At 41.6% G+C, this 72,089-nt stretch overlaps 3 protein-coding genes across 4 annotated transcripts; 2 read left to right on the forward strand and 1 right to left on the reverse strand.

Moving 5' to 3' along the window:
- Positions 1–4,885: 4,885 nt before the first annotated feature.
- Positions 4,886–11,052, forward strand: zgc:172145 (Ferritin light chain, oocyte isoform-like). Its single transcript, XM_035643403.2, has 3 exons — positions 4,886–5,223; positions 7,619–7,765; positions 9,356–11,052. The coding sequence occupies exons 1-3, from the start codon at positions 5,053–5,055 to the stop codon at positions 9,644–9,646; spliced, it is 609 nt and encodes a 202-aa protein (XP_035499296.1). The 5' UTR covers positions 4,886–5,052; the 3' UTR covers positions 9,647–11,052.
- A 2,249-nt stretch (positions 11,053–13,301) lies between these two features.
- Positions 13,302–17,352, forward strand: myod1 (myogenic differentiation 1). The gene is made up of 3 exons (XM_035643545.2): positions 13,302–14,072; positions 15,180–15,261; positions 15,758–17,352. Exons 1-3 carry the CDS (start codon positions 13,485–13,487, stop codon positions 15,979–15,981), a joined length of 894 nt encoding a protein of 297 aa, XP_035499438.2. The 5' UTR covers positions 13,302–13,484; the 3' UTR covers positions 15,982–17,352.
- A 26,587-nt stretch (positions 17,353–43,939) lies between these two features.
- On the reverse strand, positions 43,940–51,625 carry gal (galanin/GMAP prepropeptide). 2 transcript variants are annotated; one of them, XM_035643672.2, is made up of 7 exons: positions 51,460–51,625; positions 51,155–51,235; positions 50,788–50,842; positions 49,353–49,424; positions 45,228–45,308; positions 45,016–45,087; positions 43,940–44,354 (listed from the first exon to the last, which is right to left on the reverse strand). In XM_035643672.2, the coding sequence occupies exons 2-7, from the start codon at positions 51,233–51,235 to the stop codon at positions 44,293–44,295; spliced, it is 423 nt and encodes a 140-aa protein (XP_035499565.1). In that variant the 5' UTR covers positions 51,460–51,625; the 3' UTR covers positions 43,940–44,292. The 2 variants fall into 2 exon arrangements, with proteins under 2 accessions (XP_035499565.1, XP_035499566.1); XM_035643673.2 differs by lacking the exon at positions 49,353–49,424 and having other exon boundaries at positions 51,460–51,617.
- Between the last annotated feature and the right edge of the window lie 20,464 nt (positions 51,626–72,089).

The following is a 72,089-nucleotide window of genomic DNA, read 5'->3' on the forward strand; positions in this document are numbered from 1 at the left end:
CTTCTCCTTTGCCAAGATAATCCATCCACCTCATAGGTGTGGCATATCAAGATGCTGATTAGACAGCATGATTATTGCACAGGTGTCCCTTAGGCTGGCCACAATAAAGCCACTCATGTGCAGTTTTATCACACAGCACAATGCCACAGATGTCGCAAGTTTTGAGGGAGCGTGCAATTGGCATGCTGACCGCAGGAATGTCGACCAGAGCTGTTGCCCGTGAATTGAATGTTCATTTCTCTACCATAAGCCGTCTCCAAAGGCGTTTCAGAGAATTTGGCAGTACATCCAACCAGCCTCCCAACCGCAGACCACGTGTAACCACACCAGCCCGGGACCTCCATATCCAGCATCTTCACCTCCAACATCGTCTGAGACCAGCCACCCGGACAGCTGCTGCAACAATCGGTTTGCATAACCAAAGAATTTCTGCACAAACTGTCAGAAACCGTCTCAGGGAAGCTCATCTGCATGCTCGTCGTCCTCATCGGGGTCTCGACCTGACTGCAGTAACCGACTTGAGTGGTCAAACGCTCACATTCAATGGCGTCTGGCACTTTGGAGAGGTGTTCTCTTCACGGATGAATCACGTTTTTCACTGTACAGGGCAGATGGCAGACAGCGTGTATGGCGTCGTGTGGGTGAGTGGTTTGTTGATGTCAACGTTGTGGATCGAGTGGCCCATGGTGGTGGTGGGGTTATGGTATGGGCAGGCATATGTTATGGACAACGAACACAGGTGCATTTTATTGATGGCCCATTGTTGAGCCATTCATCCACGACCATCACCTCATGTTGCAAGGATCTGTACACAATTCCTGGAAGATGAACACATCCCAGTTCTTGCATGGCCAGCATAATCACCGGACATATCACCCATTGAGCATGTTTGGGATGCTCTGGATCGGCGTATACGACAGCGTGTTCCAGGTTCTGCCAATATCCAGCAACTTGGCACAGCCATTGAAGAGGAGTGGACCAACATTCCACAAGCCACAATCAACAACCTGATCAACTCTATGCAAAGGAGATTGTGTTGCACTGCGTGAGGCAAATGGTGGTCACAACAGATACTGACTGGTTTTCGGACCCCCCCCCCCCCCACCAATACAGTAAAACTGCGCATTTTTAGAGTGGCCTTTTATTGTGGCCAGCCTAAGGCCCACCTGTGCAATAATCAAGCTGTCTAATCAGTATCTTGGTATGCCATACCTGTGAGGTGGATGGATTATCTCATGCTCACTAACACAGATTTAGACACATTTTTGAACAATATTTGAGAGAAATAAGCCTTTTGTGTACATAGAAAAAGTCTTAGATCTTTGAGTTCAGCTCATGAAAAATGGGGGCAAAAACAAAAGTGTTGCGTTTATAATTTTGTTCAGTGTATATATATATATATATATAATGCCTCCACAATAGCGTACAATGATCATACTAATACATTACAAACGGCAACATGAAACAACAGACATCAGATATATCATTGCACATTGCACATATATTGCACATATCATATTGCACTCATCCAGTAATAAAAACACATATTGCACTCACCCAGTACTAATAACACCATGAGATTATTGCACGCAGTCCTCAAGCAGCCTTGTTTAAAACGTTTGATGGAAGAGGGGATAAATTCATTTTAAAAACGGTTAAGTATACAGTGAGGGACTTTACAGTGGGGGACAGACGATACGATTTGTATCGTCTGCCTGAAGGCAAAAGATCAAATTCTGAGTGAATGACATGTGATGGGTCGGTCGTTATCCTCTGAGCCTGCCTGAGAACGGACTGTTAATATGTGGACTGGAGTGGCTGGTGATCATTTCTCCCCATCACCTTCATGGCCGTGCATACCAGAGAAGCAAGCTTGGTTTCGAGATGAACAGAAAGGTTGCCATACCATGCTGACATCCAATATCGGACTAAGCTCTCTAAGACGCCTCGGTAGAACAGAAACATGATCCTGTGGTCCACACCAAACACTATGGGTCTGCGTAAAAAATAGAGTCTCTGCTGTAAACGAGAACACAGTGTTCTCGTTTACGAGTTTCGACATGGACCTTCCAGCTGAGGGTGTTGTCCAAGTGAACACCTAGGTACTTGCCTGGTTAATGGAAGTCTCATGGATGATCACAGGAGTATGATCCCCCACTGATTTTGGATCCATAATCATCTCCTCGGGTTTGTTTGTGTTTGTAATAAGGTGGTTGGTGTCACACCGTCATAATGTTCCGGACCTTTGCTTGAAGAACATGTCTGTAACTGACTTCTCAAGTTGAATACCTCTGAACAAGGGAATGAGATTGCATTAATGGTTTGCTTTTTTATACTCTATATGTTTGTTGGTGTGTTAGCAATCATTGGTTGAGGACATGTATGACATAAACTTTAAATAAGATGTATTTTCATGATCTAATCATCAAATCAAATACTGAGCTATTTGGTCAGACTCTGGTTGACATGCTGATTTGAACTTGTGAGCAGGAAAGGAAAAAGGAGAGAGCGGAGGAGTTTCAAGTCTCCCTCAATACAGCATGATGTTCATTTTGTTAAAAATGGTCCCATTTAGAGTCAAATAAAATAAACCCTCTACATTGGAGCGTGGCTAGACAAAATGCGTGAAACTGGAGGCTTCAAAACGGCAAATTCGCGAGCCAACAGGTGACGTTACGGTGGGTTGCCACTTGGTGAGAACTCAGATCATTTTTGATTTCATGTTGTGAAAGGCCACGCACTTGAACAGAACCTTGTAGAGCTCAGTGTCTCACATCCTATATTCACTTAACTCTGAAATAGCAGCTAACAATCAAAGAATGTCTGGGTCGGGCTACATTATGATGACAAACATCTGTTAACCTCGACAATATCCTTTTTTGTGAACCTAACCGGAACGCCACCATACTGCACTGTCACATCATAAAACAGTTTTATTCAGATGTCGTCACATCAAAAAAAAAATCTTGTCATTATAGAGGTGAGCTATAAACATGTATTTCACTGTTTAAGTTAGAGGACTTCATGGACAACGGAAACACATCAGGGTGGATGATCTGTGACTGCAGTGCGAAGATAGAGATGTGTGTGTTACAGTGTCCGGTCCTCTGCCAGGCCTCCTGCACAGCATCACCTGGTGGAAGGTGGCCGACCCCCTGCAGCGTGTCAGTAATGTGTTACAGCGGGGTCCAGCCGAGGCGATTACTGATGGGGGGGGGGGGGGGGCGGGGGGGTCATCGTGTCAAGGGTTACAGTCGGCCTTTCTTCCCTCCTGGACCAGTTGACCCCCGGGGAGCAGCCAGCCCCTCCCGTCACTCATCCTGCCTCCAGGAGCTGAACTGAAACAGGAGGAAGAACAAGGGGGGAGGAACTACTAATGATGGCCAGCTGATCGGTGACAGAGAGAAGAAAAGAAGGTTCATTAGTGGCGTCAGATGACCTTACATTCAAAATAACTGAATAATTATATTCATTACTGTAAATCCGTGTCTGTTGTCTACTTTCTGGTGGTTTCTGAATTGGTTGGATGAACACCAGTGTCTGTTTATTTGCAGTCAGCCTAAGGTATCAAGCCCCATCAATACACAAGCTTGCCCAATTGTCAGTATCATCTGTCAATCATGATCTTTCATTTTATAGCATTTTATACTGTCAAATTACTAATAAGAACCTGATCAGAACCATGAACATACATCAGAACTACCTAAAATGACAGAGACCATCTTTGGCGAAGGCAAAAGTTTATGACCTATGCTGATGCAACCCAGCGGGGACGATCAATGTGATTTGGCTTCATCTTTACATACAGTCTATGGTCTGGTGTCTGAGGATGATTATAGAAGAATAATAAGTTCATTGCACACAGATCAAGTGTGTATGTCTTTATTACAAACCAGAGGGATCATTTTATTCAAAATAGCCAATAGCAAAAAGCTAAATACCAGGTGATCATTTTCAGAATGCATTTGATTCCAGCTGTTGCATTGTTCCTTTTTTCCATCCACCAAGGACGTTATGTTTTCATGCCTTTCAATTTGTGACTTTGTTTTATTGACAGGATTACAGAAAAGCTTGTGCCTGACTGAGTGCCATTTTAGTGATATGTATTTAGATTAACGATCTGTAGAATAAATAAACTTGATGTTTGTCTCACATTTTGCAGGCCACTAAAAAATTGTCCTTGTGGTCCCATATTTACAAAGGCACATTTAGAGTGAACCTGTCCTTTATGAAGCACTAATTATAATCCTAATCCCATTAGGATCTGCAGTCCTGATCTGATTAGCTCTTCAATGGCTCTTCAGAAATGGTTTTGAGATAAAAATAAATAAATAAATACATAAATAATAAACATTTACAGCGTATCAGAATATAACTTTCAAGTAAATCAAGCACTGTGACTTTTGTGTAAAACCTCAACACAAGGTTTAATCTGAATTTGAACGGGAGGTTTATGGCTCCATCGTTCCTGCTGCTCGCGAGGGCGCATTTCTACTCTGCACAGAACGGCACAGAACAGTAGCAGCAGTATATATGTAGATCATATATACTGCTGCTGTCCACAGTCTATAAGCCTATGACACATGTTGTTTATTCTCCTAATACATATGCGTGAGGGCTTTATAGTGGAAGAATCAATGCACCTCTCCTCTCTCCAACTCTGACATTTCCCCGACACATCCTTGAAGATCCTGCGGTGATAGACTGGGGACTGGAGAGAAGCGACCAATCAACGGAGGGCAGCATAAGTCACTGATACCGCCCCCAAAGTCTCAAAACTCAACTTGTCGAGCGCGCGCGTTGTGAAGTCGAGCAAGCGAGTTCAGCAGTTGCGAGTGAAGAGTGGAGGGGGGGTGTTCAGGACCGCGCGCGTGGCACAAATGCTCGCTCGCGAGAATGGTTTTACGCGCGCGGATGCCGTTCTGCGCGCGCAGAGTAGAGATGCGACCTCGCGAGTGCGCTTCGTCCCCGCGGTGTTGATCTGCTCTCTCGTATTACGCGCGTGTGGTTTGTACGCGCGCGAGTTTTGAGCCCAAACTAACGCCATAGGACATGGCAGAGCCCGCAGGGAAGAGGCTCAAGAGCAGCCTGCCCGTGTGCAGAGCGCACCGGAGCTCCGCGGGCGGCGGCCGCGCCAGGCACAACCTCCCGGCCGCCGTGGAGGAGGCTCTGTGCGGCGTGAGCGGCCTGCTGTGGGACGGGGCGCACAGACTGCAGGCTCTGGTAGGAGACATCAAGTGAAACCGGTGCTGTTTTACGCACCCAGAATTTAGTTTTAACGCATTTTCACAACTGTAGGTCTCCCTATGTGGTGGGAATAAAAAAGATTGGGAGAAAGACAGGGTTTCCCCTCCAGTAGGCCTTCCTCAAAAAATTATAATTGCGCAACACTGGTGCACTTATTCAACCGTCTTTGGTGAAAGGAATTTGTCAGACACAAGTTGACAAAATTGTTACACGGTTGTTCTATTTTTTTTTTTTTTTAGCATCACAGTTAATATCACAGTTATTAAATCAAATTACATTTTGTCAAGGAAAAAATTTGAAGACACCGCTGACCTTTTTTTTTCACCTTCCCTCTAATCATGGCAGAAAGTCCTTTTCTTCCCATATTACCTTTATTTAGACTGAACAAATGCATTAGTGGGGAAACTCCACCCCCCTCAGATTTATATATATAGTTCTTTAGCTTGTAGTCCAAGTGACTACAAGCTAAGGCCCAAGTGACGTCACTTGAGGACATTGTCACACAGCTCCGTCTGGAGATGCTCGGGGCTTTACAGGCCTACACAATTCTTCCCAATGTGTAGACTTCACACCTCTCTCTCTCAGGCGCATGTAGGTGATGGGGTGCATTCTCAGGATCTTTGTGGGTGCTGAGGGCTGTCCACTGATTTATCCAATCCAATCCAAGGGGCCTCAAGATGACTTTCTATAGAAATTAAAGGGGCAGTCAGCGATTCTAAAGCAATACATGTTTTGTGAAATCAGCGAATACTTCCTCACTGACCGTTAGATGATGCTTTTGGAATTTTTTTTCAGCGCAGCACAGGCTCTGTAAATAGGAAGACTTAAAGATGGTGCAGACCGCACCACACAAAACTGCAAGTGCAGTGTTTGTAAACATCTCTCGATGACACCTTAAGAGACGTGCGGCAACCCCGCGGTTTGGCCTAGTGGTAAGTGCGTCGGTCTCCCATACCCGAGGTCGCGGGTTGGCTTCCTGGCCAGAGCAGTCAAATCACAACAACAACAAAGAGAGAAACAGGCTTTCTCCAAAATTGCTTACTGCCCCTTTAACTCTGATCCATAGTGTTATGCCTTGAGACGATTCATGATGTATGTTGTGATTTGGTGGTATACAAATAACATGTAATTGAATTATGGATGTGAATATGTAAACATTTAATGAATATTAATAGATTATTATTGCTATAAATAATAATAATTGACATCTGGTCCTGGACACAGGCTGTGGTTAGCTAAAGAAGTAACCAAAGTAAGCACCCCGCCCGACAGGTCAATGTCACAATAAGGTATGAACAGATTAGAATCCATCCATCCATCCATCCATCGTCTACCGCTTTATCCATTTAAGGGTCACGGGGGAGCTGGAGCCAAACCCAGCTGACATTGGGCGAGAGGCGGGGTTCACCCTGGACAGGTCGCCAGCCTATCACAGGGCCACATACAGAGCCGGACAACCATTCACTCTCACATTCACCCCTACGGACAATTTAGAGTCTTCAATGAACCTAACCACATTCTGCATGTCTCTGGACTGTGGGAGGAAGCCGGAGAACCCGGAGAGAAGCCACGCATACACGGGGAGAACATGCAAACTCCACACAGAAAGGCCCTGGTTGGTTTGAACCAGGATTCAAACCCAGAACCTTCTTGCTGTGAGGCGAAAGTGCTAACCACTACACCACCGTGCAGCCCCAGATTAGAATTAACAATAATAAACAATAAAGTTTGGTGTGAGGGTCCACAGATGACTGTTTAATATTGATCTAATAGTTTGTATGGCATCTGACATTTAACTGCACAATCTGTCCGTATCTGTTATAGTTACTGTAGCTTGTCTGCTTATATCATCACCGTTAAGAACAATGCAGAAAAATACTCCGGCAGCCTCACAGACGTAATGACAGTGAAGATGTTGCTCTTCTTATGATCAAATCCAAGAGCAATAAGTCTGAACTCTGAAGGATGGTGGACATTTGGATTCAGCCCGTGAGATATAAGCCAGGCAGCGGTGCCCATTTGGCTGGATTGTGGGATACTGAGGGAGGACTAGAGGACACACTGGTTCTGTCCTCGAGATTCAGTCAAATGGAGGCAGTCGTATAATCAGCCTGAACAGAGCTTTATTTATTTTACAAAAATCCCAGAAACCACATGACTTTTGATAGTAGAAGCATGAAGTCTGACTAATAAATAGTCGTGTTTACACTCGTGACTATAGAAGTTGCCAAGTCTCCTCCTTGAAACCTTTTTACGCTCGAACTTCACAGTTAAGTTTGAGGCATAATAAAACAATGACAGTCTCAGTGCATTGTTTGTGTCACCACTCTGGCTGTATCTCAGTATGTGGCCTCTGTTTTGTCTCCTTCAGGCCAGCGTGTTTGAGAGGGACGACGTCGCCCTGCCTCGCGTAGCGTCTTTCTTCCACCAGGAGGCGCTGAAGCAGCAGGCCCAGGCCGAGGCCATGCTGGGCTACCTGGCTGAGAGGGGGGGCAGATACTGCGGCAGAGACATCCAGGTAAAAAGTGTAGGGAAGGAAGGTTTGTATTAATTGTTAGTATTTTATACTGTTGTTGTTCCCTTTCTAAAAAAAAAGAATGTGTCCGTTATCAACGTTAGACAACACACTACAGGTGAATAGTGTCTGAAAATAACTTATGAACTAATAGTTTTCACCATGAAACAGTCCCAAATGATTACCCTCATTAAAAGTTTTCAGTCACTTAATGTAAAAGTCCTGCCTTCCAGAACGAAGAAAAATTATAGCTACTGTATGTTTCAGTCGCAGGATTATGCAGGTATATTTTAGTTTGTTGAGCTGGAGTTCATTTTAACTATTTACTTTGTATATACTGCTGGGGTTCATATAATTTGTTAATAATATGTTGTGTGTGTGGAATCAAAGTATTATATTATACAACATCATGCTCTGTCGTAGAGGCACAGGTATGTCAAAGTTGTACTTTAGTGCAGTGTTTGAGTAAACCCATGTTGTGTCTTTACACCCCTACACACAGAGGTTAGTCAGAGGTCAGGGTCAAGAGCATGTGTTGCCCAGAGACACTTCAATAGGGTGGGGGTGGGCTCCTCGGAGGCGTTTCGACGATCTGCTGTGAAGAGCTGATTTTATGGATCCATTTTGAGACAAAATTTATGATTTGAACCTTATCTGAGAGACAGAGAAGCTTCAGTATGTAACTGCCTTCTCGTTTTACGCCACCAGCATCCTCATGTTCCTCCCAAAACCTCCCATCATGAGGATTTATTCTCCCTCCTGTTCTATTCGTCATTTTGTCAGAGCAGGTGTCTCTTTCTTTCCCCCCCAAATGGCGGGGATCTCATTTTGGAGCGAAGCTCTTCATTTGGGCCGGCACAGGAGCAGTTGAGGGGGGCTGGGTTAAGATACTAAGAGGCCAGAGGAGGAGGGAGAGGGAGAGGGAGGTTAAATCCCCGCGGACCTGCCCTTGGCTCTGGCCGTAAGCCGGTCAGGGTGTACATTTCCCCCCCCCCACAGTTCCGGAAAATTGGCGAGATTAATGCTGCGGCAGAGAGACGGTGGCGCTGATGTTATTTCCAGATGGCTAACAGCTTCGGCGGTGGCGCAGGCGTGGCGCAGCGTGGCCTCCAACCGCCGCCCCAGGTTTATGAGTCGTGTAAAATCGTTTCGGGACTGAGGCTCGGGGCCCAGTCAGCAGCATTTTGGGACACCTTGTTATCCGTCTCTCTAGGGCAGTGCACCTAGACGGGACAACACCTCCGAGTCCCTTATTGAGCGGATCAGTTTGATTTAGCTTCGAGTACACAACAGTCAACCTCCTTCAGCCTCATACAGTTCACTGGCCGTACAAATTATCTTCTCCGATGTCTTCTCTTTTCCGTGTGGCAGTAATGTCAGTTAAAGGAACTGTTAAAGATGTATTTATTATTAGCTCCAACTGCGATAAGCTCCGCTCAGTTTCTGTAGACACTGTTAACACACACAATGCCACAGTAATCTACTGTACATTACTGTTGAGTCTCTCAGTGACCGTAAGCTTTTGATTTTCATTGTGAAAACACGTGAAATCCTGCCTTTCATGCCATTTGTATGTGTCTTTGATTTTTTCAGAAGCCCGGCTGTGAGGCGGTCTGTGCCGTGTTACCAGCTCTGGAGCTGCTGCTGCTCCAGCTGAAAGAGGAGGCCGGCGTGCTGGTCGAGCTGAGTGAGATGGCCCGCGAGCACGGGGACCCGCACACAGCCAGCGTCGTGAAGGGCAACTTCCTGACACAGCGGGTTGACCGCCTCAAACTGCTGGGCGACCTGCTCACCAGTGCCCGTCGGGTGGGCTGCACCAACGACCAGACCGGGGGATATGGGGAGTACATCCTCAACGAGCTGCAGGAAGAACTCACCAGATGATCCATCTGCTTCGCCTTAAAGACAAGTCTTGGCTGGTATGTCAAACTCCTTTTGGAATTTCTCTGAAGGAAGTCAACCTTGAGTCGAGATTGGATATCATTTTCATCTCACTGTGTCCAGTTCAGAAATAGGTCCAGAACGTGTTTAGCATAGCTAAGCACAAAGACTGAAAGCCGGGGGCAAGCGGTTTGCGTAAATTTTTTTTAAAAAAAATGATAATTTAATTCGACTTGACATTAAACTGCTAAAAGAGTATTATCAAAAGAGAGTTAGCACCTTTTCCAACAACTCCAAAGCAGTTTGATTAACATTCAAGACTGTTGAAAGTTCTTCATTAAATATTTCCATCTAAATATCCTCCATGAATCACTGTCAGCACTTTTAGCTAACGGGAATTTCCTGTTGGTGTATCTTATTGTATGATAGATGTGTGTGTTGTCTCTGTCTTGTGATAAATTTTCTACGTGAATATTATGTGAATTCCTTCACATTTAAAAAAAATGAGGTACAGATTTTTCAGACTATCCTTTGAGGAATTCAAGCTTGTTTTTTTAAAAAAAACAACAACCTTTTGAAGAGTTCCACCCTGAGCAGATAGTCAGTGGCAGCTGATGTTTTAGTTTGACTTAATAATTCCAAAACATTACGAATATTTCCTGAAATGTACATGAAGCCATTTTAATGGGACACTTAATGCAGTGATTCCTCCAAGTATACTGCTACTGTGCGTCCACTGTTTACGAACTTGTGTATTCCAACACATCAATGTATAACGCATAAAAAAGTGTATTTACTTTTTAATAGTATATTTTTCTTTTTTGACTTGTCATTGGCTTGACTGCTCCAGTGTGCTAGGAGAAAGACTGGGGCGTTGACATTTTTCATACGCACTACTGCTGATATGATTCTCGGGCTTGTTGTAATAAAGTTAAAGTTGGACAAAGCATTTTGCAATTATCTGCGTTCTCTTTTGTATATGTAAATAATGTGATTATGTTGTATTACTAAATGCTAGTTGATATATACAGCATTATTTTTTTTACCTTTTTGTACAATTTAAAAACATTTCACAAACAAATGTAACAATGTCTTTGAATGTTTTTTCCTTACACTCACAAGATAATGTTATTATGTAGTACAATACATTACAACGATTTTTTAAAAGGTCCCCCCATCCCAGCCCACAACATAATTAAGCTCTTAACATTTGTTTTACCATAAGAGCTAAAAACAAAAAAGCAATTTATATGATGACAGTATCGTATGTACAGATCAATGGTACCTCTAGCAAAGCTATGATATGCATAAATTGTCTTTTAGGTATCCTGTCCCGCATTTTACTTATGTAGAACTCCCCTATGTCTCCTTTTTTAAATAAATTGCTTCCAGATTTTCTCATAAATAAACCCTTGATTTGTTTTTTTAATATATATGTTAATCTCTCCATGGACATACATTGAGCCAAATTCTTGACTCCAAGCACCAGTTGTAGGTGCCTCCATTTTCTTCCAATTGAGAGCTAGTTCTTTTTTGTCTGTAATACAGCAAAATCAATAAATTTATATTCTTGGGGTTTCAGATTTAGGTGATGATTTACCTAAATTTACAGGTGCAGCAATATCATCTTAGGGTAACATATTTCACAATTAAGCATAAATGAAAGTCATGTTTAGAAATGTTACACTTTAAATAAGAAGAAGAAAAAGTGCTGCAGCAAAAAGAAACATGAACAACTTTTATTTATTTAGTTATTTGTTAATTGTTGTCTGTGGTTTTAGGCCCAGCCTTAAAAGACCTGTCAGTCATGTTGAAGTGATAGTGATAATCCTGTGAGTGGAGGCTCTGAATATTTTCTGCGACATCCGCAGGGTACAGCTTGTAACCAACTGTCACTCATAACTGGCACAGGTCGATTGAGTATTTAGCTCTTAGCCTGCAAGACCTCGCTCAGGGACGAACACCGCCGCAGGTTGGGGTGGTGCTGCAGCAGCAGATAGTCTGATACAGGCTCTGCTCTGCAGCGCCCTCCAGCGGCAGCTCACCGCTGCTGCTGCTGCACGACACCGATCTGAGAACTTTGCTGCGTGTTCAGTGAAAATCACTAATCTGCATTTAAAAGTTAGTGGATGGTCGGTGCGCTGATGACAGCTGAGCTGAGAGCAGAGTGGAGCAGGAGGGGGAGGAGGTCGGTTTAATCTCCTATGACTGCAGATAAACAAAGAGAAACACTCACGTCTAAAAATAAACCCAATGACATTTCACTTGATTACCGAGTTCACACTTTCATGCAGTATTAACACTGCAAAAAATTGGCGTTTGGCTCTGTAAAGACGTGGAACATGAGCAGTGAGTGTCCGCACTCCGCGGGCGTTTGGCTGTGACACGTCCCTCAGTGAGCCTTGCTTCCGCAGAAATTAAAGCATCACCAACATCAACTGGTAGTGAGGACGCTCATGATCATACAGTAAACTCAAAAAGAGAAGAAAAAAACTTTACAAATGCGTCTCGTGTATATGAAATAATTATCATGAGTCATGATAATAATTATATATACACATACACGCTTTTGATAAAATGAAAATGTCTTAATTTTGTTTTCCACTTTTTATTGCAGGACAAATTTCCTTTTCTCAGACAGATCAGATCAGATTTTCGTTTGACATGTATTTTAAATCGACATCCCCCCAATCCTTTAAAGTTTTGTTCTTCCTAGTATTATGTATTTATGCATGAGGTTCAAGAATTATTGATTAAAAATAAATAGAAATGATGAATAGAATTTTGATAAACAGCTGATATCACGTCTGCTCCATGGACTACCACAAGTAAGGCTGATGATACTGATCGATGATTTAGTGAGAGAAAAGTCTACACTAACACTTCAAATGGTACATTATATTGTGTATTGTAACTGTAATCTTTAGAATTTAAAATGTATTTTTGACTGCTAATGAATACTAAATAGGGGGATATAATATTTACTCTATCTCCAATGACCTTTATTTTTTAATAAATTCGTTCGGTAGCCTTAAATTTACATTTTGTTACTTTATTTTTGTAACATAGATTTATTACGGCCTAAGGATTTCAGTTGGGACATATTGATTTTTCTCCTTTTTAAATTATTTTTCAAACCAGTCCCATTCCAATACAATTAAATTGATGATATTTATATTCATTTCATCATAAGAAAACTGTTTTATTTTATATGTCACGAGGCAAGTTTATTTGTTGCACGACGTGTTTTAAATACTGCATTTGAAAAGAAACTTAAAAAAAATAAAAAAATAATTGGCATTGAAAACATTAAAACGTTGCAAATGAATCAATAAGTAGCATGTACAGAATAACAATACACTATATTCAAAATAAACAATAAGAAAAGAAGCCAAAGTGACACTGTTTAGTTTTGTGATAGTAATAAGCACGTTATGTCTCCTCAGTATTAAACAGTCCTTGAGGCACATGTGCTCGCTCCCCCACCGTGAGCAGCGCTATATTACCCCGCTGTTACTTCTCTGTTAGGGGTAATTGTACACTAATTGCCGTGAAGTTGTAAACCCCTCCCGCTGCCCGCTGATTGGTCAGACCCCTGAGGACATGGTCACCCCGACCCCGCCCCCCGGCCGATGTCCCAGGTATAAGAATATCCAGGTCGACAGCTGAGGGGGCAGAACAGTTTGTGACAGGGCACCTACATTCCCACAGAAAACACTGAGACCGCTACACAGCCTCCTTCCTCTTCTTCTTCTTCCATTTGTTTTCTCCTGAAGACTCCTCTGTCTCCTCCACTGGAATTTTCTTCTTCCTCCTTCTTCGGTGTGTTGGGGACTGAACCATGGAGTTGTCGGATATCGCTTTCCCCATCCCCTCGGCTGATGATTTCTATGACGACCCCTGCTTCAACACCAGCGACATGCACTTCTTCGAGGACCTGGACCCGCGGCTGGTCCATGTGGGCCTGCTGAAGCCGGACGACTCCTCCTCCTCGTCCGCATCCTCCCCTTCCTCCTCCTCCTCCTCCCCGTCCTCCCTGCTGCACCTCCACCACCATGCCGAGGGGGAGGACGACGAGCACGTCCGCGCCCCCAGCGGGCACCACCAGGCGGGCCGCTGTCTGCTGTGGGCCTGCAAGGCCTGCAAGCGGAAGACAACCAATGCGGACCGGCGGAAGGCGGCCACAATGCGGGAGCGCCGGCGGCTCGGCAAGGTCAACGACGCCTTCGAGACCCTGAAGCGCTGCACGTCGGCCAACCCCAACCAGCGGCTGCCCAAGGTGGAGATCCTGCGCAACGCCATAAGCTACATCGAGTCCCTGCAGTCGCTGCTGCGCGGCGGCCAGGAGGACAGCTTCTACCCGGTGCTGGAGCACTACAGCGGGGACTCCGACGCCTCCAGCCCCCGCTCCAACTGCTCCGACGGCATGGTGAGTTCAGGGACTGGCCGGCGTGGCAGAGTGACTATACATGTGTCTAGGAGTTTCTCCAGCGCGTCTTTACGCATGCATGTTTTGGTCTTTATTAAGTCATGATTTGAATTATTGGCTACTGGAATGTGCCTCCATCTTTTGGTTAGTGCTGCCGGCATTATTTTCACCCATGGGTACCACGAGAGTTTTCATCCCTCTTTTCCGCGGTGTAAACGAGATGTAACCACACCTAACCCATGGTGTGTTTGTGGTCTGAATAGTTTCAACCAACAACTGTAATTATCCGTCATCTGTGTCAGACAGGGAAACGTTTCCCCTTTCTCCCAGCTCACATTATTCTGCAATAGTTAGAATTTTTGAAGATGTTCTCTCATTGATTCAAAATAAATGGGTGTCATCTCACAATTTAGAGCGAACACTAACTGTTTGTATTTCGTTAGAGCATATAAGTAGGCCCAATGTTCCGAAACAAATTATTATTATTATAATTTTTATTATCATACTGCCCTAAATATGTATTTTTTTATCTGAAATATATAAAGTTGAAGTCGGTTTGAAGCGTGACGGATCGAATTTGTTTCTTTTTAGTAACGGAACGGGTTGAGACGAATAATTGAATTGTTATTAGAATATATCACAATTACTTAATTAAACAGTATTTTGTAACGTCTGGCTCTGACACACGGGATTGTAGGTGCCGTTGTGATTTGTCATTATTTGATACGATAATACTTTTTCATTAGTCCGCAATAATCCAACTGTTTCGGGAAAATTGTCCAAACGAGATTATCTCATTTTGAAAATGATGAAACACTTATTTATGATTCTGTACTGTCCCCGGGCTAAACGAGAGTCGGATGTACATGTACTTCAAAGAGTGACGCACATTTCTTTGTTTTTCTGCACTATTGGCTGTTGGAATGTGCTATAATAATGTTTAATATTTTATTCTTCCTTTTTCTCAATCATTCAATTTAGCATTTGTTTTCTTTCTATCGCTGAGTGCTTTTATATTTATTCATTAGTATTAGTGTTTCTCCGAGGCGGAGTAGAAAAGTTGCCCTGACCGGTTCTCAGTCTCACGCTCTCTTCATGTCCCCTCAGACGGATTTTAACGGGCCGACCTGTCAGTCCGCCAGGAGAGGAAGTTACGAGAGCAGCTCTTATTTCTCCCAGACTGCAAACGGTAAGAAAGACTCACCGCAAATACGACATTATTAAAAAGCTAGTAAAAGGGAAATTACAGAACAGGAATCAAAATAATAAACCAATGATCAGGCTAATGATGTTAATTAAAACGGAATTATTTAAACGCTGCTTTAAAACTGGTATTAATTGAAGAAACAAAATGTAGCCTCATGGTTGGTCATGTATTCATATTTTTATTATTAATATATTATTAGAAAATATCATCGTTTAAGACGAACTTTAATTTTTTTGTTTCTTTATTAGTACACGCTGGACAAGAATATGTTAAAAAAAACATCAAAATATATTTTCCATTATTAAAAGGGTAAAAGATTGAGATAGAAACATGAAAGTAATGATAGAAATACTGAGTTAAAGTAATATCTTCAGATCAGATGTTCAATTTTAGTCTTCAGTTTTAATCAACTTGCACTTTTTGCTGGAAACATATTTTAAGTGGTGTTAACTCAAATGGTGTTGTTTTGTATCATCAGGTGGTCAGAAGAGTGAACGGAGCTCGGTGGTCTCAAGTCTGGACTGTCTCTCCAGCATTGTGGAGCGGATCTCCACCGACAACAGCAGCCTGCTGCCGGCCGCCGACGGCCCTGGCTCACCAGCAACAGACCCGACGAGTGACGCAGCACCGGCCCCAGGACCCATCCATGGCCCCTCTCCGACCACCACCCATGACCCCAACCTGATCTACCAAGTCCTATAGACCTTCACACCTGGGGACAATTCACATTCTCTCACAGTCCACTCTCTGTCTCACACACACACACACACACACACACACACACACACACACACACACACACACACACACACGCACACATACACACACACACACATAATGAAAGTGATGATTTTACAAGTGACTTAGTCTGAACTGTGTCTTCAAACCCTGTTTTTAGAGTTTTATCAACTTCCCTCCACACCTATTTTTTTATTCCCTTTTAATCAAGTATGGAAGCTCATTCCTGTCAAAAAAAAGGGCTTTGAATAAACAAAAAGTTTATTGCTACATCTAAATTCTACAGGTGTAAAATAATGAATGTCAAAAACTAACTGTCCCATTATTGTAAGTAATTACATTGTACGTAATAATAATTACATCAACATAATATGGATTTATTATGTTGATGGGTTTTTGGATAGAATTGCAAAAAACAATTATGTGATTTTCACTTCAGACTTCAAGTGATTATCTTTTCTAAATGTGTCATTCATTTTTTTTTTCCTTTGTTTTTCATTTCTCGCGACAGGAATGATCTTCCATACTTGAGTTTATTTTTGACCCACAGAGTCCCCTTCTGGTTGTTAATGTAAGCGGACTAGACTGTAGCTTAAACCACTTGAATGCTGGAAAATTTATTTTTTGCAAACATCTCTTTAAACAGGTTTAATGATGAGTAGAGATGAGTTCAGTTCTTGCTGTATTTCTGTACATTTTTTTAATTTTAAATTATGAAAAAACTATTTTAAGGCTCAGCTGAGTCATTCAGATGGATTTTTCTTCCTTTGTGTGTGTGTAGTCTATTTAATGAAGGACGGAGGCCACAAACCACCCATTTACATTCCTCCATATTCGTCCATCTGAAGTTCTAGAAGCCCCAGCTGTTCAATTCCCACAGAAAAAAAGAGAACTACAATAACTCTATGATTTATCAATAAGAATAAAGAGACAATATTATATATTTCTGTAGTAAAACCGTTATAATAAATAACAAAATACAACTACAGACATTTAAATCCCTCAGATTAGATGTATCAGAGTGGGAGTATTGTATTGTTTTGTTGGTCCCACCAGGGTTGAAGCAGGTTCATACCTCCTTCTTATCCAAGTCAAATTGGAAATTATTTCATATGTCATTATCATTCACTGCAGCGGAGGACCATTTTTCTGTTTTTGTACATATTATGTAAATAAGAGCTGATTTGTTCCAACTGAAAGTATTAATTATGTATTTAATGTTTCTGTCTGTATGTGCGTTTGTTTGTTGTGAAAAATGTTTAAACTTTATATTTATACATCTGAAAACTGAGTGACAGTCTAATGACAAATAAATGAACCTGCTTATTTATACAAGAAAAATGATGTCTGATCCTTTCAATGTACATATTCACAATTTATGTCACAATTACAAACTTCTAAATTCAGACAAAACCGAGGTCATTGTCCTCGGCCCTAAACACCTCAGAGAAACATTATCGGAGCATATAGTTAATAATAATAATAATACATTTTATTTATAGAGCACTTTTCATTGCTTATAGCAATCTCAAAGTGCAACAGAGTAAAAAGAGGGTTTAAAAAAAACATCGGTAAAAAAAAAGTACAAAGTTAAGGCGAATGCTTGTTTAAAAAGAAAGCTTTTCAGGCCCTTCTTAAAAGAGAGGGTGCTTTGTGGAGCCCTCAGGTGGTCGGGGAGGGACTTCCACAGGCGAAGAGCAGCTGAGCAGAAGGCTCGATCCCCCATGTTGCGCAGCCTGGTCTTGGATCGGTGAAGGGTGAAGGTTTCGTTTCCGGAGCAGAGGTTGGGTGAGGAGGTTTGTGGTGAGAGTAGATCTTTGAGGTAGGAAGGGGTATTGCCATGGATGCACTGATGGGTGAGGAGAGAGATTTTGTTAGTTACCTTAGATGGCATAACTTTGGCCTCCAGCTCTACTGTGAGGAACCTTGGAGTTATCTTTGACCAGGAAATGTCCTTTGATTTGCACTAATCTGATACAATCTTTTCCCCACTCGTGAAATACAATATTAATAATGCATTGTACAGGATGCACTTTGCTTAACATAGCCATCTAAAACCTCATATCTCAGCTGTGCAGAATGTTTTATGGTCTGCACCATTCAGACAAGCAAAAAGAAATTGAACTGTAAACTGTTAATTAAATAATGATAAATTTAAAAAAATATGATTCTGAAATGTAGTTCAAGGTTTAGTAGATATGTAAAAAGGCATTTATTTGGTATGTTTACTGTAATGTAATGTATCGGATCGGATTATACTTCTTATTTATTCCGATATCCGATCCAGTCATTTTGGCCAATATTGCCCCGATACCGATACCGATATACAATATCGGATCAGAACATCCCTAATTTAAACTGTGTCAAAACCGACATATGTTTCTTAGAAAATGCTGTTTTGTGACAAAATATGTCAAAATACTATGTAAACTGTGTAAAAACTGATATGTTTTATTGGGAAGAAGCTGTTTTGTGACAAACTAAGTAAGACACTATGATGCTGTATCAAAACTAACATATTTTGCTGAGAAAACGCCGTTCTGTTACAAACTACGTTAATTACTATACGAGTACTATAGTACGAGGAAATGCATCAATATGAAAATGGCTTTTAAAAAAACCCCACTCACCACAGCAAGGTGTTGATGACTGCAGGGAGGTCTAGAAGAAGTCTTGGTCACCGATATGAATGAAAAAAATACGTTACATAACCGCCGATTTGCACGTTTTAGCTGGTGCTACATCAGTCCACCTTCGTTCATTGCAATATTATACAATATACAGCATGTAATAATTATTTCACATTTCTTCTCTGGCGTGTCAAGCAGCTCACAGCTGTGTTACGGCTCATCCACCTGCCCTCACTACACCAACTGTGAGCTTTACCACGGCACCAGCACAAGTGCGCATATGACGCTTTTGATGCTCCTGTCTCGCCTGCAGGTTGACTAGAGACGTCACGGGCTCAATGAATTTTAGGTAGATGATGCGAAACCAGTTTGCACGGTGACAATAAACCATTGACATGTCAAGCCAACAACTCTGTGGGCCAGTGCGCAACATGCATGACAACTGCCAAAGATGTGTGCTCCCCTGGCCATTGCGCAACACTGTTAACACGTTCTATAGTTCAATAACTTGAATTGCTGAATTAAACAGAATAATGTTAACATAATGAGGTGATTTAAAAAAGATGTATATTTATATATATTTTTTACATTTAGTTTAATTTCAATATGCATAATTGCTTCGAAGTGATGAAAAAAGACTCATAAGTGGAAAAACTTGGTTTGATTAACAGTAGAGCGATTTCGGTGACTCCTACGACGAAAAACCCCCCGAAATAAATGGTGAATGCTGGGAGTTCTCCTAAATCACTTGTAAGAACACGGTTTAAGAACAAATTTGTGCGTTTTTGCATGAGGCCCAATATCTTGTTGATGCTCACATAGTATGCTGGCACCGATGCTTCCGTCTGGTGGCCAATATTTTGTTGAGGCTATCTAGTATGTTGACGCAGATGTCAGATAAAAGAGAATACAAATGTCATGTACAGCCATATGCACTCATGATCATGTTGTACTGTGAATGGCATACCGATAAAATCGGGTCGGTAATGACTGCGGTAACGTGAGCTCCGGTACCAACCGTCCCAGCCATGTGGTAAGTAACACTGTAACTATAATACAACATTTGATATAATTATTTATGTTACTGAAATTATAATAGTCTTAAAAATTAAGTTTTTTTATTTGTATTGGTGGTTATTTGCACCACTATATTTTGATTCTAATAAATGAAATCAAATAAACGTTAACTAAACAGAAGTTATATGTTATGGTTAGTGTTCTTGGCATACATTAAATGTTTTATTGACACTGGCTTGTAGTCTTAGTTATTACTGTCGTTTATTCATTTTTTTTGGCCTTAAGGGACATACACATACACCAAACAAGAAATTTAAAACAACATTGATTCCCAACATCACTGTCGTAAACAGTGCACAAGTTTTCACACTGACATTAGTCCATGGTAGTCTTAACCTTACCTGTACTGCTATAGACATTACTGTACCAGATTATCACTTTGAATATGACTGTAAGAAAGGCACTTTTATATTTGTTACAGAAGTTTATTACTTTAGCACATCGGCTGTTGTTGAGATCACATGTGATGCTTTCACTTGCAGCACAAACAAAGTACCAGCTCGAGTTAAATAGTCTGTCTTCAAATAAAGTAATAAAGACTGTCATCTATATTCTGAGATGTAGCTCTTTAGTTCCATTTTATCCTAGAGATGTGACATAACATTGTTGTCAACATAAAAAAAAGTGAGCTACACTCTCCAGTTGACTTCACGTTTTTCATTATCTGAAGCATTTATCACACTCATTTATTAATGTCCTATTATTAATCCTACATTCACAATGTGGACGTGGTGATGAGTTTGTCCGTCGAGGTGTCCAGAGAGCTGCAGACCTTGGCGTGCTGTGTTTGGCTGGTGGACTTTGGTGGAAAAGTCTTCTTCCACTCTGTTCCCACTCCCTGTGAGGAAGAGCAGCAGCTGACGTCCTCATCATCCACTGTGGTGACGACAACCTGAGGGAGTTCAGTAGCATCAGGCTGGTCAACATGAAGACGACCTGCAGCAGACTCACCTCCAGCACCTCGTGCAACCATGTTCATCATGGTTGATAGAAAATACTAACTATGGCTACAACACTTATTACCTCTGCTCTTCCCCTACAGTCCCACACTGTATCCCCTTCTCCTCCCAACACATGGACTCTGCAGCTCTGGGCTCATTCTGAGCTCAGCTGTTACCACTTGCAGAGGCCCAGTCTGTATATTAAATGTGTTCTGTAATTTTAATATTGTCCACCATTTCGTGTTTTGTACCTTCAGTAAAAATAAATCTGAGAGTAATCTTTAACCTCTGGTTCCGGCTCATGAATTATGTTTACATTTTCACTATTTTTGTCTTTAATGCTAACTGAATATGTGAGATTCCACATTCAAATCTGACTATTAATTGTCAAATAACTCATACACTACAGATAAAATGTTAAGCATTTACAGGTTTGTGTGATTTAAATATATTTTTAAAAAGCGATATAACAGTACATGTAATAATGAGAACCAAATTATTCATTTTTCGTCTTTGCTCTTGGAGACAGAACATGGTCAGCACAGTGGAGTCCTTCAGGCATGTCCTTACCTAATATCAATGAGTGTTATGCCCACACAGTCAATATACAGTACAGTATGTATAGAATATTTAATTGTTATCAAAGTTTACCGGCACCGTAGAATCATGTTTTGTTCTCATGTTCCTCTTGGGAAAAATATGACCATTAAGTTATTCACACACCACATGTGGACCTGGGGTCAGTGCTGAAGTGATGAGCCCAGTTCAGTTCTGCCTCATGTTGAGGTTCCACTGGTCCAGTCTGTCTGGATCATCTGGAGGAAAACTTATAACACAAATAGTTTTTCCTCCTTAACAGACTTCAATTTATGTGCAAACAATGAAAATTAAATTACTTCAAAGTTTGACATCTCATAAGAACATTTTAACAAAAGAAATAGGTGGTGGACGTCAGCTCCTATTGTTTATCTGTTAAATGGTCTCTTGTGTAGTTACAAGTCTATTTCATACACGTCTTTTTCATGATAGTCATGCTTAGTTTTCACTAAAGTCACACCAACAATCAAAACGAATACTTTCATTGTATGGTGTTTTAATAAAAGTTACGACACTTTGCCCAACTGTAGAAGTAACTGTACGTCCGCGTCACAGGCAATCACAACAAGTCTGTTTCTGCATCACACATTAGTGTGTTTTGGGTCATTATCCTGTTGGAGGACCCATGACATGTGACTGAGACCAAGCTTTCTGATACTGGGCAGCACATTTTCGCTCCAGAATGCCTTGATAGACTTGAGATTTCATTATACCCTGGACAGATTCAAGACAACCTGTGCCAGATGCAGCAAAGCAGCCCCAGAACATAACTGAGCCCCCTCCATGTGTTCTTTTCTTTGTATGCTTCATTTTTGCGTCTGTGAACATAGAGCTGATGTGACTTGCCAAAAAGCTCCAGTTTTGTCTCATCTGTCCAAAGGACATTCTCCCAGAAGCTTTCTCCAATATGCATTTTGGCAAATTCCAGTCTCGCTTTTTTATGATTTGCTTTCAACAGTGGAGTCTTCCTCGGTCGTCTTCCATTAAGTCCACTTTGGCTCGAACAGCGACGGATGGTGCGATCTGACACTGATGTACCTTAACTCTGAGTTCACCTCTAATCTCTTTGGAAGTTGTTCTGGGCTCTTTGGTTACCATTCGTATCATCCGTCTCTTCAATTTGTCATCAATTTTCCTCTTGCGGCCGCGTCCAGGGAGGTTGGCCACAGTCCCGTGGACCTTAAACTTCTGAAAAATATGTGCAACTGTTGTCAAAGGAACATCAAGCTGCTTGGAGATGTTCTTATAGCCTTTACCTTTAACGTGCTTGTCTATAATTTTCTTTTTAATGTCCTGAGACAACTCTCTCCTTAGCTTTCTGTGGTCCATGTTCAGTGTGGTACACACCATGATACCAAACAGCAATGCTAATTACAGGACACACCTTAGTTTAACATGTCCCTATGGTCAAATTATTTTCAATCTTTTCTAGGAGTACCATCATTTTTGTCCAGGGCAGTTTCATTAGTTTGTTTTTTCAAATGATTCTGTTGAACCACATTCCAAAAGCAATGTCTAATTTTCATTAGTTAATTTTCAGTAAATTTTTATTTATTATTACTTTTATCAGTTACAAGTTATTTCAGTGACCACTGTTGGATTTTCTTTCTTTAACGGAAGGGTACCAACAATTTTGTCCACGTCTCGGTATTATTAAGATGGAAATAACTGACTTATGTTCAACCAACATCACTATATTATAAATAAAATAAATAACATGAATCAAAATTTAATTAAATAAAATCCTAAATAAATAGCAGACATGAACATTGAAAGAAGCTGCAAGTTTCAACTTGTCTCGTTGCGAATCAGACATAAAATCCACCCTCTCGTAGTTTTACTTGTTTGTCTCATTCCCTCTCTTTTGTGAACATTTTGAAAGCCTGTTAAAACATTCGGACATCTATAATATATATCACAGTTCAATGTGCAGATCTAAAAATATTTCTTTTCAGTTAGATTATTTTGGATAATATCCCTGCCCCAAGTTTTCCTTTTGGCTGCTTCAGAGTGTTACACAAAAAGGTCTTTCATGCTCCACATTCCCCTTCCAAAGTCTTGTCTGAACTGTTACTCCAAACAGTTTGGTTTTTAGCACTTGAGCCTTTTTTGAGAGGTGGTTGCCATCCAGTAGAACCTCAAATGTACTTCAGATTTGTTGGGTAGTGCATTTGCAGTGTAACCAAGATTGTTAAAGCACTTCCACACCTACGATGATTGTTCCAGCATCTTCCAGGTCACCTGGATCCACACAGTCTGATCCACACACTCCTGGTTGTTCTCAACAAAAGCAGAACAAATAAACCTTCAGTCAAAACACACACACCAGAATTTTTTTTTTCTCTTTTGCCATATATCCAGCCCCAAGTTTGCCATCCCTCCAGCATTTCGTCATTATTATTGAAAAAAATACTATTAAAAACTGCACCGAAGACGATGGGAATGTCAGGAATGTGAAAACAAAGTTATATATATATATATATCATTTTATTTTCATCTTGTTATGTTAACATTATTCTGTTTGATTCAGCAATTCCAGTTATTATATAATTATACATGTATAGAACGTGTTAACAGACATCTTTGGCAGATGTTGTGCATGTTGTTCACGGGCACGGAGTTGCTGGCTTCAATGTCAGTTGTTTATTGTCACCATGCAAACTATTTTCACATCATCTCCCTAAAATCCATTCGAATAAGCTTGTGACATCTCTAGTCAACCTGCAGAGAGACAAATGCTTCATACAACAAGCGTCATATGCACACTCGTGCCGTGGTAAAGCGCACAATTGGTGTTGTGAGGGCAGGTGGATGAGCCTTATCACAGCTGTGAGCTGCTTTACACACCAGAGACAAAATATGAAATAATTACAACATGCTGCATATTGTATAATATTGCAATGAAAGAAGGTGCACTGATGCAGCACCAGTGAAAACATGTGCAAATCACCGGTTATGGCACATTTTTTAATCATATCAGTGACGGAGAGCTCAGCTTGAACTCCCTGCAGTCATCGATCACCTCGCCGTGGCGAGTGTTTTTTTTTATAAGCCATTTTCGTATCGATGCATTTCCTCTTCATTTCAGTGACAGTGCGACTCACAGGTGACTCAGAATTGACAGACCTTCTTTAGTCACTTAACTCCTGCTGACGCTGCAAAAACGTAGACTTTAATATATGGATCTGTGGAAACAGAACTTCAATTTCTGATCTCGTAAACGTCTTCTTTTTACTCTTTAACGCTGTTTTCATGAATGAACATTCTTCTTGACATGGAGCAGGAAGCAAAAGCTTATATGGTATTTTTGGGGCGTTGTTTATGCTTATTTGTGATCCGCAGGCACTCTCTCTCAAATACGCACAGGTGAAATTCATCCTGCTTACGTACGTGATTAACAAATTTTTCTGAAGATAGAAGCGTTTGATGAATCCGATGAGGCCTTTTCGTACGAACTCATGGTACGAACGGATGTAGGAGATATTTAGGATTAGAATACCAAAATGTTCCTGCATGAGGCCCAATGTCTTCAACATTTCGTTGCATGCCAAAGTAATACAACTGCTCACAATAATAAATAAGTCATACTTACAAAAAAAAATTATTGTTGAACAAGCATTTATGAGAATAATACACACCTTGTCCAAGTCTGCCATGATATTCCTTATTTTTTGTCTGGCGGCTTCTCCTTTCCTTTGGAAAACTCTAATCAGCTGGGAGGATGCGAGCAAACTCTGCTTTATCTACTTACATTTAATAATATTAACAGCAACACAATATGGGTTAATGAAGACACGAATGAAATGATCCAACCTATGAAATGGTATTTTTACTTCCTGATGAATTTGAGTTAAAACAGAGTGGTCCATAAACAAAAGTGTGTGGATCATTCTGAACAATGAACCAATGCAGTATCACTTGTCAAGGATAACGAAACCCTTTTCAAATAATTATTTTCCCCAAAGTTATAATTTCTATGGAAGGGATATACTGATATGATTCTCTGGCCAGGTTCCATTGACCACCAAACGTTCTAAGCTTAACTAGCCACTGACTTTCGATACATTTGCCATGTTTTTCTGGCAAACTGCAACCCATGGACGAAGAAATATCAACTTGCATTAGAATTGGTTAATAATATCAACAAAAAATATCAATAATTACAATTTGAATTTTTGGGTGAACATTTCTTTAAAATGTTATCCCCTTGCCCCCTTAAAACAATGCATACTGTTTTAGTTATCAACACAATATAAATGACTAACCTCACGCTCAGAGAAGAGAGCTGGCCACCTTCTTTTGAACTCTGCAATGAAAGTTTTCTCTTTCAAGTGATGTTTCCGCAAGCCAGATTGAAATTTATCTAATATATTATGTATTTCTAACACAGCAGTGAGTTGGTTGGCTACAACCTTTTCTAAGATTTTTGACAGAAAAGGGAGTTTGGATATAGGCTTTACAGGGTCCAGGTTGGTTTTCTTTAATATGGACTGGATAGTGGCGTGTTTAAGATAGGAGGGGAAAATAAGAGTATGTCATGTCCACGGATGACATGGAATTAATCTCATCCAGGCTAGATGCCGATAGAGAGGGGCAAGGGCTACATGTACGTAGATAAGGCTCTTTGGAGGTAAATTTGATCGTAGCCTTGTTTTCAATGTCTGAAGTAGATGTCAAGTTTATGAACTCATCAAAATCTTTGTCCTTGTATTAGTCTGAAGTTTCCTGAAACCTCACATTGTCTCTTTATCTCAGTTTTAAGTTCCTCAACAGGGGTTATTCTGAAGAAAAGCAGAAGAAAAAAATGATGAAAAGCCAGTCATAGGTAAGACAATTCTACTGAGTGAACAGTATCAGATCATCATCAGTACGAGTATCATAGACATTCAAAGCACCAGTTCTGTGTAAAGCAGTAATTAACGTTATACAGTTGTACATTTCTGTGTCTGTTTCACAAATGGTTTTACAGTATTACTAACCTGGACGCAGAGGGTCATTACTTGCTTTATATAACATTACCCGCTAACTCCAAGTGTATGCATAGCTAATTACCATGACATACCTCCTCTAAAATCATATTTTTATCGACACTGATCTCAACTAGTAAATTATTTTTAAAACATATATCTTAATTGATCTTAATCACTACGTTATCCAGACATAACAGAGGACTTTAAAATGTAAATTTTATAGCAAGTGTTTAAAAAAAAATACTTCTACAGTAGCAGTTAATGTAGCCTCCAGCAGAGATGAGGAGTGGGCTACTGAGGTCTTGTTTGTTTCTTCATTTTTTCACCTAACCCCACTCCTATCTATCTCCAAATCCCAGATTATTTAATTTTCAAACTACTAGCCTTCAATCAATTATCTTCATCCCAACAGATGCTCGCTCAAGTTACATCAGACCATGACATAATCACTTCCCCCTGGCGACTCACAAGACTTAAGTAGTTCTCAATTTGGTGTGAAAAATCATTAGGTTCTCTATTAAACAGTTCATATAGTGTGTCTTATTTTTAGGTTAATTTCCATTAAACAAACATTGAAACATTTATAGTTACCTTTCATGACCATTCAGAGGGTTCCACACAATCACTTTCCATTTCTATATTCTATGCCATTGCCAGAGACACTCTGTAATAGCGTAACTGTCGTGAGATCTGGGTATTTCAGACTTAGGTGCATTGCAATGTCCTCTTTCATGACATCTAATGGAATTGTCGAGCACTTCCTACGCTCGCGGAAAAGTTTTTGACACTTTTGGGGGCAGAGCCTCTGGACTTTGACTGACAGCTCTTAGGGAGCCTGGAGTTGCCAGGTTTGATATTCCCCTAGGTAGGATACTGTTGGCAAGACGAGAGACAGTGGCCGCATCGGCAAGATGAGAGTCAACGAACAGTAATATTCGCTATCATACATTTTCAAGTATGCTGTAGCTGTCAAAAACAGCTTGATTGCTACGTTTTGTTCTCTACATATAAAACCTATCAATCATTTTTGCTGACTCAGTTTTTAACCGCAGTCTAGCTAGCTAGCTACATTTCATTAGTACCATGGAGTACCTATGACACCTTATTGTAGACTAATTTTTTAACGGTAGGCTAACTGCATTATTAGCTAATTCCTTCTTAATGTAATAAAGAAAAATATAAGATTATAATTTTCAATTCAATTGTATTTGTATAGCGCCAAATCACAACATACATTGTCTCAAGGCACTTTACATAGTGAGGTTAATATTACCATATTACAGAGAAAACCCCACAATGAGTAAGCACTTGGCAACTGTGGATGAGAAAAAAACTCCCTTTTAACAGGAAGAAATCTCTGGCAGAACCAGGCTCAGTCACTTGAGAAACATCCGTCTTGACCGGTTGGGGAGAGAGGAGAGGTGGGCAAAAAGAGGGGGAGGAGAGACAAGAGGAGAGAAGAGAGAAAGAACAGTTGAACAACCGCTGTTTTAATCTCTACCAGACTGATACTGACACTTATAAATGCAATGATATTATTAATAATAATAATGTATGTTACATTTTATGTTAACTGTATTGTTCCCCTTGTATTTCTGTGCTGCCGCCACCCCCTTAACCACACGCAGGTTTTGATGTCAGAGAAAAATGTCCGAACAAAACGAGGTAAACAACTTTAAATTTTTCAAGACCATTAAAAGTTGTGCTTTCTGTAGCACTATTTATTTAAATTTGATTGTATTTATTCTTCCTGTTTCCTTTGAACGAAATATGTAAGGCACCGCAGGATTTGTTGGCCATCCTGAGGGCCATCCGTACCGCAGCGAGGAGCAGCGGTATGGATCATATGTATTGGCTTTTGTTCTACTGGCTACTGGAGGACATGTGTGCAGCTTGGTTACATCATATAGTGTTTTGGTGTGTATCAAATTTAAACTGGAGAACTAATTATCTGGGATTCTTTAACATAGTGTTTCCCAATCTGTTCTTTAGTAACCCATCAGAGAGGTGATGTAAATGGTCACTTTCCAATTCTCTGCTCAGATGGGAAACAGTCTCCACCGTGGATAATGAACATGTATTTTGTGGAACAGCTTATTGACCAGGGACAGTCAAGGGGCAGCAGGCAGCAGCCGACAGGAGGCACTGCAGGGAAACCAGGAAACCCTGCAGATCCTTGCTCCTGCAGGGCCTTTTGTTCAGGACCAAATGTCCAGGTTTTAATTGTTTATACAATGCCTTTGACTTATATTATTTTAGCCTCATGTTATTTAAATTGATATGAGGTAGTCATTATTTTTTTGGCTTCTTTTGACAAAAGCTGCAGGCTGACATAAATATTTCTGAAAATCTGTTACAAAGTTGTTCCGCTGTTGAGTTTTTCAATGAATTTAAATTTTCTTTACACCCTTTCTGTCAGGTGTTTCCCTGGACTGTTTATGAGGACAAATAAACAAATACGGCCTGTCCCTAGATCTGCAAAAAAAAGATCAGGCATCAAAAAATAGTTTCGCATTCTTCCTCCTCGCCAGCTCCTCAGAAAAGACCCCTTAGCCCTCAGAGGAGCTTATTCTTCTGCAGGCTGGGCTGGGACGAAGGTCTGCACGGGTCCCGGAGGAGGTGGGTCATAAGGAGGTATATATGACTTATTTACCAGCTTATAATTTATAAGAACAAGAAAATAAAATTGCACAAGAAAGTGTATTTTAACAGTAACCTCACCAAAGTTAACAAATAGGTCGCTGTTGCTCATAATGGCCATAATTTTTAGTTAATTAATCTTAGTGTTAGCCTGATATTGCAAATAAGTAATGTGCATCCTACACGCATGCAAACTGTCTGTAATACAATTAAGGCACATTTTGTTAACCCCATCTTGCATTCTATCAATCAATATATTACAAATATTCTCTGTGAGGTCAACCCCAAGATGGCTCAGCTTTATGGAGCCTCGCTTATTCATAAGCCCATGGGTAAAACGCAGAAGATGAAATTTTGTTGAAAATTTTATTTTATACGTTACAAGCTCATAAAACAATTTGGGTAGTAAAAATATATTAATTTGAAATGTATGATAATAATAGAACAGAAATATTTGTTTCAACCAAAACAGGAGGATCTGGACAAAGAAGATTATATTTGGTGTTCCCTGAGAAGGATGGGTTACTCAGGGGCCAGTCTTGTGAAGACCTGGGTAGGCAAAGGCTGCCTTTATATAATGCCCATCCAGCAAACACTGGACACTTCTCCCTTGGATTTCACGCCCCCAAGTTTGACAACATGCCAAGGGCCTTCATTTGATGTTTCCTCTTATAGACCCACTCCGATGGGTTTGACGAAGTCTCCATGGAGGATGATGATGATGTTCGAGTGGTAAGCAATCAAAACTAAGGTTTGATTCTTGTTATTATTTTATGCATTTGAGCCTTATGTAAATGCATGATGTGAACGAGTAACAGTGACATTTTACAGGCGTCTACTGATAAGGAGACATCATCAGGGAGTAAGGTGAGGAAACTGCAGTGCCACAACAAAGCCCTTTCATTTATAAATACTTTTCAAATATGTTTGGCTTTTTGCCATGTGTGTCTTTATAGAACCCTTTTTTCCTGTGCTATGTTTAACATGTGCGATTTTTCTTTTTTGTTGTAAATGGTGTTTCCAAATTTCACAGGTTGCTCCATTGTGTGGAGAACTCTTTTCAGAGGCCATAATTAATGTTCATGCGGGACTTTGTGGGGAAACAGAGGAAAGGTGAAAGCCATTGTGTAAAACTAATGTCTGAAAATGTTTAATTTATTCTGTATCCACTTTGATGAAATTATCATTCCTTTGTAGGGTTACTTTACGTGCCCCCCTTTTACCCCGGCTATCCTACATTTAAATATTTGATGGATTCAGGTTTCAGTAGTGGAAGATTAAAACATGTTGATACATCTTTTCAGTATCATTACACAGGGAGTTATGATATAAGCAATACAGTCGGCCAAGACCAGTGCACAGCAGGTATGCAGAAAAATAAATTGTATAAATATTTTTGTTTACAAAAAACTCACATGTGAATGAACATTATTTAGTTTATATTGTAAAATAAAAGAGTTCTTCCATTCAGTTTCTTTATTTTTCTTGGGAGTTTTTTCAACAGAAAACAACAATTATTAACATACAAATACTCAGACCATAATAAAATAGAACATATAAAAGAACATATAACAATATGAAAAAATTTACGTGGCTCTTCGGCTGAGCAGGGAGTCCCTAGACGTGCTGCTAGACCTGGATGGGCCGCCACAATTGATGACCTTCATCTGGGGTGAACTCCAGCAGTGTTCCTCTAGGATTTTTCTTAACCATTTTCCTTGAATGTGTATTGTAGATAAACAAATAAATAAAAGAAATTAAATTGTTGTGCAAATATAGTAAACCCTGCTGTCGGAAGAATATCAATAGAGAATAACTATACATGGCGAACATTCTTTCAAACTGTAAAATCTATATAAATTGACTTTGGTTTGTTAAATCTACCTCACTCTCGCTGTCTCTGTCCTAGGGATGGGTAATCTCGATTCGGATTCTGCTTATCAATTCAGATTTTTAGAAATCTTTCCTGCCACAAGCCATTAGACTGTACAACATCTCTGTTTTACACAAATCCAGCACATTTTCACCTTCATGTCATCTTCTTGTGGACATTACTAGTAAAAGATTACACACTTGCACTAATATAGTTTTGCAGGTTCTTATATTTTTACATTAGTATTTCCCCTAATTTTAAATATTTTGTAAGGTGTGTTGTGTGACAGTAACTGTTGCTGTAACACCGTAATTTCCCAGTTTGGGATCAATAAAGTTCATCTATTTATTTACAAGTCAAATTCAAGAAACATAAGTCCATCAGAGCAGCAAAAAGGGAAAAATGTGACACTTATGTGCATCAGTGCAAAACATCTAACTGCATGTTAAAGATCTTCGATGGAGGAGCTGAACAGCGGCCGCACAGTCACAACAAACCAACGCTGTAGCTACACTCCTCCAAATCAATGTCGTGCTGCCTTAAATGTTTTTTTCAGATTCGAGGTGCGACCCGACCTGCGGCTAGTATCCTTCCGCATTCACTGCACTTTGCCTTGTTGTCCCTTTAAGTACAGGCAGACTTTTGACCGTTTGACTTGGACGATAGCATGCATGCTACGTACTAGCTCATTTCAAAACAGGCACAGTTACGTTGACACGTGGCGCATATATATATATATATATACATATATATATATATATATATATATATATATATCATTTTCTTTGAGGAACCGTTAAGCAGAAGCAGAATGTAACTTTGTCTCATTGATACCCGGTAACACTACTCTCAGGCCCTGTCTACACGAATGCGAATTTGTTGTAAATAGGCGGAAGTCTTGCACGTATGCGCCTCCGGTCCAGGCGCACCCGGAGTTTTCGCTGCCTGAAAACGCACTCTTTTGAATCCAGGTCCCAGGGTGGAGAAGATAAATCCCCCCCCCCTGCGTTTGGGTATTTGAGTTTGTGTGAACACCAGATACTCATACGATGATGTCATCGCCCCACCCCACCCCTCGACCCTCGCCCCTCCGCACGCGGCATCTCCAACAACAACAATGGCGGACTACAGGCTTGTGGCCTCTTCTTGGGTCGCTAGGGCAATATATACTATTGCTCGGTCACTCCATAGGGCCGGGGAGAGGGGAGAAACCAAACAGTTGTCACGCGGCAACTGCTCAGAGTGAGGACTCCTCACTGAGACCACAGAGCAAGTAGGACCAGCAAAGTGCGAGCTCCGGCCACCGCTGCACGCCACACACGCACAGCCACGGAGCACAGAACTCCCCACTCAGCAAGGCGACCATAGATCGCAACAGCAGTTCGCACTCAGAATCGGACCAAACAAAGGAGTCTATTTTTCACTTCTCCCTCAACATCTTCATACTGTTGTTGTTGTTGTTCGGCTTCTTCTTCTTCTTTTTTGGTGTATTTCTGTAGCAGAAAACAGCGCCACATATAGGCCGGGAATAGGTACTACAGTGTTTCTACAGCTAGATGCGTCTTTCCAATGAACCCATCATTACGGAAAAGTTTCCGGCCCCCCTGCTGAGGAAAATGGGGGGGAAGATCGTTTTTGAAATATCTTGTGGTGTGGACGGGGCCTCCTCTCTCCCTCTTCCTCTCGCTCCCTCTCTTTGGGAGAGTGTCGCCTGCAGCGCTCTGTCGTGGTGTCTTGTCGTTTCAAAATAAAAGTCCTCGTAGGGTCTTGAAATTGCGACTTCATGACATTTTATAAAATTCTGTAGGAGCGGCAGCAATAATCTTGCGGTGATATCCTGCCCCCATATAATGAACGTAGCGGAAACCCTGTCCAGAGTGGGTCATTTTGGGATATGTGGCTTTCAGTGGACAGGAAAGGTATGATAAATTGATTCTCCATATATCTCTGCATTATACAGAAAATAATTAGCTAATGTTAGCATTTCTAGTGGCTGAAAGTATAAAGATTAACCTGATTATTTTACCTGGCCATAGTCTCCTCTCGGACTCAGATACATCACATGCCGGCGTTAGCGGTGAAGCATCTGCAATTCCTCCATTAACAGGTAAATACAAAAGAAAAGTAAAACTACTGTTTGCTCCATGATTAACGTTTTTCCCCACAAAAACATTTCTCTGCCGCACCGAAGCTCCGTTGTTAAGGTGCGTTCATACCCGACACAATGCGAATTTTTTTGCGTGGTGTGTTTACATACACAGTCAATGCAACAACAAACAGGAAGCCTGTCGTATACCAGAACTTCTCATTTCGGTTCCACTGTCGCGGCCTACCTGGCCGACAAAGGAGTATCGCCTCCGTCGGCCGCGTGGGCTACATCCTCGAAGGAAGGATTTAACCGTAGAAGATGCTGCGAATATGGAAGTGGCCTTACGACAGCTCCAAATCAGAAAGCTTGGATGCTTTGCGCATATTTTCAACGTTGGCTCACAAATGGCGTACACCATCTCTGGATGATGTGATCCTTCATCGTGAAGAATGTGTTTGAGGAGAAGCAGCGTCTCCTGGGTAAGAAAGAAACCCAGTCTCATTGTTCAGTATCATACAGGCATGACTCCTAAAAATATTTAAATTGATTGAATAGGCTCTTATATGTTTCAGGCTTGTCAGGCCATTCCTTTGTCCTGGGCGTGAGGACCAGCTGGAACTCTCTGTTCTTCATGGTTGAAAGATTTCTTGAACAATATCCAGCCATACAAGCTGTATTCTTGGATGCCAAACGTCTTTAAATTGCAGACCTGTTTGTTATTGCACCGATGCCCTGATGGAGACTCAGTGAGTCGAAACACGTAGACATAGCCAAGGTCTAATAAAGGATTTTTATTCTCTCGAATCCTCAATCAGAGTGCCCCGGATTTTTCCTGACTGTACACCTTCAACTTCCATCAGACTTACTAAGCTGGACAGTCATTGTTTTTTTGTCTATCTTACCATTGGCCCTATCCTGGAAGAGCACCTATACCTCTTTACCACATGCAGCACTCCCCCATGTTTTCTCAATTACCAAGTGACTTGTGGCGAAGTTTGGTGAGTTGCTCCGTTCTGTTGTTCCAGAACGAGTTTTGGGGGATTTTCATACTCAAGATGTCTCAAACACCAAGTTACACTTTTTTCTTCACCGACTAACAAGGTAATGACATCATTGTCAAAGACACGAGGCACAGGCCTCCTACCATGGTTTAAAAAAACTCCTGGATAGGGACAAGAAATTAGAACTGCCCACTCGTAGAAACAGGCAAGTCCCCTCAGTTTCATTCAGCCTGCCGAGCAGTGACACTACTACCGGCGAGGAGGAGGAAACCAAACCACACAGCTCAACTCAATCTTTTTTACACAATGCATCGGAAACTGGCTACAAAAGAGGAAAACAAGACGGGACAGACGGAGGAGGAAGACAACCTCGGGACTACCATCCAGTGTTAATTTTGGCAGCTATTTTAGATTTAGTCTTAGTCGTTAGACGAAAATGCTTATTAGTTTTAGTCACATTTTAGTTATTTTATCCTTAATAGTTATAGTCGAGTTTTAGTCGACGAAACTGAAAATGTTTTAGTCGAAGAAAAGTCATGACATTTTAGTCGACTAGGTCAAAACGTTTTCTTTCTTTAAAATAAATTAAATCAGGCTAATACAAGTATTGGAAAAATCAAGGTGACAAGTTGTATATAAAATAACATTTCTCTCTGAACACTTTTACATAGGTAATATCTGAATCAATTTCCTTAGTCTTCCTCTTCTTCAAAGAATCGCAGTTTCGCCACAGCTGGACTAAAAGCGCGCCGGGGGGAAATATGATTTTATCTTAACACACTAAAAGTTTTCATCACGTCTCGTCTCGTAAACGAAAACAAAACATACATTTCGTAATAATCTTTTATCGTTGAAGACCTATTTTTAGCTCGTCATCTTCTCGGTCGTTGACGGACATTTTTCGTTAACGTAATTAAGACTGCTACCATCTATGGCCATGGAGCCTCCGCTGGACCCAACCCTAGAGATGTTATTAAAATGACTGTTTACGAATTTTGTCCGAAGACCTTTCCTATGCCCCCACTCACAAAATGAATGCCTTTCAGACTAAAGTGGACCTGTACAGATTTCACCGTAATCTCCACCTGAAAGAATGGTATAACAACAGACACACCACCACCTGCAGCACCTGTTGATTAATACCAAGTGAATGAGCCACACAGACCCAGCAAGCGCAAATGCCACTTCTTCCCTTTCAACAGTAATGCCTGCTTAAGTGCCTTAACGAAAAAGGTGAGCCATGATGTGGACATACTGATTCAAACCAACAGGAGACACAGCCACCCTAATCTGTCTCCAGGACAAAGACGGGCTATAATGTGGCTGAAGAACAACGATGACCTCATTGTGAGATCAGTGGACAAGTTTGGGGCCAGAGTTGTGTGGAGTAAGAGACAATACATTGATGGGGCTCCAAGACAGCTAAATGACCCACAATATTATGTTCCATTAGCCTCCAATTCCACTGCAGTGATAAAAAATGAACTTAAAGATATGATGGACACAGCTTTTGGAAATTTCAAAATATTATCACAGATAAGGAATGTGACTTTCTTTTGCCCAAAATCCCCAGGCTAGCAACATTTTATTGGCTCCCTTAAGTCCATAAAAACCTAAATTCAGCCCCAGGTAGACCCATTGTAAGTTGAATTGACACTATTACTGAGCCAGTGTCCAAATACATTGACTTCTTCATCAAACCACTCACCAGGTCTTTAAAAGCTTGTATCCAAAATAGCACACATGTATTGAAGAAGCTGGAGGAGATTCAAAGTGTTGATAATGCTTTTCTAGTCACTATGGATGTTGAGTCTCTTTATACGAATATAGACCACAGTGAGGGCCTCACTGCATTATTATCTACAACAGAGACCCAATGTCAGTGCCCCCCACAGACTTCATTGTCGAGCTTAACAACTGGACTCTTAAAAACAACATCAAAGATCTCATTAAAGGTGGGGTAGGCGTTTTTTTGCGAGAAGCACTTTCTGTCATACTACTTGAAACTCTCGTAACAAACCGATAGCGATGAATACATTGAATGATCCACTGAAACGGAAACAATCCCTCATCCGTGGCTGCGGCAGGACTGAACAAAACACGACCAATCGGAAATCACTGTCTGAAGAGAGTGATTGGATGAACCGGCTCTCTCCTGCCTGCGCGCACTCCGCTCGTTCACTGCGTCGGGCGTCTGTGTGTTCGTCACTGTAGCTGTGCGCAAATGTCGTTTGATTATTTAAATATATCCGCTCTGAACGGGACGTAGCGTTACGTGTGTGTGTGTGTATGTGTGTGTGTGTGTGGAGCGGGCGTAGTGAGAATGCCCGGTGTGTGTGGCTAGAGGCTTGTAGTAGCAGTTGATGTGCATGTTGCAGTCTGTGTACAATAATAAATTCCGCAACGCCAGGCATGAGGGGCAGGTGCCGAGGGGCATATTAGCAATACATTCTAATAATGACATTATGGCTTTAATGTCAGCTAATTTGAAAATACAGGTACATTGTTGTGATAGACTACTGTAGTTTATATAAGTTCCCTGTCTCTTATTGTCTTTGTTTTATTGTGTTGCAGGTCATGGGAAGAAATCCTTTTGAAACCAAGATCCTGAAATTAGCAACAAACTGTATAGCTATACCAATCTCTGAAAAATATGCTTCGGAAGTGTAAGTGGTGCCCTCTTAACTGTGAAAAGAGAGCACAGCTATTTAAACATTATAGGCTAAAACATGGAAGTTATGCAAGAACAGAGCCCTTTCTTTGTTTACATCAGGAATGTCCATGTACATTTAAATCACTCAATGCACTAAAAGTACATTTATCCCGCCTCCACACCAAAACTCCTGATCAGCAGCAATGAAGTGTAGATGTACCAGTTCAGTTTTGCTGTCTGTCATGTGGGTTTGCCGAGTCTTGTTCTGAGACTGACTACTTTACTCACCTGCGTACTGCACACTTAAAAGTAAACCATAAAGTCAGGTGCCCGTATAAAGACTGTAACTTTGAAACCAGTATCAACTCCACTTTCAAAGCACACAAGAGTAAAGTACACCAGGAACAGAACTGGAAAAGGATTAAGTCAGAAATCAATGGTTTGGATAATGTAAGCGATGACAGTGATGCTGCACAAGACCAAATGTCACATGCTGATGATATGGAGGAGTTAGAAGATGTCAGTGAAGAAGCCAGTGAGAATGATCTTCGTGATTTAGAAAAACAGCTTGAGCACAACTTAGCATCTCTTCTGTTAAAGATGCAAACTGTCATGCACATACCAGAGAGTGCTGTGCAAGAAGTAATACAGCAGCTTTGTGAAATCAATAAGCCGTCACAGCCACTTCTGCATAACAGAGTGAGGGCCGTACTAAAGAAATATTATGTTGACATTAATGAAACAGTTGTGAGAGAGGTAACAGGTGTCGTGTCAGAAAGTAACATAATTGCATTTTGTGCCAAAGATGGATCCCTTGGAACTGCTAAAAGGAGAGCGGCCTATGTACACAGAGAGTTTCCACTGGTGAACCCCATCGAATATTGTGTGGAAAAAGGCAAAAAAACACTTGAATATGTCCCTATTGTTCCCATGCTCCAGAAGTTGCTCAACAAAACTGAGATATTAGATAAAGCCATGTCAGAAAAAGTCCATGTCCCACAGGAATATAGATCGTATGTAGATGGGCAGTGCTTTAATGAAAACTCTCTTCTTGCAAGGGACAAGTTCACAATTGCTCTTGGACTTTACATTGAGGACTTTGAAGTAGCCAATCCTCTAGGAACATCAAAGCTGAAACATAAAATGTGTGCCATATACTGGGTCATTGCCAACATACCTGCAAAATATAGGTCAACCCTTAACTCAATCCAGCTTGCACTACTATGAAATACCTCAACAGTCAAAGAGTGTGGTTACGCTAAAGTTCTGCAACCTCTTATCTATGATCTAAAGTCATTGGAGCAAAATGGTGTTTACTTGGAACAACTAGGTGAGAGTGGGAAAGGCACAGTCTTATATGTTGCTGTTGATAATCTTTGGTGCCCACTCCCTTGCAGGATTCCTGGAGAGCTTCACTGTTGACAAGTTCTGAAGATTCTGTTAGGCAAGCAGTATTGACACTCAAAACCAAGAGGTATGTTCTGGTTTCTTTAAACTCAGAGACAAAGTCTCCCATGATAAGCAGGTACAGGAGGTGAGAGGGCCCAGCATTGATTCTGACTTATGGTGTGAAAAGAGCATGTCCTTTAACTGAGAATCTTGAGCACTTTCATGCGATCACTGGTTACACTCCTGACATCTTACATGATATCTTGGAAGGCATTGTTCCAACTGATTTGTCCCTGTGTCTTAAAGACCTGATAGACAAGGGGTATTTCACACTAGAAATGTTAAATCAGGCCATCAGGTACTTTAACTACACATTTACTGACAAAACAGACCGCCCTCAGATTATTGGAAAGGGATTTTCCGCCAAAAGGACCATTGGTGGAAATGCCCATGAGAATTGGTGTCTTATAAGGCTCCTTCCATTTCTTATTGGTCACTGTGTCCCTGAGGGTGACAACACTTGGGAAATTGTCATGCTTGTCAAAGATGTGGTTGAGCTAGCTGTCGCACCAAGGCAAACATCCCAGATGGCTGAGCAACAGAATATAACCATGAGGGTTAATGTCTCTGAGGGAGATATAAAAAAGATGACGACAAAACGACCTGACACACTTGACGATTTGATTGGCTGGCTCAAAGGTACTCTCCAAGCAAACTACAGTTTCACCTTACAGTACCAAGATCCTGAATTTAACAATGAACTGTGTAACCCCACCAATCTTGCTGAGCTCCCAGAGAAGCCAACAATCAAAATCATCCCTATGATTGAGCTTGTACCAATCTCAGCAGACACTGAATTATATAGTGACACAAGCAGCCAGGCAGACGCCGAGATCCTGTCCAGCTCCTCTCTGGATATAAGTTTTCAGTGTCCAGAGGTATTTGACATTCCCAAATTTGGAAAAAAAAGTCTGCAAGAGAATTTCTTTGATGAACTTGACCTTTTCTCTCCAAGGCTGACGGACCTCTTTAGGAAGAAGAAAGACCTGACCGGACAGCTTTTGGCTGAGCTTTTACGTCAGACAAAGGTGGGTTTGACTACATTAGTCTACTACCTCTTTCTTTCTGTTCATCTCTTTTGTCTTTTCTTTCTTCTCTGCTCTCTATCCTTTTCTTTCTTCCCATCTCGTCTCCCTTCTTTAATATTCTCCTTTCCTCTCTTCATTTCCTAATTTTATTTTCTGTCCTCTCCATTTTCCTTTCCTTTTGTCCTCTTGTACATAAACATTGTGGGGAAGACATCAGGTGCCTATGTCTTTGGGGACTGCCTATCATCTTGGTGGAGGATTCTTCTAACTTCTTCAAGACATGCTCTGTAAGTTAATTTTTTTTTTTTGTAAATGTTGCAGGTGCATGCTCATTTGTCTCATTTTTAGCCATTAATGAACACTGCCACTAATTTTCATAATTAGTTGATCGGCATCAGTGTCTCCATTGAGTCTCTATTTTATGGCCGAACAAAGATAGCTTACCCACTTTCAGTCCCAGTCCTATTGAAAAGAAGTAGAAAATTGCTCCGAATAACTAAGGTTGTATGAATTGTTTTACATTTGCCCAATTTGTTTTTTGACTTTACTGTCACCAGTTGGAATTTGTGAAATGTTTTTGGGTCTTTAACTCAAATGGGAGTTCTGAGTGCGCTTAGATTCTGGTTGCTCCAGTCATCAACTAACTTTTAAAGATTGTATCATTATAAATTGGTGCTATATTTAAAATGTATATTTTTTCTTATTCACAAGATTTGTATTTAATATTTATTAATTTGCATTTATGAGATATTTCTGTCTGTAATTGCTTGATAGGTCAAGGCTATATCAAAGCTCACCTATCTTCCCAGGGTCTGTCAAAAAGTATAATTACTGTACATGATAAACAATATACTACTCAGGCTAAATTTGTTTATCACATGAGGTACAGGCACTACTTGCATTAATGTAGTGCTGTTTGTGTACCTTATTGTGTGCACACAGGTTTGTATGTGGAATGCAGGCTAATCCATTACAATATTAGATTATTAAAAGTACCAAACATCCTCTGTACCTGCCAGTTTATTATGCAGACCTTGATGCAGTTAATGTAATACAGTATCCCTGGAATAAATCTCAATTTAAGCCATGTTTTATTATTGAGCTTTTAATATAATCTAATTTTGAGGTGTTATGTTTCATGAATAAGGATAGACTAAAAAACACCTCTCACTAAAACTACAGTTCAACAGCAGTCGTGTGTTTGTGTGTACTTAATACAGTATTATTAGATTTACAATACAATATAGAGCATAACGATTAGACAAACGTACAAGGGTAACAAGACTTGCTATTAAGGCACGTCTGCTCTTCACCCTCTGCCGCATCCTGGCCATCCTGGCTTGTCTCTCCCGAACCCGCCCACTCAGGTGGGCAGCTTCCTCTTCAGCCTGCTGGTACAGCATCCCGACGGCGACGACAATGGCATTTATAGTAGTTTTATAGTAGTTTTCAATTCTACTCTCCTCACTCACCACAATGTCCTCCACAACCCACCACAACTTTTTTTCCCGCCACTGGCCATTATGTGTAGTCTACAAAAATGGAAAATTCATAAACTTTTTTTTTCTTCTTTGCTTTGGCCCACAATCCAGCAGGTGGGTGGCAGTAATGCGCCATACACGCTAGGTGCCACCCACTATAAAACCAGAAGAAGAAGAAACGAAAGTACGCTGCTGTTCCAATTGCAAAATTGACCGTTCTGGGTCCTCCCGTTCTCGGGAGTATGTTCTACCGAGTTGAACTCCCAAGAACGTTCTTGAAAGAACGCGAGCTTTGGTAGGCACAGGCAAGAGACGGGGAAACAGGGAGTGCAGCAACACAAGGAAAGAAACTACAAAGTAAAACAGAAAAATGCCAGACGTTATACAAGAAACACAAGGGATAACACTTGACGGCGTTTCTCGAGGAGGACAGAAAGCTGGAGAGACTCATCATTCAACAGCAACACACTGCACCGACCCTCCGTGTGAAGATGAAGAGTGAAGTGTCAGTCTACAAAGGCTTCCCTACCATCCCCACCTCAGAAGACCCTGTGCTCTGGTGGTGGAATAAGAAGGACACTTCTCTCACAGCTCTTCACCACCTACCTCTGTGTTCAGGCCTCCTCCACACCGTCCGAAAGAGTGTTCTCGACAGCTGGGGACACTCTCAGTAAGGAGAGATCTCGCCTGCACCCTGAGAAAGTCAACGTGGAAGTTTCTGTCTTTTTTCTTTCTTTCTTTTTAAAATCTATTTCTGTTAGCTCCTGGGAAGCGTTTGTAGATTGCAAGTTTAGCTGCTGGTTAAATAGCCTGAAGGCACATCAGATCATACATACACATATGCATGGTGTGTGGTTTAAGCTTGTTTGACCTGTGTCAGTTGCTTGTACGAAGGTACACAATTGATTCGGTTGCTGTTTTTATGTACAAACCAACCACTGTAAGCCTGCCCCCCTCTACTGCCTGATCAATAAGCTTGAGAAACCTGTTTTCATTGGCTGCCTCTGCATCATCATCAATAGGCTTGGATTCATTTTTTATCATCCATTGTAACTTAATTCCAATATTCCACATCCTACGTTGTCTTCAGAACAACTCAGTGCAAGCTGTACTATTGTTAATCATCCACAGTTAAAAACTTGTTCCATGCCGACTCAATCATTTTATTTCCACAAAGAGTCTCCACTGTAACATGTGTAACGTGCAGCATTGTTTATTCACTTGATGTATTTGATGTCCTGGTTCCGCTGGCTTGTCCCAGGGATTGTAGTCCAGTAGGTGAAGTAAAGGGTTCAGGTTGTGCTGAGCACTTGTATAAAAAGCTGCCACTAGGTGGTACTATCAAACTATATTACAACAAATCTCTAGAGATGGCTCTAACACTCATGAACCTGTTTTAACAAAAACCTTGTGATACTCGGTGACGGCTCCAGAAAAAGCTAAACAGCTATTTCCAAGATTAAGAAGAATTTTTTTTTATATATTAGGAATAGCACCGACACACAGACAGGGGACCTCCTCATTAAACGTTCTACCTCAGAAAAAACAGTTTCAGCAACGATTATGCAGTAAAAATAGCGCTGCATTTTTATCACCATAAAGTCTAATGGGGTGGATATAATGATCTTTATGTCCGCATATTTAAATGATGACACCTGGTAAGTTATTGAGTGGGAGAGTCTGCCAGGGCCTCAACTTGTATAAACAGGAATGGGACAGCACCTTACCTTCACCATGCAAAAAAACCTTCTATGCTGACTATGTGCATTTAGGACTTTTTATTTTCCATATTTTATTTTCTTCTTCTGCATTTTGGCTTGATAATCAGTGGATAAGACAAAAAAAGTCATAATTTCCAGATTATCCTTGTAGAGATTCTATAACATTGGGTTTGATATTGGAAAAATGAAGAACTCTGTTGAAATGTAATTTTTCATCCACAAGAATAGATTTCCAAAATTCTCCCCCTGAGTTTCTTATTTTTTGTATTAGTTTTATATGATCTTTTTCCTCAGACAACTGAAATAATGTATTTCCCCTTGTATATTTATTTGAAACTATTTGTTTATTTACCATTTCCATCTTTCTTCATGGATCTTGATCTTCTTTCATGTTTAATACATTTGAATTCAAATTTGTAACTCAACAACCTCTTTGCTGTTCCCTTTGGCAAATACTAATCATGCCATATTTGTTTTGTTTAAATAATTATTTGTATTTTTCTACTTTCTTCACAGCCAAGGCACTTGAGGAACCGACTCGATTTGAATGTGTTCCAGGGTCTTGCTCTTACAGAGTGGACGAGAGGTAATTTGCAAATAATGAATTAAATTATAAATTTATTATTTTCCCTTTTCCAGCATGGTGGTTGTTTACCTTTTTGTTTCGGGTCCACCCCTGGTAACCCGCGTTTCACGTCACAACGCTATGCACTGTGGGTAATTCCCTCAGCCAAAGTCTGCCTCGATGCTGACTTAAGGAAAGTGGTTCAGAAATCCGCGAGCGATTTGACGGTGGGACTCTTCTTTGCCCTCATGGACTTAACAGGAACACGCCCCAGAGTCTGTGACACCAGTGATACTGTGACTGTGGACATTGATATTGGGCTACTGAACCACTAATCAGGTGAAGTGGTGCCTTTGGGATTCTTGAAATTATAATTTTTTTTGTATTTCCATGGCAACTTGTTTGACTTGAGAGTAGTCAGAACATTTCACCAATAAGCAACAGACAGACATCGCACAGCATTCTGTCTACTGAGTATGGATGTGAAGATGTTCACCTGTAATCCTTGGCACTGACTTACAGGATCACTCAACACACAACACCTACACACCAAATAAACACTACACTTTATAAAACAATGGTTAACACTTGTGGTTATCCTGCCATTGAGTTCTCCTGCTTTGTGTGTAACAAAGAGAATGTTCTTGTCTTAAATCAGACCTGCTTACTGCCCATAGGTGAATAGTATATCAATAGAGAAGAGAAAAGGGAGAGGAGAGATGAGAGTTACAGCGTAGTGGAACTCAACACTCTCACAGGCCTCATTAAGAAGAAAACTGTCACGCAGTTAAAACAACACACCACCAATCGCTCGCACACATTACAGTCTTGTGAATTTGTCAATAAATAGATAAAGAAGAATGAATAATGTCCAATAATTATTAAATACTAAAGTTGTTATCTGGAGTGGGTGCAGTTTCAAATTGCTTTTTACAGACTGAGTTGAAACACAATAAGCTTGATTCTCTACATGTTAACAATGGTCGGCAAACCCATTAAGCTATATAATAGGGTAGAATAGTAGCATTAGAATGTGCCATTACAGCCAGAATTCTTTTGTTTCCTACTTTGTTCTTGTACAATCTCTTTGTTGGCCGGAGAACCTTCTTTTCACATTTGACAGCATAATATAAAAGGTAAAATGTGTATTGCTTTTATATGATGATTGTGAATGATGCAAAGAAATAAATTCAAGTTGTCTAGTGAGTCAAGTGCCATACATTTTTTTATTTGACTCCATTCTCTTAAATCAGATGACAGAATATTTAGATAATTGTACAGAGTTGGTTTCTGATCAGAGGTCCCAGTTACTTAGTTGCACCTAAGTCAGCAAACACAATGGCGATCTACAGTGGAGATCAAGTTTTATTTACACAGAAGCAGAAAGATCTGATATTGGTATTGATGGAAAATCAATCTCCGTCACAAAGAGTTAAAGAATCAGATCTTTGGTACAAGGCAAATCCAATGTCAGAGTGTGAATAGAGCTACAGTAAGGTGATCTTTAGGGTAGTAGGAGTCAGAGTGTTTGGGGAGGTGAGCAGCAGGGAGGTAGACATATTAGCGGTTGGCCAGTTCATCTGATGTCACAGAGGAGGGCAGGCTGTCCAATGCTCCCATCTCTGTAACACACACACACACACACACACACAAAGTGTTAATGTCTGTAGACATATGTACTCAGACAAGACATAGTTATGACAAAGTTATTATATATTTACAAGGCTCACTTATATCTACCATATGTGTATCAATGTGAAATCATTACATGATGAATGTTTCACTGAACTGAAAAGCAGGGCCTGTGGATGGCACTGTCGGCCTGCCTGTTTATCCAGGGCACAATTTTTACATCCAAAGACACACTGGTAAGATTTCCATAGCTCAGAATTCTCACTAAATTCAAAGGTAAATTCAACAAGACTCAAGTGATTTACTGATCTTTGTCTGGTTCCCACCACAAAGCCAAATCTTCTATATTATAACTTATGATTTAATATACAGATGTGTATACCACTATCTGAATGGTGAGAAGTAATAACATTTTAGCCCCAGTAGCTTGGTAGTGGGCCTTCAGAATATTTGTATGCCTTAGTATTTTGCCTGATACAGATTCATGTTGGCCCAAATTGGCGTCACCATGCATTCATAGATTTAGGTATTTTTCTACATTAAATATCCTTTGATGAGGAGCTTTAGAAAAATGTTTGAGTGCATGTGTCAAACTTCTCCTGACGTAAACAGAAAAGTTAGGGTTAGTTAAGACAGAAATGATAGGCATACCTTTAAGTTTGAGGTATGACAGGAAGTTAATGATGGTGTGGATGATGTCTTCATCTGCTATTCTTAGGGCACCTAAGGAGGCAAGGTGCAGCCTCACGTCATCTAAGGTGCTGTAGACTGTGACTTTTGACAAGTGCTCTGGAAACAAAATTTTGTGTCCAGATACCACATAGGGAGATTGTCCTAATTTTGTGCGTGAAAGACAGACAGACCTGTTCTGTAGTCCTCCTCCATGTCTCTCTTGCCAGCCAGACCCGGCTTGTCTCCCAATGTCCTGTGTCCATCTATTCCATCTGAACAATTAGGGGTGAGCACAATCGATACAGTCATGCAGCACAGCTGAGCATTTGATTCTACTGGTTCACTACATTAAATCCACTTGAAATTCCAGTTAACCTGCATTTCAACTTGATAAAAGTAGTATGGTTTTAAATTTTCAGCTGCACCAGGACTTCCATCTCAACTGTCCATTCAGTTGTCTTATATTTGCTTGAACTGAAAATAAAGTATCTGATTTGAATTTAGCCTGAAGTGTTGAGATGATTCAATACAATAATAACGTAAAATGTCCTAAATATCCCACTGTTACAGAAGCATCATACATTAGGCACATAAATAGATACTGAACACATGGCACACCCCAAATTCTTATTAAAAAAGAGCTAAAGGACATTGTTGTACACTTTATTTCATCATACTATTTGGTTTGTTGTGGGTAAATTTCCAAACTTGTACGGACCACCTGCAGGGCTTGGCTCACAGAATTGCAGTAAAAGAGAGATTTGAACAACAGAAGAAATGAAAAAGCACATTTAAAATGGGATGGAGTGGAGTTTTAACACATGCATTAGAATAATAATAATGAAATAAAATGAAAAAATATTGGACAAGCCAAGTGATTTGCTTTGTTGTGATAGCTCTCAGTGCAATCCCAAAGAAAGCCACATGGGTTTAATGGGTTTAATCACTGGTGGTTCTGGTTTAAGTGCTTTATAATGCTACAGACCAGAAACTGTCCAGTGTGACGACATTTTCAGAATCAGAACGAGCAAAATCATTAATGGCTAACTGGATAGGATTCAGATTTGCAGCATGGGAAACGGGTTACATATATTTTCAATCACGGCGCATAAAGATTCTGGAAAAATCTACCTTATCAGAAACAGAAAACAAAAACAGAATCAGACTTGTGATTGATTTGATTTGCTACCAGACTTTATCAGAAATGTGTCTTTATCTTTAAAGTTCACGCACTCGGTGCATCACTTTATCCTACAAGGGGTCATGATGTGCAATTTAAGAGGAGTGGGGCTAAGTAGCAGGAATTGTTTGACTCATCCAAAGTTCTTCATAATTAGCTGAAGTAGTGCTTGAGTTGGTACCCCCTGACATCTTTGTGTGTGTGTGTGTTAACTCAAGCATTGAAGTCCAATTAAAACACATGACATTCGATGACCCCAGGAAGGAAAAATAGGCCATTATATACAGTATATCATACTATATATTGTAAGTACATCATACATTTTACGGGTTTTGTCTATCAAATACAAATTGTTCCTCCTGTCTCTACTGGCCCTGTAATATTTTGGTTTTTATATGATATTTATGTATTTTATTTATATTTGTAGTGAATTGTCTTGTAGCACTTATATTATGTTTATTTTATTTTTCTTTGTTTTGGTTAGTCACTATTATTTTGTCCTTTTGGGTTTATTGGATTGTTCACAGTCTAGAGAGAGACTAGAAACAAGGGCACAAAGTGGGGTAAGGAGGAAGTCAGGTCATGTAGCAGAAAGAGTGGTGTGGGTTGAAGAACACTTGTCAGGTCTCCTGTATGAAACAGATGCATAAACCTAACCAAACCATGACCTTTCCACAACCTTAACCACATGCTTATTAATGTTACCATGACATCAAAAGCCTACCCCTTTGGGTTGTTTGCGAGGTACGGGACTAAAGACCTGTATGGTCATTTAGGTTTGGGCGACTTGTTGGCCAGTCAGACACCAACAATGTAAAGCTTCTACTTTCTGTACTTTCAGTATGTGATCATTTGATGGTTTTAATATCGAAATAGCTCAGTAAAAAACACTCCCTGTGAGCATTATTGCTATGCTATAAGTAAGTATGATTTACTTTTCTTTGTTAATTTGATTAGATTAGACACATCAGCTGTATGATTGAAGTATCAATTCAGAGAATCTGCAAAGGGACATTTTGGGACAAATGCAGAGTACTATCTGCATATTTTGTCTCAGAAACAATTAGAACAGCAACATGTTTATGTTGGGTCGGCTCTGGTGGAAAATTGATTCAGAATGAACAAGGTACAGGGTGTTCAGAATGTGCTTCACTCTGAAAACCAAGGCAAAACCACCTGAAACAAGCAAAAAATGTGAATATAGCTGTTGTCAAAGAAATGGATGGAAAGGATTTATTTGTTAATGTTAAATAGGAAGTTTACTGAATTGTAAGTTGACTTGACCAATAATTACTCTCTGCCCCCTAAAACCTTCAAACTTCCTTTAAAATCTTTTTTCAAATATATATATATATATTTTAAGCTCCAGTGTGTTCGAATACAAAGCCAACAATGGAAAATGCCCTAATAATTACAACAACAACACCGTAGCTCTGTGTATGTCAATTCACGAAGTGCTTCACAATCACAGCAAATGAAAAAGCAATACAAGTATAGAATAAAAAAAAGAAAAGAAAAGTAGCAGCAGCATCAAGTGGCTGGAACACAAAATTAAAAATAGATATGCAACGACTAATGACAAAGCGTTTTACTTACAATCTAGCAGAATCACCTCCTACCAATAAATGCCTCCAACTATACTTCTATTTCTATCACTTCTTTGCTCAGAGGACGTATTGAAACCGTGACAAGTGACCATCACTACCGTCCTCGTCTGACAATAAATCTCATTCCCTAGCAGAGAAGAAAATGAAGAATATTTAATAGGTTTTCCCTTAAAACCTTCACATGGAGGTTGGAGAATTAGAAATGTAAACGCACCGGAAAGTGACTGAATGAATAGCTAACATGATGCTTTCTGAGATAGCTTTGGAGTATGTTTTATTTTACTCTTCGTGGAGTTAAGCTCAGTTTGTGTCAAATCCTCGTCTTTGTGTCCGTCTTCCTGTTAAAGTGTGGTTATGTGTGTGGCAGTGGTCGTGCACACCAGCTCATCATCAGCTCAACGTCTGCTTAAAAGCTGTGGCTCTTCAACTACTCGTAGACAGCATTGACTTCTGTGTGGTGCAACATTTGGCCAGCTAGACTTTGACATTTGTGATTTTGCTTGATGCTCATCAGCCTACAGCTCTGCCTGTCAGACCAAGTCGGGAACTCGGCTACGACACCGCTGCCACGCTCCCCCTGCCTCGCCCAGACTTCACTGCCTGCCTGCTCGACTTTGTCACCCTCAGTCCTCATCCCTTTACCCCTGAAGTTTTCATTAAACTTTGTTAAACTTCTGCTGAGTCTTGTTGTCTGCATTCAGGGTCCAGAATATAACTCAGCCTTAACAGTTTGAGCTATTCGACTAACCTGTACCGACAGTATCTCTGGACACACAAAGTAGAAAGTGCTCCTCTTATCTAACTTCTGGATAAAACATGGACTCTTTCTCCAATAGGACTTGTTTTAAATAGCTTCCAGGTCAGTTTCTGGTTTTCTCCTTAACATTTTTAAAACAAAAGATCTGATTTATACAGTATTGGTGACATACATGTATCACACATACTATAGCTAAAAGCAACACACAGGGGCCAGAAACTACTCATATCAGCTCCAGATTTCGGACATTCTGACAGTTATGAAACCCCTTCTTGTCACAGAGAACTAAATACTGTAAGTGCCAAAACTGAATACAAAAAATATCTATTAATAACCATTTCAGCTTATAAAATGTAGAAACACTGTATTCTGTTTGTTCATATCTGGCTGAACATAACAACTGACCATTACTGCCAATTAAGGCTATTCAATCTGGCGCAACTGCCAAGCAGTGGAGCTGCCCATTTTAAAATATGCTCAGAAGATATAGTAGTGGGAGGATTTCCTGTTTTACCCTATTGACAAAATGGAAATATACAGGGTTATCTCACCGTACCAGAGCCTCTCTTGCCCAACAGACACTCATGAGATCAACACGAATCCCTTTGCTTAAAGCACAGACAGAAATGCAATAAATAAATGCAGAGAGCAGCGGAACGACAGACGTCCTCCGCTGATGAGTGGCAGTAGCAGCTAAGAGGCAGCATGTTTGGACAGAGCAATTCCTGGCCTGACACCAAGGCCCTGCAGCGGCCGTATGTTGCTATCTTACATTGAGTGACCAGCTCGTCTCTGCCTCTGGCACTGGGAGAATCCTTTATCTGAATTAGGTGATCAATACGACCTGAAACACAGGATGAGGCAGGAGCAACCTTTACCTGGGCTTTACACACACACACACACACACACACACACACACACACACACACACACACACACACACACACACACACACACGCATGGATACCCAGGCCAGTGTTCACTTAATGAGTCCTCTAAAGGTAATGGGGCAATCTTTAAATTACACTAAATTGGACAGGGAGAAAGATAGAATTCAAAGAACATAAGCTGGACCGCGTCTTTTGTACGCTGTGTTACACAGGCAACATTTTCAGACAATACAGGTACAAACCCAGCCAGCGATTAGCCACCACCGTATTACTGTAAAATGAGAAAATGATGTTCGAAGGTATCTAAAATCATTATGTAGCAATAGATGTACAGAGAGCTGATGTTTAATCAAGGCCCTCAGATTAATACTCCAGGATGCGCCCCACTTTTGGTTAAAGATACATTACATCAACACTGTGGAAAATGCACTCAATCACTTTCTTGCCCAGAGTTAGATTAGAAGACCAACATCACTCTGCCTGTGACGTATGAAACTACAGCCTGGAAACAGGATAAAAGTTAATCTGACTCTATCCAAAAGTCTGCACCTACCAAGTACTGAGATCACAAATTTACATTTTATATCAACTGGTTAAATCTGTAATGTATTTTTTTTACACTTTGGTTTTTGCATGGACAGGTGGACACAAGTGTGTGGTCAGATGCATTTCGGGCATTGGAGCACATAATAATTGTGCTTTTGATCAACAAATCCTCGCGTAAAGTCAGTGACACAGAATTCCACTGGTACTTGAAGCAGCGTCGTTATCAGGACAGTAATATGGACCTACGTTGGCTGGTGCACAATGCCCAATACACTCTGCTTGTCGAAGACACACATGATCCGCTCATATGCGCAGAGTCCAACTGTTTCCACTGCAGAGAGGATGTTCTCTCTTACTACCTGACAAATCAGCCCTCTCAGCGTCGATTCACCAAGGCGCAAGCTCGCTTGGCTTGTAAAGGGGAATGGGAGATGGCCACCCGACGGGGTTTACAGCCCTTTACACCAAACATGATTTGAGTAAGTCCTCCCCTCACCGTGTGAGCCGCAATTTTTTAATAGAACCTTTACACAGCCCCTTTAGTGCAGAGAGTGTGATGTAATGTAAATATAATCTATTCATTTCTTCTTGACATTTTGACTTGTCAAAAGCGGGAAAAGCGGGCATAAATAACTGACAACTGACCTGCCACAAGATGTTGCCTATTTATCATCACTTTGAACCATAACCGTGTGCACGCGCGTGTGTGCGTGTGTGTGTGTGTGTGTGTGTGTGTGTGTGTGTGTGTGTGTGTGTGCAGCCAGTACTTACGGGGACCTAACAGATAGCCAGCACTGTTCAGAGTCCAGCCCCGCTTCTCCTTTGCCTGCAGGACACAGAGACAAATGATAATCGGATCATGGACAAAGACACAGGTTTACTTTACTTTACTTTACTTTACTTTACTTTACCCCCCCCCCCCCCCCCCTTAAATATGTCTAAAACTCTTTTATACTACCATGTTACATTATATATCGGGCTGTTCTTATATCGTTACTCATTTGTCACTTTCACATTATTATTTCATATGATATTTCTTTTGGGGTACTCTGCTGCCTAAAAGGTTGGGCGTCTGGCTGCACATGAGAGCTGGCGGGCACGAGGACGACGACGACGACGAGCGCGCGCTGCATCTCACCGCGAGGACCAGCCCGAGGGTCTCGGACAGAGTTGCGCAGAGGATGAGCGACACGCAGAGAATCCCGAGGCACTTCTGCATCTGAAACAGAGGGAGGGAGAGGGAGAGAGAGAGAGAGAGAGAGAGAGAGAGAGAGGAACGTTTCACGGTTCGGAGGAGACTCGCCACAGGCCAGGACTCGAGACGCTCCAACATGAGGGAACTTTTCCAGAGGATGCAACAACAACAAAAAAGAAAAAAAGAAAAAGTAAAAGAAGAAGAAGAAGAAGATCCCTTTTTAAAGTTCACAAGAGCAGTCGACTCACCTTGGATGCGACTTGTACTGCCGGCGGCTCGTCTCTGGATTCAGCTGCACAAGGTCGGTCGGGGTGTGAGACTCAAGGTGTTTGGGATGAGACGCAGACTCCGTCCAGCTTTTATTCTCTCTCCCCAGCCGGAGCCCAGTGCCCGTCAGCTGGCGTCAGCGAACCCCCCCCCCCCGCAGCCAGGAGGGGCAGGTCACGAACTCACGCACATAATGAATGTCGATTATATATCATACAACAACATCATCGGATTTCTCTTTGTCGCCCTCCGAGACATGGGATTCAATTTGAAAAGAGCCTGCGCGGACTTCAACATGCTTCCTCCATCAGCATCATGCGTCTAAAAAAACCAATCTCCTTGTCCACGATCATCGCTGATTTCATTTGGATTATTTGCCATTTCGCCAAATAGTCGTTGCGCGTATATCCGTCGTCAGATGTTGTGCAGATCGTACTGAGGAATCCATACCACAGTAGTAAATGGCATTTTAAACCCAATTTCCCTCGTGGATCAATGAAGTGTTTCTGATTGGGATGAACCGTGGTAGAAGAGCTGTGGTGCTGAGTTACTTCTAAATGTTTAGACTAGAGCCAGGTTACGCTCACATCCAAGTGAAGGGCAAACGGTTTGCAAAGAGATGCACCACCACCAGCTTTGGAATTAAATTTTACGCTTAGATCCTTTTTCGGGATCATGTCACCAAAAAAAAAAAAAACAAGCAGAAAGCTGGGACCCCAGTTCCAGAAAGACACGGCATATGATACTTTTACTGCTTTTTGAGTTTTTATTCAAGGTCATTAAATAGCCATTGTCTCATTTTAAAAAAAAGGACACCAGCGGTTCAGTGCCATGGACAGAGTTGATTGAAGGACTCAATGTGAGCAGGTCTCATGGCCAGAGAGACAGGCTGTGCTATCAGAATTCAACTTTTTTGACACAACGAGAGAAGTACAATAGTACAGTTCACATTCAAAATTTGAGAAATATTGCTCCAGCTTTGCATCCCAAAGATTAAAACTAAGGGAGATATTACCCTTCATTCCAGCGTGTGCAGTGTTGGCTGACAAATATGTCACCTCCTGCCACAACAAGAGAAACAAACAGTGGGACACAGATAGAAATGAGTACAATATATACAGTACAGTGGCACTATTTTCATTTGCTTCTTGTTTTTTCCTATATTTTTATGGTTTTATAACCTTTATTACCTTCACTGTTTATTTTGTCTTGCTTATCTGTGCCATTAATTATTTTATTTCATTACCTATTGCTATTTTACATTGTTATTTTCATTTGCTCTAACTGGAAGAGGACGTGAGGTGAGCTGGACAGAGTGATCAGGGGTGTATTCCAGAAGGAAGATTTAACAAACTCTGAAGCTAACCCTGAAATCAGGGAAATATCATAAAACTTCTTTTTTATTTAGCTACAATCCCACGGGCACAAAAGGACTGTGGGTGCAGTAGAAAATAAGAGCATAAGCATAAGAATATGGTGCAGATGGATAAGGCATTTTTAATCATATTTCACATATTAAACAAAGTAAGGGAGTAAAATGAGGGAGGGAAGGAGAAGAGCAGAGGGAGGGAGTAACAGGAGAGGGGTGGAGAGGGGGAAGGAGTAGAGGGCATACAGGAGGAATAAATACTGTTGATAAAGTTTAAATTTCTGGCTGTTTTGTTTCTTTGCACTTGGGACAGAGAATGTGATACTGAGCAGGGTGGCAGGTGGGGCGGACGGGCTTGAGGCGAAAGGCTGAGGCTTCCAGGCAAGGCAATCTCTGCGTGAGAAGGACAGACAGGTCTAGGGCAAAACGGAGTGGCATAAGTGTCCAGCAAAAATCCACAAGAATAAAAGAGTAGTACTGCGAATCACAAGAATGTTGACCGCGTGCAGTACCACTGGGCGGGTAAAACGATTGGGCGATGAGAGCACACTCAGCACAGCAGCAGCGAGAGATTTTCACTAAAACATAAAACAACCGGTTAAATAAAATGATCTGAAGAACGGGCTTTGGTATGAACAATATTGCAAAAAATGTCTCAGATTCAATCTGTACAGCAGCCTGAACGTATTCCGGAATACTAATAAACTCCCATCACTACAGCAAACTCTGAGACTGGATTTTCTTAAACAAAGGTTAGGTATATAATGTTTGATGAATGAAGCTTGGTGGAGAAGAGTCGTGCAAATATGATGCAGACTATAAACATAATGAGCAACGTGCTCACAGAATGAAGTTGCACTCAACGAGTGACATGTTACAACATGTTACCACAGAGTTTTCACCACAGCAGCTTTCTAACATTGTGGCACATGTTAAGAGAGTGAAATTGTGTAATTAAACAATTCATCTCAGTGAGGACCCAGTGGAACCTTCAGATGGAAATTTCATGGTTCCCTGCACACCACATTGGAAGCTAATCTGGCCTTGATATCAATAATCAATTCTAATAACATCCATTCACTTTTGGTCCTCAGGCGCATCTCTGCAAAGCAAACAAATAAAAAATATTCACACAAAATCACCACGCACATTAAACTAGGTAAATCACACACTGAAAACTAAACAGCTGTTTCTTTACGGACACATAGTGGAAATATATATTCCTATTGTATCACACACTTTGTCGACTTCTCTTACGCTTGGTCTTTAGCTAAGTCAGCCTTAACTTTATGTTCTAAGTCCAGACGCAGAGTTACGCCTGTTGCACAAACTGGGTTCAAGAATTCTCCTCACTGATATCGGTCGTAAATATATTTCGCTCTTTGTCTGTCACACATAGCGGAGGGAGATGCTTAAAAACAGCTGACATAACTGGTGCAGCCCTGTTTTGAAATTCATTTGAAAAAGAAATGTTTTGCAATGTTGTGAGAGAAAAAAACAGATAGGATGAAATCAAATGATTCTTACTAGTTTTAAAAATGAAATGTCTCACAATTTAAATATATAAATGTTTATATATATGCATTAATGCGATTATATCATTAGGTTTTTTTTCATGCATTGATTTAATATTGAATACTGGGTCACATATTGTTTCCATTCTGCAGAACAACATTTATGTATTGTCACTCCAGATTCTATGTGTTGGTGCATTTCTTTAAGGCTATCAAGTCTATCCTTTGAGTATAAATTTGACTGAGACAGTCAATCTGCTCCCATTAAACAGCTTTAATTAAGCTATTTAAGGAGCTATTGAGGGCCATAGCTTAAAGGGGCAGTAAGTGATTTTGGAGAAAACTTATTTCGCTCTCTGTTGTTGTGATTTCCGACGCACTAGCCATGAGGCCAAAACCGCAGCGTTGCAGCGCCACTTGCCAGCGCGGCTCTTAAGGTATGGACGGGTGATGTTTACAAACTGCGCTCGCGGTGTTGTGTGGTGCAGTCCCCACCATTTTTATTTTTGATTTATGGAGCCTGGGCTGCGCCAAAGCTGATTTTTACAAAACGTGTATTGCTTTAGAATAGCTTACTGCCCCTTTAAATGGCTGTGCCTATACTCATAGAATATGGAGTTACAATACGTAACTATTGTTCTATTTCATATAGGCTCACTGTCTCCGTCCGGTACCACAAGCATAAACACACACACACACACACACACACACACACATACTTAAGCAGACAAATCGTACTCCTTACCCAGCCACTGCACCATGCAAGGACACACAGCAGATCTCATGAGCTCCTGAATGGAGCAGAACATGAATGGAACGATCAAATTCTTTTTTATCGAGATGAAGGCTGGGAATAACGAAGCCTACTGCTACAAGGTAGTGCAGACGAACATTACGCATTGTAACAGTCAGCGATGAGTAAAGTAGGGAGCGCTCACATGAACAATCATCCAATAAATCACTATTACAAAACTCTCAGTAGAGTGAGTCATAGCGAAAGGAAGAGCAGGAGGAGGACCATGAAGCTGCAGCAGGGATATCTCCCACTATCATCCCTCCGTGCAGAGCCGAACACCCTTCAGAAATCATTTCACCAGGGGGTGACTATACACCGACCTGTCTCTGAAGCCATTGTGACAGGAGGAAATAGCAACAGCGTGTGAAATAGCGTGTTAAAGACAGACCCTGTTCACCAACAGCTGGAGAAATCCAAGTCCCTCTCCAAACAAAGCAGTGCATTTTGCGGTGTATGGCGCTCTGAGAGATGTGGCTCTTCTGCTCTAAATGGTGCGCATGACATCCTTAGAGAGGCCCAGTCTCTCTAAGCATTCCCATTCAGCGTGCCAAACCCAGAGATGCTGGCCTATCACCAGATCAGTCCTGATCACTCCCCCTGCTTGGGAAAGAGCATCTTCAAGCCACGGGACATGGCTGGTCCGCCAAGAGGCACTGCGGACATGGGAACCATGACGTGCCTCTGCGCTCCAGAGCTATTAGAAGCACACTCTCATAGCATCTGAAATCAATTCATCCCCAGATAAACATCAATTTGAGAGGGAAGAGGAGAGCCTTTTCCAGTTTATGGCAAAGCCCATGTCACGGTTTGGTTAAGCAGGACCCAAAATGCAGGTATGGGGGAAAAGGGATTAAATGAAAGGTAACGAAAGAACAGACCTCCAGTTTTGTAAGATCAAAATAAACAAAATCTCAAACTTAGATAATCCAAAACTTCAACACAGGAATGTGGACAAAAAGCACTGAGGTGAAATTTGGCATGGCATGGCTACACAGAGATGAACAGAGATACACAGGGATAAACAGACAATCCAACAAGGAGGCACAAAGACTATATGGAGGGCACAGGTAATGATACACAGGTCCATACAAAAGGTCCACAAGAAACAGAAGTCTTGGTCCTAGCGGACCATGACAGCCCAGGTTTGACGTTGGAGGCACTCATGGTCAGAATGGCACTGGCGGCTTTACCGAGCTCTTCCGCCCATTCAGGAGGCATGAGTCCAGGCTCGACTGCCATCTTCTTCACAGAGTGAGCCAGGACAGAGTCATCGAACTCCGACCCCTTCCAGAGAACAGGTGTCGGCGACCTACCACACATCCTCAGCAGCAACAGTGAAGGCGTCCACCCTGCGCTGCTTTTCCGCCTGAGGAAAGAGCTTGCAGTACAGGCATGTAGACTGTGAGGTAAGTGCCACACCGGCATGCGCCGGCCCGGGGCATGACTCTCAGTGGGTATGCAGGTGAAAGCCCATGATGTAGGCGGTGTCTCACACACCAGACACAAGCACGCGGTTTCGGAGTAAGTCATCTCAATGGAAGTCTTCTCCGGTTCCTTTCATAGTTGGCTAAAGAAAATTGGGAGCAGATTGACGGTCTCAGTCCAATTTATACTCGAGGTGAGGCCCACATAGCAGGTGGCAGAGCCGCGGGAACGTATTTTGACTAGGTGGTGTAGCGGTCTCAAGTAAACTGAAAAAACTTGAGGATAGAGTACAGAGGGATGTCATCGCAGAGACGTCTCTGACATCTGCGAACTCCCTCCCTCGCAGGCAGCTCGCAGTCAGAGTGGCCACGTAAGAGAACTGTACTGGCATACCTTATCGGTTCTACACATGGAGTCATGAGATTGATCATTGACAGTGTCATGTCATCCAAAGAGTCTGTTAGTCATCTTTCTTTTTTTAAAGAAAACGTGTCATTGATCGCTGTTTAGCCATAGTTGCATCAAAAGTATTTTTTATGGTTGCACTGAAGAAAGTTAAGAAGAAGAAATTCTTCTTCTCTACTACTACTACAAACTGCCCTTCATTCAAATACACCCGATTGCCCCCTACTGGTCTAACAGTGTTGCTGCAATCTGGTTTACCATAGAAAAAAATGAATATTTCAGTAGTGCTGCGGCCTACTAGTATATAGAATGATATGCATATTACTAGTATGTAATGACACCTCAATTTCTTGCAGGATACCGATTCTCCTGCGTCATTTCGACTCTTCTGACTTTGACCTTTGACTTGATCCGATTCCTGACATGACTGCAGTAAATTACGTTTGGCGACCTCTTGAGGCTGCCGCCACCCCCGCACCCCCACTTCCCATGTCCCTGGCAGGTGGCATGGACCTTGAAAATTTTCATTGCTGCACGGTCACGCGAGGGATAAACCAACTAGCGATAGCCTTAAAGGGCGAAGCCTACACAAAATAGAACGGGTTGATCTGGCAAGCTTTACTTTATAAATTGTTTAAACTGTCTTATGTGAGTTACCAAATATAGTTGAACCTTAACAAAAAACGAGGTGTAATGATCATCTTTCCAGTAGTTGTTGAGATTTTTCAGTAAGGACCAATATAATGGGCCAAAATCTGAATCTGTAAAACAATGAGTAGTTGTTGTGGTCGCCTGCCATCATCAATAATGAAAATCTTAACTCACAAGTGGAATCAATGCTGGTGCTCAAGATGGATGGTTGGTATGCTCCTATCTGAATTTGTGTCAGATTGGGTTTACATTGTTTTCAGCTCTGTATGTGCACTTGGTTTGGTAATGTACTCTTGTTGTTATTAGTCGTAGGACCTGAAAAAGAGAAATTGAAACCCTCATCATGCTAATGTAGATGCTGTATCATTGTGCTGAATTATAGTCCTATGTATTTGTCCAGGTTTGTCTTCAGCCTGTTCAAAATGATTTCATGCCGGGTTGGTAGATTAAAGCCTGATATAGTTATGATTAAAGGTTATTAGAACCCATTCAGGGACCCAGAGCAAGAAAAACACAGTAATCAAATGAATCCAAATTTTTGTGAGAGGAAAACATTCAAAATATATTGAAAACATTTTACATCCTCCCTGCAGTGGTGAAAATAAACACTACACAATTAAATGAAGACAGTGAAAAGTACAACAGAGGGAGAGGGCCTGTTTCATGGTCTCTCTTCAACTCTCCACCTCCACTCTGTAATAACACAAATCACACCCTGACCTGTGAATGGGCCTTCCTGGCAATGAGCAGCAGCTGCCCCTGAGGATTTACTGTTTCTGTCTGTAATGATGGTCACTGGTATCTGACATGATGGAGGGCATTACCGCAGAGACAGGGGACCTAATGGTAATGGAGCAGAGACACAGTGAGATATGGTACAAGGAGAAATAGAAGGGAATGTAATGCAAAGAGGTAGGGATGGAACAAAGAGAGAGCTACAATAGCAGCTCAGGAAAACCGCTTTCCAATATAATGGTTGGTTCAGTTTCACCTCTCTGTCTGTCCACCCGTGTCTCTTTTTTTTTGGAAAAGTTGGTATCATTTAATTCATTCCCATTCCTGGTATCAATGCCGGTTCACCAAAGCCAGGCAGCATCTGACCCGTGTCCCACCCAAGAGCAGGGTTATGAAGGATGGTTGATCTGCATACATAGATAGAACCAAATACAGGCTCAATCTATGTCACTGTGTCAGTTTGACCTCCTTGTGTGGCAACTAATTTAAACTAACTACTACATCTGATAGTAGAGGAGTGGCTTTGCCTTGATTCTGTTTTTCTTCCATCTATAATTTTATCTTATTTATATGGGATGCAATTTTAAATTTAAATCATATTCAAATAAATTTAGAACGGAAACTCTCTTTACTGTTCTGTGGACTGTACATTAAGGAGAGTTCCCAGTGTAACAGTTCTCAGAGTTGATATCAGATATGTTAACAAACAAGTGAATATTCGGGCTGAAATTAAACAAACACAAACATATGCCAAGATAAACAAATTGTATTTGCTTAAAGCTGTACTACTGTACAGAATCGAAAATCATATTAACTTAAATGTAACTTATAACTTTAGTTGAATAAATGTAGTCATGGTAAAAATACAATATTTTCAATGAAGTGAATTAGACGTATAAAGTTTCATGATATTGAAATCCTGTATTTAAAAATGGTACTGGGGTAAGTGTACTCAGTTACTTTTCAACACATACAGTAGTTGTCTTTTTTTGACAACCTTGTAGTCCCAAAAATTGATTGAAAAAACTTATCAAAAGTTTGAGAAGACAAGAAAAATTCACAATACAAACTACAGTACTACCTGCTAGTACAGCTATTCACAAATACATTTAACAAATTACACATAGTGACAAATCCGGCATTCATTTTTAAAACTCACCGGAACCGCCGGCAGCGCAAATCTTTCAGAAATGAACTGTTACTCTTGTTTTGAAATTAAATTGCGTTACCTGGGTCTATGGATGATCCAGACTTGAGACAGAGTGGTATGAATATCAGCAAAATTAGGAATTTTACAAGAGGCTTCATTTACCCTTTGAATTGGTGCCGATTCAGTCAGCAGATATCCTGATATCCAGATATCCTGCAGCCCAAGGTTAGGGATTTACCGACAACGCCATATTGTGGAGGGAAAAAAATCCTCCAGGTCTAATTCTGTGACTGGTTCAAAAGAGTTTTATTCACTGCCCAGTAGAGACAGAATTGTATTGCCTTACTGAGACCCTCTGTCTCCACTGTGCAGTAGATAAAACTTGTCTGAACCAGCCACAGAATCGGACCCGAAGAAATTTTTATTCTTCAGGTTCTAAATTTAGTTCCTGGGTAATGTATTTACCCTCAAAAAAGACCCTGCTCGGAAAGTTAGGAACTACGGGGGCCGGGCTGCAGTGCTGAAGAGTTCGTGATTTGTTATTTCACCCGCCATAATTAAAAGCCGGTGTGCAATTTGCCTGGGGGGAATGCATGGGATTTCCCCCATTCTGGACTTCATATCCCCACATCTGCTGAATTATTTTTATCTCTGGGGGATATAAAAATGTATCCCCCCCCAAAGTGATCAATGCTACTTCACCGATAGACCATATAAAATACATAAAATAGATGTTTTTTAACTAAGTAAAGCACGTAATGTGAACATATATATATATATGATGCGATAGAACGATAGCACAATCGGAAATGCACCTTCCACTGTCAGCTCTCGTCCTGCGGAGACATTGCGGTTAATTTACCAAACGATCCTGGTTCCATCAGCCTTGATCACTGCATGCTTTTCAGAATGTCACTAAGCACGAATATCTGGAAGGGGGATTTAATTCTTGTATGTTTTGTTTTGTTGGTCCAGCCAGTCGAGTGAGTGCAGCGCAGTGTGTAAACTTCACTCGCGGACACGTTTAGAGCCTTGCTAGCGGCCCATGCTAGGGCTCAAGAGATTTAGCACCCATGCCGATGGTCATGGGTTCAAACCCACCCCTTGAGACCAGATCGAGTCATACCCCCTCTGCTTTTTTCACGAATCGCACCCTGGAAAGATGGACCGACGACGAGGTGCAGGCTCTGCTGAGCATTTTGGCAGAGGACTATATCAAGCGGGAGTTTGATATTGGCGGCGCGAAACGAAAAAGCACATCATCGGCCTGATTTGCATAAGCTTCCTGGGACTTCAGGCCGCGGTAGAAACGCAGACAACAATGGGCCACAGGATCCTGGAAGAGTAGTTCCAGGAACTAATAGTAACCTAATAGGTACTTTTGGTGGAAACGTGGCTATAATACAGTTTGCAGTCTTGCCAGTTGCAACAGATCTACGTTAAAAGGTGAGGTGGTGACCACAGAAGGGGCTTTGAGTCCTCCAATGCAAACAGTGTTATATTCCTATCATCCCTATCCTCTGATAGGGATACTTGACCTACATGGTAATTTAGGTTGAATGACTTGTTGATGTGATTTCAGGGTGCGATTTGATCCCCCCAGCAAATCGCTCCCTGCATGATGTGCTGTGGTAACTTATTGTGCCCCCTCCAGTTGCTGCTGCTTCTGTGAACTTTGTTTATCCACTGCTCATCCTTGTCTCTTTTAACACCGCTGTTTCCTCTAACTACTGGGATAATTATCAGCTTCACTCATGCCTGTTCAGCTCTCTCCCTCTTTTAGCGACTCCCTCGCTAACTCACAGCATTTTACACTCTGTATTTGCTCTCTGTATCATAATATAACTAGAGAGCTTAAGCAGCTAACAATCGCTTCTTCCTCTGCTGTCTCTTGCTCTGTGTTCTCCATGTTTAGTTACTCCTCTGCCTCATTCAGCGATAGTGGTACTTGTAATAAGTGTAGTTTATTTGCCAGGATGGAGGCGAGGCTCTCCACCATGGAGAGTATATTGTTAGTTGATACTGTTCGCCGGTCCCCGCTAGCCAGTGCGAGCCAACCCAGTGTAGCTCCTTTAACAGCTCCCGAGCATGAGGACAGGGCGTCTGAGTGACTGTCCACAATAAGAGGCATAGTCCTAAGCTGCAGCCCACGGTTCACCACCAACCACCCGCGTCTCCAACAATTCTCCCTGCATAGCGACACACCCGCTGAGGGAACAACTCTGATTATTGACGATTCTATTTTGAGGAACGTGAAGTTAGCGAAAACCAGCCAACTGTATTCCTGGGGTTATTCACGTCGGCAGTAACGACAACCGATTACGCCAATCGGAGGTCACAAAGGTGAGTATTGATTTTGTGTGTACTTATGCAAAAGCAACATCAGACTTTTCTCTGGACCCCTGCCCCACTTGAACAGTGATGACATGTAGAGCCGCACGTAATCCTTAGACCGCTGGTTGTTGAGGTGGTGTCCAGATAACAAAATGGACTTTATAGATAACTGGCGCACCTTTTGCAGTCCATAGTTGTGACCAGGAAGCAGAGTTGCAGACTTATACGCTTCTCTGCACTTCTTTTAGAGCATTCACCCCAACAACAGAAATGGTGTCTGCCCGCCGACCATTTCAGCAATGTAAACCAAAAGTAAATAAGAGAGGTGTGATTCAAACAAACCTCATAAAAATCAACACAACTCCTATAAATGAACCTAAAACTAGAAAAAAAATAATATGTGGATTATTAAATATTAGGTCACTCCCATCAAAATCTTTGTTAGTGAATAAGCTGACAACGGATCATTACATTCATTTATTCGATATGACTGAAACCTGGCTACAGCCAGAAGAATATGTTGTTTCAAATGAATCAACAGCGGGCACTTATAATAATACTCATATTCCTCGGACCACAGGCCGGCAACAGCAATTTTTTAATCAGACTTATTGCTCAACCCTCAACCTGAACATAGTTTTAACTAATTTGAAAGCCTAACTCTTAGACTCATACACTCAGGCTGGAAATGTCAAAAAACTGTTATCCTAGTCATTGTATATCGTCCACCAGGCCCTTACTCTGAATTTTTTTTAATTTTCAGACTTTTTATCTGGGTTACTGCTTAGCACACATAAAGTCAATATAGTGGGAGATTTCAACATTCATGTAGATGTTTCCAATGACAGCCTTAGTTCCGCTTTCATTTCACTTATAGATACAATTGGGTTTTATTCAACATGTGAATAAACCCACTCACTGTTTTAATCACACCCTCGACCATGTTCTGACATACAGCATAGAAATTTAAAATCTAATAATATTTCCTCAAAACACTCTGTCAGATCACTTCTTAGTTACATTTGAATTCTCGATTATTAACTACACTGAATTTGGAGAAAAAAGTTATATAACAGCAGGTGTCCATCAGAAAACTCAAGAAAAAAAATTCCATCGTTATTTACTCCACTGCCATGGGTCGGTACAGTGATGGATAGTTATCAAAACTTCACTCCCACACAAATTGGTGATGTTGTTGAAAGTGCAGCAGCCTCACTACGACACTATCGCCCCTCTGAAAAAGATGATAGATAGATAGATAAATAGTTACTTTATTTATCCCAAGCTGGGAAATTTTGGTGCCTCAGCAGCACGTTTTCACACAGCACACCTAAAAAATATATATACAATATATACAAAAATAAATGTAAAAATATATGAATTGAAAAAAATATTTAGAGAATAAGAATAATGAATATAAAGAATTTACATGAACAGTGGATATAGTAGAGTAGTGCAATCAGTTATTAGTACTGTGCAGAGGAACATGAAGGTGCAAATGTGCTGGGATTTATGTTTTATGTTTAGTTTAATCAGAGTCCAGAGTCTTTCTGTCAGCCAGAGGTGAGGTGGTATATATAGTTAAACAGAGCAGGATAGCGCCATGATTCAATGCACAAACCTGTGCTTTAAAAAAGACATCACGTAGGTTATAAAGAAAGTAGCGTTCCACTAATCAGGATTATTCTCACCTAGACTGAAAAAATAGTTCAATTACATATAAGAAAGCCCTTTGAAATGCCAGAAGCACATATTATTCTTCACTAATAGAGGAAAAAAACAACCCCAGGTTCCTCTTCTTCACTGTAGCCAGGCTGACAGAGAGTAAAAGCTCTACTGAACAATCTATTCCTCCAACTCTTAGTAGCAATCATTTCATGAGCTTCTTTACTAATAAGATTATTACCATCAGAGAAAAAAATTTAAGTTTAACTTTGTAACTTTGGGTACTCACAAATGCGTGTTCAAATCCATTCAAATACAAAGCAATCTGTCCACACGTAACTTTAAAGATCTAATAATGTGCGCTTTCTAACAGCTTCCTGTGAGAATAAATGTCTTAAAAAAAAGTTACAGTTTGTATTCACTTACAGATTCTTAAATGTGTGTGCACGTATCTCCTGATACGTAGGAATCAGCATACACGTGCGTATGCACTTTTGAGACTGTTTTTCCAGAGGAAGCTCCGAAAAGATTCACAAATGTGTTTTCCTTTAAACTTTCCTCAACAGCGTGACAAAGGACACACCGACACTTCTCTTTTAACTTGTGGCGCTGCGGCGCAGTAACCGCCACCGCCACCGCCACCGCACATTCACTACTGCAGCCAGCACACACCTATGTTTTGTTTTCTTAGACGTAGGCACTGGGCTTGGTGGAAAGATAGAGTTGGGTGTCATCCGCGTAGCAGTAAAGTGGATGCCAAAGTTCCTGAGGATGTGACCAAGTGGGGGGGGGGGGGGGGGGGTCGAGAACAGAACCTTGAGGAACAACGGTGGTAACTGGGCAAAGCTGTGATATGAAGTTTTTGAGTTGCACAAAATGGTAGCGGGCGGAGAGAAATTATTTGAACCAGGTAAGTGAAGTGCACATGAAACCGATGGAAACTAATCTGTCAAGGAGGATGGGATGAGAAATGTTGTCAAATACTGCGCTGAGGTCGAGGAGGATGAGTAGTGATAAGAGTCCAGAGTCTGTGGCCATCAACAGATCATTAGTGATTTTAACAAGGGCTGTCTCTGTGCTGTGGAGGGGACAGAAACCAGACTGGAGTTCTTCGAACAGATTATTTTCAGAGAGGTGAGTGTGGACCTGAGCTGCAACTGTTCTTTCAAGTATTTTTGAAATAAAAGGTAAATTTGAAATCGGTCGAAAGTTATTTAGGTTGTTGGGGTCTGCACCGGGTTTTGTGAGAATAGGGGTTATTGCAGCTGTTTTGAGAGATGCTGGAACAAGACCAGAAGAGAGAGATGAGTGAATTATTTCTGTAATTAGAGAAGACAGAGCGGGTAAACGGATTTTGACTAGGTGGGTAGGAAGTGGATCAAGCTGACAGGTAGAAGATTTGGATTTATGAATGAGACCTAATATTTCTGGAACAGATGGAAGTTGGAAGCTGGAGAAAGAAGAGAAAGAAGGATCATGGGAGGCTGGATGGAGTGGACCAGAAGTTGTGTGTTTCACATAGGACAGCTGCTGATGGATTGTTTCAATTTTAGTTTTGAAAAGACCATGAAGTTGTTGCAGTAATCGGTGGAGTACAGGTGAGGTGCAAGAGTGTCTGGAGGCCGCAGGATAGTTTTAACAGTAGTGAATAGTGTTCTTGTATTCCCATCGCCAGACCTAATTAGATTGGCATAATAGTCTGATTTGGCTTTGGAGAGAGCATCCTTGTAGTTGTGAATGTGATCTTGGTACATGATTACATTATTAGATCTGTAAAGTTACGTGTGCACAGATTGCTTTGTATTTGTGTGTGGATTTGAACACACATTTGTGAGTACTCAAAGTTACGCACAAATCATTGTACGCATTTGTAACTCTTATCTTTCACTTGTATATCATGTGATACACATTTGTGACCTTTATGAGACTATTTTCTCTCCATATTGTCAGGATGTCTTTTTCGGTGACGCTGTCGCTCGAGTTAACATTTCCTATCCTTTCTTTTTTAATCGCTCTCACTCCTGACGTACTGATGTGGACACTCTGCCCACCTCTCCTATCTCCCCCATTTTCTCCGCCCACCCCAACCATTCGTGGCAGATGGCCACAAACAACTGCGTCTGGTTCTGCTAGAGATTTCTTTCTGTTTAAAGGGAGTTTTTTTCTCCTCCACAGTCGCCAAGTGCTGCTTATTGTGAGAACTGTTGGGTTTTCTCTGTAATATTGAGAGGTCTCGACCTTGCCCTCTCAAGTGCCTTGAGACGATGTATGCTATGATTGGGTGCGATATGAATGAATTTGAATTGAATTGAATAGGATTAATATTGGGATATGTATCAATAAAAAGGCTGTAAATGACTATGAGCAACATACAATTCATAAATGATATCGTTATTTAACGAACAAAGACTAAGTTTCCCAGGTGTCATTTCTTTTAATTTAAATAATATTTTCTGTATCTAATAACTACAGCTATATTCACAATCCTGCTCTGTAGGCCAACAAAAGCCAAGTAAATGAAACACTGTTAGTACAAGGTAAACCACCATTTGAGCAGCCCGAGACTCAATGGTGCTCTGAGTTTTTGAGACTTTTTCTGAAAGCATCAGTTGACAGTGAGTGCTCCATGACAAATGATATCCATTCGGGCAGAGTGTGGATAAAGGGATGCACCTGTTCTGAATCAATGCCAAAGCACACTGTGGGTATTTGACTGATACTCAGTTGAAGTGGTCAGTGTATGCCAAGAAACTACTCCCCACACCATTATAGTCAACAGCCTGCAGTGCTGAATCAAATAAATCCCTGGATTCAACCTGTGTACACGAAATCTTACCCCATCATTGAATTGTCACAATAGATTTAATTTGTCATACCAGATAAAATGCATTTACTCATTTCAGTGTTCTTGTTGAGGCAATGTTGTGTTTAAATATGGCCTCAACCTGCCTAGTGAGAATTCATTTGATAATGTTCAGGTCAAAACATATTTAGGTAAACAATGGGCTAAATTTGACCTTGAACTTTTGGTTCCATACATATATTTTAGTAGGACTTTCTTTAAAAGACATAGAATTTCAATCAAACCAAAACTGTCATATCTGCTGCTGATTATCAAGTATGTTTTTTCTTATTTTGAACATTCACCTCATTTATTATTTTATCTTCTGTGTTCATCAGGGGCTGTTCCAGGATTCACGAAGTCGGAGTTTCTCGTCGGTGCGTTGCCCTTTTCAGACCACTCGGCATGTGGTCATAGAGCTGTGCTGCGTGGCATTGAGATGGGGTACAGTCCTCAGCCAGTACATCATATACATGTACAGTCAAAGTTGATTACTGGTTTCTTCCACGTCGCTGTCTGTCTCGCATTGCCAATAAGGAGTATTTCCCTTTTAATGGGTAATGATATAGCGGGCGGTAAAGTGACTCCGGCGCTGGAAGATCTGATCCGTTTCCATCCTGTGCAGTCACTCGTGCACAGTCACAAAAAAATAATGATGTCTCTTTATCTGACAGTGTGCTTATGCCAATCTTTTCAGGAGACGCTGAGAGGGAGATCGCCGCTGAATCCCATAACGAAAGTACCGCCGAGCAGTTGCGCTCTGTTAGCACAGATGCGTCATCTCTGGACGGCATGTCACTGCCAGTGACCCTTGAAGGTTTGTGCGCTGCGCAAAGGGCTGATCCGACATTAAAAACGTGTTTCTCCAGTGTAGTGAGTGCCGACAAACCAAAGGGTGAACAGGTAGCCTATTTACTAGACAAGGACATTCTGCTGTGTAAATGGTCTCCTCCCCAAACAGCTGATTCCGAATGGTGTGCTGTTTATCAGGTAGTGGTACCCGTTGGGTATCGGCTGCATGTTTTATCAGTGGCACATGAAAGCCAGTGGTCAGGATATTTACCAATAACAAAAAAGTATCAGCTCATCCTTAAACATTTCTTTTGGCCAGGATTAAAAGCTGGAGTAGTTGAGTACTGCCGCTGTTGCCATGTCTGCCAGATGGCAGGTAAACCGAACCAAACTATTCCTCCAGCCCCACTGCATGCAATACCCGCAATAAGTTTTGACGTTACTGCCTATTCCCGGTTCTGCTCTCTGCAAAATTCACCGGTCCACATGACATCCGTGAGTGTCTTAGTGACACTGACTACGTCATTAGCCCTCCTGAGAGGAGACGCAAAACTTGTGTGTGCCATGTAAACATGTTAAAATCTTACTATTCGCGGGAAACGTCACTATTCAGGAAAAATACGGATCTGTCCAAGCATCTGCAGCCTGGCAGCTGTGCCTTAATTGCCAAAATCTGAGATGTTAAAAGTGTTGCCGTCTCAATTAAATCATCTATCAGATGAGCAGCACCGTGATGTAACTGAGTAAATAGATCATTTCCCTTGTCTTTTCAGTGACGTCCCAACTCGAACCACAGGGCTCCAACACAACATTGATGTTAAGGATGCCAGGCCAATTAAACAACATCCTTATCGCGTTAACCCAGTGAAGTGCATATTGATGAAGAAGGAAGTAGAGTACCTTTTGCAACATGGTTTAGCCACGACCAGCTCCAGTTCTTGGAGTTCTCCATGCCTGTTGGAGGATAAATCTGATGGTTCCCCTCATTCATAACAGATCTTCGTAAAGTAAATGCAGTTACAGTTCCTGATTCTTACCCCCTGCCACGGATGGAGGATTGCGTGGACAATTTGGGTACAGCCAAATATGTCAGCAAATTAGACCTACTCAAAGGCTATTGGCAGGTGCCTTTAACGGACCGTGCCTCGAATATCTACGCATTTGCAACTCCAGATAATTTCTTGCAGTACACTGTCATGGCCTTTGGCATGTGTAACTCCAGCCACCTTTCAATGACTGGTAAATACAGTTTTAGCTGGTGTGCCAAACTGTAATGCATATTTGGATGATCTAATTGTGTACACCCCCACCTGGGAGGAGCGCATGATGATCCTTGAACAAGTGTTCACTGGGCTTGCTGACGCGTCGCTCACACTAAACTTGGCAAAGTGCGAATTTGGAAAAGCCACAGTTTCGTACTTAGGAAGGCAGGTGGGCCAGGGTCAGGTGCTCCCCGTAGAGGCCAAAGTCTCCGCCATATCTGCGTGTCCTATTCCCGCCACTAGGAGAGCTCTTCGCAGGTTCTTAGGCATGGCAGGTTATTACAGGAGTTTCTGCCGTAACTTTTCCACCGTTACCCATCAGCTTACCACTTTGCTTAGTCCTGAAGTAGATTTTGTGTGGACAGATGAGTGCCAAAATGCCTTTGATAGTGTCAAATCTCTCTTAAGCCCCTGTGCTTGCTGCGCCCGACGTCTCCAGACCTTTCCAACTGGAGGTCGATTCCAGCGGTGTTGGAGCTGGGCCTGTGCTATTGCAGGAGGATGTGGATGGGGTTGACCACCCTGTGTCGTACTTCTCACCTAAGTCAAACAAACACCAAGTCAATTACTCTACGATCGAAACCCTTGCCTTGCTGTTGGCACTCCAACATTTTGAAGTGTAAGTCGGGTCCAGTCCGTTGCCAGTTATAGTCTTCACAGATCATAATCCCCTCGTCTTTCTGTCCCGCATGTACAACCATAACCAGCGACTCATGCGGTGGGCTCTGATCGTACAGGACTACAACTTAGAAATCCGTCACAAGAAGGGTTCAGAAAATGTGTTGGCAGATGCTTTGTCTAGAGTGTAGGCGAGTAGTTTGCATGAACCTTATTAGGACCTAGCGGTCTAGATCTTAAGGGGAGGGATGTTACGGCCGGCACCGACCCCTGGCCCCCATTTTGTATGCATAATCTTTTTGGCCCGTCAAGCAGGGTGCCCCTCCCACTTCTGGCCAGCGTCCTGGAGGATCCGGATTGGACCGGCACCTGAAACAGTCCACCAATCACCAAGGAGCAATTTGTGGAGTAGGCTACAAATCTCCCCACAGTTTGTCAGTCGGGGCGGCTGTGATTTTCACTTGACCAGCACGCCACTGTGTCTCTCGATTTTGTGAAACTGTGAAAACGAGGCACGTCAAACTTGTCTGAGGACTGGGCCAGGTTTTAGTTAGCGATAGATCAGACCACTCACACCTGCAGAATCCCTTTGTTATCCTTCATTAGGTGCAGGAGTTATGTTCCTGACTGTGTTTTGTTTGATAGTAACAAAACAACTAACTTTTCTGTTAGTGGTGACAGTTATTCACTGTTATGAGTCCTCCTTTTGTTGAAGTTGTTTGTTTGATTTGAACAGCACTCACAGGCCCATTTTCAGTTCCAGTATGTCTCTTTTGTTCTGGTTTTGATAACAATCCCGTTTTCGTACTGATAAATAACTCATTTACCAAATACACCTGGTTTTATGTTGCTTCCCTTTCCCCTACCGAGCCGGGTCGTAACAGCTGGCTACTAAATTGTTTAATAAACTCGTCCATATCCAGGGAGTTTGCTCTGCGTGACTGACACTGAGTACTTCCAAGTCATTCAGTCGATCATCAGTCATGGTTGTTCGTGGGGGATTCTTGATCAGAGGCAGAGGACATGGGAAACACAGGCTCCTCCTCAGAATTGTGTGGTGGTAGAAAGAATCCATCCAGCGTTATCACTCTCGATCTGTAAGAGCTAGTGATGCTTTTAGGCGTAAAAGCCGGGTTAGGCCGCAAGGTCGCAGAACTGCCACCCCCTTGGATTCTGAGACATGAAGGAACCACCGAGAGAGCAGATAAATCACTGACTCTCTTTGCGGATGTCAGAGCCAACAGCAGAGCCGTCTTGGCTGACAGGAATTTCAATGAAACCTGATCCAGAGGTTCAAAGGGGGGTTTTACCAACGCGCGTAAAACCAGTGCCAAATCCCACCTTGGAGCGAGTGAGACACAGGCCGGCACCGCCGTACACCTTTAAGAAACCGTTTCAACAGGGGGTGACTAAACACCGTCCTGTCACCGAAGCCCTCGTGACAGGACGAAATAGCAGCAGCGTATGTCTTAACTGTGCTAGAAGCCAAATCCCTGTTCAACAACAGCTGGAGGAATGAAAGCACGAGAGGCAGGGGACACGCAGTGGCATCCCAATCCCTCTCCAAACATCACCGCTGTAAAGCAGCCCATTTCGCGGTGTATGACGCTCTGGTAGATGTGGCTCTTTCGTGCTGAATAGTTTGCACAACCTCCTGAGAGACACCCAGCTTCACTAATCAAACCCACAGACGCTGGCCTATCACCGGGTAATTCTTTATCGCTCCCCCCACTTGGGAAAGAGCGTCCCCGAGCCGCGGAATTATCCACGGCCGGCCCACCAACAGGCGCTGCAGACTCGGGAACCATGACGCGCCCGTGCGCTCCGGAGCTACCAAGATCACTGACAGCTGCACTCAGTTAAGGAGCTGATTGATTAACGGAACCGGTGGGAAAGCGTAAAAGAGCGTTCTGGGCCACGGCCGATGCGAAAAACGTCCACCCCTTAATGGCGGATCGTCTCTCTGGCTCAGTGAGTACCAGAGAGCGCAATGTGCGTTTTCGCATGCGGCGAACAGATCCACCCCTGCCTCGCCGAACCTGTCCCAGATCCGGAAAACCAGATCGGGATGAAGACTCCAGTCTCCCTGCCGAGGTCCTCCCTTCGACATCACATCCGCCCCCCTGTTCAGCACACCAGGGATGTAAAGTGCTCTGATGGAGAGCAGGCGTGTGTGCGCCCAGCACAGCAGCCGTCTGGCTATGTACAACAGCTGCGCTGAGCGAATACCTCCCTGGCGATTTATATTAGCTGCTGTTGCCTTGTTGTCTGTTCGAATCAGAACATGTTGATTTCGTAACAGCGAGGCAAAATGCTGAATCACTTTCCACACCGTGAGAAGCTCCAGTGCATTTATATGGAGGGACATGTGTGGTGGCCACTGTCCCCCCACCGCCTGAGACAGACACGTCCCTCCCCATCCCGAGAGAGACGCGTCTGTGAACACTGAGACATGTGATGCGGCTCTGCCCAGAGACACTCCCTCCGTCAGGACGCCAGAGTTTTTCCAGTGAGCCAAATCGGAGCGCACTGAAGGAGGAATGGAAACCATGTGTCTTCTCTGACGCACGGAATCAACGAGCAGGCCCACTCTCGGCCCAATTTATAAACAAGGTGAGACGATGGTGAAGGCCACACAGCAGGTGGGCATGGACTACAGTTTTTTCAGTGCTGCGCGGGCGCGCGAGGGATAAACCCACTAGCGATAGCCTTAAAGGGCGAAGCCTATACGATATAGAACAGATAGAAGCTTTTTGTCACCCAGCACTTTTGGCCACAAGCCCAATAAACTAATTTGGTAAGGCAGGCCTCGTGCCTCCACAGACCTGTACCCACTTTTCTCATCAGCAATATCTTGGAGGACACAGCAGTGCGGGCAGTCTGTCCTTAATATTACGGCAGGCAAAGTGTCTGCATGCACATCTTGTTTCTCTCAGCCTCTTAAGCTCTCTTGGCCGACCGCTATACATTTCCTGCTGAACTTTGAGCCATTTGTTGGGAATATATGAGTCTGACATGAAGATGTACAGCTTCTCAAGTAAAGAAAAGAAACA

The sequence above is a fragment of the Scophthalmus maximus genome, chromosome 7 (assembly GCF_022379125.1).
Source record: "Scophthalmus maximus strain ysfricsl-2021 chromosome 7, ASM2237912v1, whole genome shotgun sequence".
Taxonomy (NCBI): Eukaryota; Metazoa; Chordata; class Actinopteri; order Pleuronectiformes; family Scophthalmidae; genus Scophthalmus; species Scophthalmus maximus.

Excerpts from the sequence above, each read along its gene's own strand:
- myod1 (XM_035643545.2), top strand. The coding sequence starts at position 13,485 with ATGGAGTTGTCGGATATCGCTTTCCCCATCCCCTCGGCTGATGATTTC. Across the intron at positions 14,073-15,179 it reads CCAACTGCTCCGACGGCATG|ACGGATTTTAACGGGCCGAC; the intron begins GTGAGTTCAGGG and ends ATGTCCCCTCAG. Across the intron at positions 15,262-15,757 it reads TTTCTCCCAGACTGCAAACG|GTGGTCAGAAGAGTGAACGG; the intron begins GTAAGAAAGACT and ends TTGTATCATCAG.
- zgc:172145 (XM_035643403.2), top strand. The coding sequence starts at position 5,053 with ATGGCAGAGCCCGCAGGGAAGAGGCTCAAGAGCAGCCTGCCCGTGTGC. Across the intron at positions 5,224-7,618 it reads CGCACAGACTGCAGGCTCTG|GCCAGCGTGTTTGAGAGGGA; the intron begins GTAGGAGACATC and ends TGTCTCCTTCAG. Across the intron at positions 7,766-9,355 it reads ACTGCGGCAGAGACATCCAG|AAGCCCGGCTGTGAGGCGGT; the intron begins GTAAAAAGTGTA and ends TGATTTTTTCAG.
- gal (XM_035643672.2), bottom strand. The coding sequence starts at position 51,235 with ATGCAGAAGTGCCTCGGGATTCTCTGCGTGTCGCTCATCCTCTGCGCA. Across the intron at positions 50,843-51,154 it reads CCCTCGGGCTGGTCCTCGCG|GCAAAGGAGAAGCGGGGCTG; the intron begins GTGAGATGCAGC and ends TGTGTCCTGCAG. Across the intron at positions 45,309-49,352 it reads AGACGAGCTGGTCACTCAAT|ATGGAATAGATGGACACAGG; the intron begins GTAAGATAGCAA and ends CTAATTGTTCAG.